Source organism: Vigna angularis, chromosome 9 (genome assembly GCF_016808095.1).
Source record: "Vigna angularis cultivar LongXiaoDou No.4 chromosome 9, ASM1680809v1, whole genome shotgun sequence".
Taxonomy (NCBI): domain Eukaryota; kingdom Viridiplantae; phylum Streptophyta; class Magnoliopsida; order Fabales; family Fabaceae; genus Vigna; species Vigna angularis.
The window spans coordinates 29,812,987-29,885,075 of record NC_068978.1 but is presented as its reverse complement, the minus strand read 5'-3'; the positions used below and the strand labels follow the sequence as shown (position 1 = coordinate 29,885,075).

The following is a 72,089-nucleotide window of genomic DNA, read 5'->3' as shown; positions in this document are numbered from 1 at the left end:
CTATCAATATTCAATGTGTACCTTAATCCAACCTATGGGTGGCCTTTTTGTGACCCAACTTTCAGTGAAAGTAGCAATTGTAAGGACTTTAATGCAAGAGGAGAACCCAACCCAAAAAGATTAGTTCATTAGGTGAGAGAGCTTCTAGTTTTAAGTACAGCATCATGTAATTCATTCTTAATGTGGGACTCGTAACTTAATATATCTTTGTTTTTGTTTGTCTTGCTCTAACATTGTGCTATGCCTAATTTTATTTATTTATTTTTTAATTTAAACACCCTTTTGTATCATATTGGGGGCTAATAATTGAAGAAAGGGTAGCTAAAACTTCGTGCTTGACATGCATGGTTTCCCATCTTTCTAAGGAATTCCAAGGCAGTATGCCATCTGAAGGCACGTGATGAATGAAACAATTGTCCAGAGAATGTGAACATGTTCATTGTTTGTTTCTGCTTTATTGGGAATAAGCTGGTAGGAGGTAAAGAGCAGGAAAGATTGTTTTAGGTGGTGAAGCAGTGGTTTAGGAGCACTTTCAGAGTTGTGGGATCCTACTTGTGTACTGTAGTAATTGCTAGGGCTATTCCTTGTGTTTCATATTTTTTCCTTTTTGTTTGTGTAGTTATTTTCCAGGATGAGTGCTAACTAACATACACTGTTTTTTTTTCCTTTACTACACCATCTTCCTTTTCAATGATGATTGTGCTTAGGTATCACTTTTGATTAGTAATGATGACCATGTCTCTAATTTTATATAATTCTTTAGTTTTGAACTCTCATACATCCCACTTTCTTCTATCCTGCTTTAATGTTTGATACTTCTATTTTTGGGAGATTTTTATTCCAATCTTTTAAAATGTATCGGTTTATGTATTTTAGATTTTCAAGTATGTTAACTTTGATTTGTACAGGAAGTTCGTATACCGTTACAAATATGGATAAACCAAAAGAGTGGTGGCTTTCCAATGGATGATGGTTAGTTTGGTTGTTAACTTGCTGTATCTTTTGGGCCTGCTGTGACCCTGTTGTAATAGTTTGACTTATTCTATAGAGGTCTACATAGATTTTCTGTTTTGTATACACTATTAATTTATTTATAAAGGAGTATGTGAAGATGTTCTTTCTTACAAAGTAAAATTGCTATCTGTTTGAAAAATTACCTTTTCTTTTAAATTTTGAATGCTGATGTTGAACAAATATGTTTATGCTATAGATGTATATTTGGCAGATTTAATTTTCCTGATGTTGAACAAATATAGTTTTCTTCCTTTTAGCCTTAGATTTTGTAATTGTTGCCAAGTATTGTGTCATGTTTACATGATGACCTAAGAAGCTAGCTATCATTTGTAGACCTTTAAAATTATAAACATGTTTTGTATGAAGTTGTCATTCTCTTTGGTCTGAGTCCATGGCAGCATGGCATTATTAACATTTTTCAAATTCAACCCTTCAATTTGCAGCATAAAATGGATGAGAAAAGCAAGCTTTGGTTGAACCAGATATCATTGGTTGATTTTACTTGTTTATGAAAGTTGATTGCATATATCACTATTAAGTTCTTGTTTTTATTTTTTTTTTTGCAACTATACATTTTTATTTCATGTAGCTTAGTTTGATTCATCTTAATTTTTGTGGAACATTACAAGTAATATATCCATGTGTTTATACATTTTCAGATATTGTTCCCTTAACTACTGTACAACTGGATATATTTTGGAAAGAGATGGATGGAGATGCTGATTGGGTATGCTATTGGTGATATTTTTTAATTGGGTAAACTAAACTTATCTGTGTTTTAGCCTATATTCGATTGCCATCTATTATTTTAAGAATGCCTTTATTTGGTTTTAATTATTCTTAGAGAAAAGAGAAACTGATGTGATATTTTATCATTTCAGTTATGTATAAAACTGAATAAAAAGGGAGCATTTATAGTAGCTACACTTGTAAGCAAAAAGACCAAAAAACCCAAAACTGATTCACCAAAAGGGACATCTGGAAATAACAAACCAAAGAGGGAAAAATGTAACAGAAAGATACAGAGAGAGAAAAGAATCTTTTATTCTAATATATCTTAACAGTCCCCTTCAAAGTCAAGGTGGACGTGCATGAGATATGTCTGTCACATTAAGTTTGTCTTTGAGCAAAACAAATCTGGTTGGAGAAAGAGGCTTTGTCAGCAAATCTGCCCATTGATCCAAGGCTGGAATATGATAAACCATGAGAGATAGTTCCTTTAAGGTACCATAGAATTCTCTTGCCTGCCACCCAGTGAGTATCAAGAGGAGTTATTGGGTAATTGCTTGATTTCAATGTCCAAGAAATAGCCCAAGTGGCCAAGTTATTTGAAAGAGAAGGTTGAATAAAGGAGATCTGTAACTGTGAAAGAGGGATGATGAACAGTCAGTAATGATGATATCATCCACATACCTAAAATGAAAATATTGGGATTGATGTCTGCCGATAATGTGTCATGAAATTCAAATCTAGGGGCATGATGAAACCCCTTAGCCACAAGATTGCCTTTTTATTTATTGAATGACCCATTTGTGTTCTCTTATGCGAAAAACCCATTTACAGCCAATGGCTTCTGATCAGAAGGGAGAGGAACTAAATCCCATGTGTGTAAAAAGGGGTCTGGTGTAATTAAAGGGTAATTCAGGGTCTCGTAAAATGGAATAAAGCACACCAAAAAGTTTTTAAGAAGTTGTAATTAGGGGTCTTGTGAAACAACAATGTGAAGGGGATATTAAAATGTAATGAAGCAGTAGGTTGTCTATTAATGAGATACATTTAGTAGTGAAAGCTTAATCCCAAAGAAACAAAGGCAAAGAAGCATGATGGAGAAGAGGGAGGCCAGTGTCAACAATATGTGTGTGTTTCCCTTCAACAACACCATTTTGATGGTGTGTGGACAGATTAATCCGTGGGTGATACCATGACTTGATAGAAAATCATTAAAGGGTCTGAACTCTCCACCCCAATTGAATTGAACACTTTTTACTTTATTGTTAAACTGAAGTTCAACCATGGCTTTAAATTGTTGAAAATCTGAAAATGTTTCAGATTTAGATTTTAAAAGAAAAATCCATGTGAACTTAGAATATGCATCAATAAAGGAAACATAATAAGTGTAACCAAAATGTGAGGTAATATGTGAGGGTCCCAGATATCAGTAAAAGTTAATTCTAAAGGAGATGTGTAAACAGTTTCAGAGGTAGAAGAAGAAAGTCTATGGGATTTCCCGAAAACAACAAGAACAAAGGTCAGGAACATTTTTATTGACTGAAGGAATATTACAGCAATTAAGTACGAGTTTAAGAACATGAAGACTAGGATAGCATGCCATGTAGTGTGACAGTTAGGTTACAAAACAACAACAGAAACATTAAGTATTTGAAGGAGAATCAATTGAAGAAGATGGGTAAACAGATGACCTTTGATGCTGGAGATTGGGGAAGGAGTATTGAGTAAAATTTCTTTAGTTTCCTGAGATTTGACAAGACAATAATGAGGATGGAATTCAAAGAACACAGAATTGTCTTGTACAGAAGTACTAACACTTAATACATTTTGTAATAGAGGGAACATGAAGAAGTTTATTTAATCTGAAATAAATATGAGTTAATAGGAGACAAAAAGTAGGAAGAACCAGATCCATGAACAAGCAAATCTTGACCATTTCCAATACAAAATTTATTTGGTCCCTCAAAATGACCAGGTTGATGTATGTTTTGTGACTCCCAGTAGCATGAAAAGAACACCAGAATTAGGAATCCATGTAGAATTGACACCATCTTGAGAAGATGTGTTGGCAAGCATAGTGCTCGGAGTGACAGCATGAGTATATTGATTTAAATTAGGATTCACTCAGGTGTTAGGAGCTCTGGTGGTGGACTAAGAAGGAGTGAACTTGACAGGTTGCAGTTTGAAAGGATCATAGAGAAGAAGAGGTTCATGTGGTTGATAACTGAACTGGCATCAGTCTTGTAGAAGCAAATGTTAGCAGTGTGACCATACTTCAAACAGATTTGGCACTGAAAATTGGCAAAGTGTTCACTTCCAGGGCTATTACTAGCACTAGCATAATCATTATTAGGACTAGATCCAGGATTATGGGAGTAGATGGTACATATCTCTAGGTCTAGTGAAGACATGAGATGATTTCTTTTTAAATCAGAGAGCACAAGAGTCATGAGCTAGAAGAAGCGCCTCCACTTTAGCAACCGGGGCAGTATCAAACAAGCTTTCAATAATAGAAATGACTAATGCATACTCTAGTGTTAAACCTTCGAGTATGACAGCAACATGCTCTTCAAGTGGAACAGGGTTACCCACACCCGGAATTTTGTCAACAGTGATTGTGATGTGAGTAAAAAACTCTCGCATCATCTTACTATCTAGATACACAACAAAGGTTAGTACGAATATGACAAGCACATGCTTTTGTCTGAAGATGAAAGTTTTCATGAGTCGTGTCCCAAACTTGATAGGAGTAGGTGGAGTCAATAATGCAAGAGAATTGACTTGGATAACATTGATTGAAGCCATGAAAGAAGCATTGGATCCTGAACTTCCCGAGCTTCATATGCATAATTGGCTTGATCAACATCATGACCCTGGTTGGATAGGCATTGCAGTGGTATTGTAGGATTAACAATGAATTGATGAAATCAATGCGATTTAACATCAGGCTCAACTTGTTGTCACAAGTGAAGATAGTTGGAGTCATCAAAATTTTCCATGTGGCCCCCCTGCTTATAGGAGTAAATATTTTAGAAATTGTGAATGTTTTCCATCATTTCTTTTCCCTGCTCGTCACTGTTCCTCTGAACACATTGTTCAGTGCCAATGTTTATCTGGCAAATATTGTTTACTGATGACAGTTTTTTTGGGCTATATTGTTTACTGTTGACGTTTCTTGGCTTCTGTGTACTGCTTAAGTGTTTTCTGGTCAGTAATGTTTTCTGGCGACATTTTATGGCTAGTGTTATTTATTGTCGATGTTTTTCTGATGAATACTGCTTACTGTTGATGATTTTTTTGACAAGTATTGTTTACCACAGTGCCCTCTAACTATATTTAAAAAGCTTGACTAGTGATAGATATGTTCAAACTTGAGGAAGAGTGTTAAAGATATGAATGGTAGACATATTGAAGATTGATTGTCACTTTGACAAACAAAAAGTTATGTGTGGAAAATATCTACTAGCTGTCATTATTTACTTTGTTAGCTTTGACAACCAACTGTCTGACATGCTTACTAAGTCTCTCAAGTGGTCTTGTTGTAACAAGTACGTCTCATGATACATAAGTTTCAGCTTGAAAGGGAGTGTTAAGAGATATGAGTTGGTATGTTGTTATGATTTGATTACATTAAATAGACAAATATAATATCATTTGATAGGGAAATATCTTACCAAATATTTTCCATCATCAGATATTGATTTTGTTCCTTATTATTGTATCTCTTCTTCATTATAAACAAGAATACTACACAAATTCATTATAATCCTTCTCGATTTCTCTCTTCTCAAGGTACAAGAGTGGTATCATCCTACATGCTATTTTGTCACTAATCCTTTCAACAATCTCTTACTCATAGCTAGGTTAGAATCCTATGAAGTACACCAACTACATTGACATGGATATGGGGACTGATGGATTGGGTACTATTGGATGCCAAAGTCCCACATCAAGTAGTCTGAGATGCTCAATAGAATATTCAAATGTTTCGTTCTCCTCTCTTAAGTCCTTAATTGCTGACTTGTAAAGGTGGGTTTTCTAGTTCGTATTAAAGCTAGCTGTTGGTGTCTCGAGAAGGCCTACAAAGGGTTTTGATAGGTGGAGGGTGGTTCTAGTCATTTGGGAAATCGAGTGAAGTGTTACCTAGTGAAGTGTTGCAGTGTGATCCAAATGTTGACTCTGTGGTGGTGGTGCTATGATAGAGACCCGGGTATTATTGGGTTCCTTAGTCTCTTTTCAAGTGGTGTGGGATTTTCAATGGAGTACTTAGGTGTTTGGTTCTCTTCAACAACTAGCTTTTAAGGGGTGGGTTCCCTAAGTGCTTGGTGCTTATTATCTGGTTACTAATGAAACTATATAAAACTTTATTTCATATTCTTTTTGGGGAATTTTGTATCTCATTTCTGGTTGCACATAAAGCTAACTTTTGGCATTTCACTTATTTTATGTTGTTCTTTTTCTTGTACTCTAGATAAAATGGAATAATTTCTTCACAGGTTAGAGCAAATGATATTTATGATGGAGTAGAGGAGGGCTATGATAGCTCAAGAGATGACATCTCATCTGTTTCTTCTTATAACCCCATGAAGGAGAGCCTACACAGAGGCTTTGGAAGTTCATTGTCACTGCGATCTTCTTCTGCAAGATCATTGACCAGGGATGCTTCTACTGTAGAAGGTTTCCGAACAAGTTTATCTTCAAATATGGCACTACCTCGGCTATCTGTTGCTGAAGTATTATCTGATTCTGGTTCTGGTGAGCAAATGTTTATAAGTGTCTGAATGATACGAAATTTATGTCTTAAACTTATAGCAGAATGTCTTTATGCGTGAAACTGCTCATTTTTTATGATGGAAATTTATTTCTGAAACAGTATGAAGTTGTATTGATTTATAAGTGTCTGAATGATACGAGTTATCTTTTACTTTTGCTTTGAACTTAAATACTTGCTATGCTAATTCATTTATAAAACAGATGTCTTATCAAGCCAAAAGTTATTTGCCGTTATGTCCCCAAATGAGCAACAGAAGCTGCGAAAGACTTTTTGCACAGAAGATGTGGGAGCATCCTCTTCAGCTGAAGCTGGTGCTGTAGAATCTTTATCATATGAGTTGATGCATTTTCTATGCTTTTAAAATGATTTTATGTGCTTTGGACACAATGAATACTGTACTTCAATTTTTTTTTTTAAAAAAATTCCCATTCCATGTAAGCTAATTTTTTGCAGGCATTTTCTGCAGGAGAAGGCTTTATTAGAGGAAGGTCTTATAATATCCGACTTGATGATCAAGTTTTGCTTAAATTTTATCCTAAAAATTCGGACTCAACATATTACTTCAGTGATGTGGTAAGTATTATGAAGTAGAGTTTGATACATGGCGTATATAGGAGTTCTATTTACCAACAACTTTCTTCTTACAGATAGGTGGCACTCTAACTTTCTTTCACGAAGAAGGAGCTAGGAGATGCCTTGAGGTGATTTCCCTTGTCATCTGTTGAGATTAAACTAGTAGTTAACGGATAGTTTTTGTGGTTGTTTCTCTGGAACTGAATTTACTATCATAATTATTATTTTTCAGATATCAATAACACTTGAAACTTCAGAAACCATAAATCGGCGATTTGTCCATCCTTCTAGAAGGAATTCTCCTACAATCACAAAGGTATTTGTTACTTATATTAAGCTAAAGTTTTCTTTATCTCCAATCTAACGCTTTTCATCTGACTGCCTTTGATTTTATTTACTTCTAAGTAGAGCCTCCATTAGTCTAAAACTGTATTGACTCAACCACCTTGATCATTTTTGTATCTTCTCTTCGATAGATGCTATTTTTACTTTTTCCCAAGTACCTTGGTCAAAACTCATTCTACAGCTGACGTCTTTTGGTTCTTGTTGCCACATAGCTTTTGCTACCCTATAGGTTTGCTACTCTTGTAGCTGGTGTAGTTTTTCTATATGTTTTCTCGGACTTTGTGGGCACAAATTACACTTGAAGCATTACCATATTTAATGATATACATTTTCATATATTAAGTGCAGGGTTTCAATATAGCACGCTATGCTATGCACCGTTTGATTTAATCATTAAAAGCCCATTGCCACTGATAACTACAATGTGTTATTCAGAAATCATGATGTAGATTTTGTTTAGTGGTGCCTTTTGATTAACCATATGCATGATTATTCAAGGGGCCAATCTCTGATTGACTTTTTGAAAGACTTGCTTGTATAATGTCAATCTAGAATACTCTAGAAAAATAATGGATCATTATCAAACTAGAGAAAATTGATGAGCATACATGTATTTTAATATATTACTGGTTTTTGATAATTGTGATTCTCAACTATACTTTTAGGTTCAGAGCGATCATCATGAGGTTGTAGCAGATTTATTGCAGACAAGCTTTCTCTTTTCTATCCCCATGGATGGCCCAATGTCCTTCTCAACTCAACATGTTTCTGTGCAATGGGTTCTCCGCTTTGAATTTTTCACAACTCCAAAGCGTGTAGATTGGAAAAAGTATGACTTCCAACCTTGACTAACTCATGTAACCATTTTCACCTCCACCTGCTTTTTTCTTGATCTTACACGAGAGCAATTCATTGTACAGTCCACACTATGCCATCTTTCGCTGCACCCTACTTATCTTTCAATTCATAACCCACCTATTGTTTGCTTATAGGTTTTTTTTTTTTTTTTTTTTTTTTTTTTTTTTTTTTTTTTTACAAATTTTTCATCCTTAGACTTTATCCATGATGTACATGGACAGTCTTCTTGCTGAGGCCAGTTGTCAGTTTATTCTTGATGTGGATGTACCATATGATTCTTAATCTGATTTTAATATTTGAACTGTAATATTTGAAACACGGCCAAAGATCAACCTTTAGTTTCATTGATATTTATTCTACACATCACTAACCATAATTTATGTGATATCTCTAAACAGTTGTATTTTAACAAAATTCAATGACATCATTTGATCCATGCAGTAGATCTCACATGTAGGCATAAGCTACTGTTGTCAATGGCATAAATGATTTTTTGAACCACAGGTATGATCATCCTCTTTTGGTCGAGGCAAGGGAGAAAACGGAATGGGTTCTCCCAATTAGTGTACATGCTCCACCACCAAGAGCTCCTGCTTCTGCTTCTGCCACAAGAAGCGAGAAACTTTTCTCTTTGGATCCTATGTGGGTACACAATTGAAGGTACTATGAATCTCTGATTTACCTTGAATTGGCTCCATTAACTGTATATGTTAATCAGTTTTGCATATGAAAATATGATATCAATACATAAGAGTAGCTCATACTATTATTTGGTTTTCCTCTTTTACATTATCTCTTACTATTGGTCAAACATAATTTCTTACATCATGATTAGTTTCACGAATTTAATAGGATTATAATTCGTGTAAATATAGGTTAATATGCTAAATTTTATACACCCGTAAATACTTTGTAATACATTACATAGAATCAAGTCAAACATCAATCTCTTGATATTTAATCTCTTTTCTTTTCTTATCTTTTCTTCCCTCTACCTAAAATCCTACAGTTTCAATAACTAGCTCTTGTTTCAATACTTCAGTCTCTATTCTCCAATCCATTAAAATCCATTATATATACTTTTTTCTTATTTGGTTATCACTTGATTGCCATTAGGCTTGATATATATTCAAAATGTTTCTGATATTGATCTGTTTTCTGCAGTTAAATTAAGATGAAGATGAAGCTGAAATATGGTAACAGACCATTGTAGCCTTTTATACGCCTCAAGCTTCAATTCTTTAAATGTACAAAATTTTCACAAAATAACAGCCAGTGAAATGTCAGAATGATTATTTGTAGCATACCAGAATTCCAGCAATTTGTCGTGATTGGTTTAACTGAAATGTGGCAGAGGTCTTTTGAGTATAGTATTTCTTCTCATTTCATGTTTTTTTCATATTTGCCTTTAGTGCCAGGTGATTTATGTCCCATAGTTAATCCAGTTAATTGATTTGGTTTTATCTTTTATAACTCAAAAGGGGTTTTAGTAGATTGTATGAATCATTGTTTTGTTGTGGTTACTAAATCATTAGTTAGGGATAGAAGGGTATAAGTTGGTCCCTTAGATATGATGGTTTCAATCTCTTGGACTTATTGGATGAATAATGTTAAGTTTGCTTTGTACACTTATTTTTAATTTTTATATCTTTTGCATTTGTGATGTTAATGTATTTGTATTTGTTATATTAATTAAAAATTTAAATATTAATATAATGTTTATATATAATATAGATATATGTAAATATTGTAAAGTGTTTGACATGATTTATTATGTAAAAATTATAATCACTTTGTGATTTTTAATGTATTTTTTCACACTTTTATGTGGATATATATATATATATATATATATATATATATTAATTTTCGTGTTTTCCTTTTTCCATTTGCAAATACATACAAACAGGATGGGGAACTATGATTGAAAATTTAAAGTAGCATGAGAATTTGAGTTCTGATGCTGTAAGCTTTAACACTGACTATAATGAACTGTTCTTGCATTTGTACTTGGTTTCTATTTTCTGTTTTCATTATTTGATTATCAAAAAGTTATTTTACCTTTAATGTGTTTTCTTTTAAAAATTTGTTGAAAAAATGAAAAAAAAAATGAAAGCTTTCAATATTTTCTTTAAAAAGATTTTGTAAGCAAGAAGCAAATTAAAAATAAGGAAAGTGACGTCTTTTAATTAAGTAAAATATGGAAACTGAAAATCGAAAATAAAAATCCCTTAAAGTTTTTAGTAACAGTTTTATTATAATTAATGGAATAAGTTTGGGAAGAGTAATACAAAATAATACATTTTATTTTATATATTTTTTTAAAATTTGTATCTCAGTTGATAATAAAGTGAAAAACTTGTACTTTCCGTAACAATATATCAAAATTAAAATAAAAGTTGAAATTTAACAACTTACCATAGTTATATAATTTTAAGACCATAACTAGAAATGTATAAAAATAATATAAAAACTATAGGTAGTAAATTGATTTCAAATTATATACCAGATTTTTAAGTACAAAATTTAATTATAATTTAGTAATTAATTAAACTACACCTTTAATCATTAAGTTTTCAATAATTCTTGTTTTAATATTTGGAATGTTATTTAAAATAGTATTTCTTTCTATCAATTTAGGATGAATTAAATATAAAAAAAATTACTTAAGCACAGTTTGTAAAGACTTAAAAAATGATATTTTAGAAGTGACAAGCTAGACTCGATTATGTTAATATTAAAAGGTTTTAATATAAATGGATGTGCAATTGAGGCCTTAAACAACATCTACAATCTTGGACAAAGGTGGTCGTGCACCTGAACAAGAGCTAGGTGCTTAAGACTAGTAGTGGTCATTTTGTTAGCTCAATTGAAGGCGTGTAGTGTAAGAAGGAGCCACACAAGGCTAAGAAGGAGCAAATGAGACTTATTGATTGGAACCATTTGAGCAAGGTTGAACGACCATTCACGAAGTCAAATATTGTTGAGAAGCCAAGAGACTTACGCTGATTGAGTTTGTTCAGGAGAGGATGAACAAGAGCCAAGATTCTTAGTTGATGTTGAATAAAGGCATGAACAAGGCCATAGGTGGTTGTGTTGTTAAGATTTAACAAAACCAAGACTAAGACCAGAGGTGACAAAATAGTTGTCGCTTGGACAAAACCAAAACATGAGGCAGAAGTGGCCGAACGATTATTCAGTTGAGGGTTGAAAATCAGCCAAACGCTTTAGGTTACAAAGGGTCATGTTGTTGACGCTTAGACAAAAGCAGAACGTAAGGCAAGAGTGGCCAAACAATTGTTTAATGAGAGTTGAACAATTGCCACGACCTTGAGACCATTCGGTGGATACTAAACGAAAGAAGAGCTTAAGGCTAGAGATGTCCATGCTTTGGAGGCTTGGACAAAGCCAAGATCTTGAGGCCAAAGGTGGTAGTCTAATTGAGGCTTGAACAACAGGTTGAGGTTGAATGAAGCTACGATCCATGTACTGCATCAGGGCATTTTGTCGAAGCTGAATAAGACCAACAAGCTAAGGCTGGGCAAATCAATGCTAGGGCCGAACAATTGGGTGGTTATCCTTCATTATTCCACTCATTTGATTCTTTGTAATTGGGTTGTCATTAGGCCGACACAAGGTAGAAGCCTATCACAACTACTATGTATAAAATTCTCAAGTATGACTTTAGAATAACATGAATCATTATCCAACTGAATGGTTACCTACTAATTTTGGCATAAAAATACCTTCTACATGTTAGCAAAAGGATGAAGCATAAAAGTTTTGATAATGTCCAAAATCAAGTCTCAAGTGCTCACTTTGCAAGAAGACCTTTATGAAGACTTGTATTATGTGTTAAAGCTTTTGTAATGAGTTACTTCATGTATAAGGCCTTATATGTTGTATGATTCCATGTAGGTTATGCTTTAAAATTTGTTTGAGTAAAAAACCTCTGCAATAATCCATTAGTTACTTAAGATAATCGATTATCACAAAAAGGTTTTTAAAGGTTGTTAAAAACTCAATTTTTGGCTCTGGAATAATTGATTACCAGACTATGATAGTCATTTATCCATAGTCGATTATAACTTACCATAATCGATTATCACGACTAGTCGTTGGAGTTTTTAGGCATATTTTTGACCGTTGTACATTCAGTAAATGCATAATCGATTACATTAATTAGATAATCGATTATCACGCGAGAATAAGTTGACAATGAATTTTTGGAGGTGTTCTTGATTGAGGTATTTATAAAGATGTTTTAGACTCTCGTTCTAACACACACAATTGAACTTGAAAAGTAAAGTGTGATCTAGGGTTTGTATAACCATTATGTTGTAACTTTGAGAACTTGATTTTTGCATAGAGCGAGAACTTTCACTAGAAGTATGATTGATTGTTGTTGTTGTTGAGTGAAGCCTATCATCTTTTGTAAAGATTCAAAGAAAGTATTCATCCTTCATAAAACATTCAGAGAATGTGTTCTTCCTTTGTGGTTTTTAGAGGAAGTGAATATTGTCTCTTAGGATAACAAGAGATGTGTTTCTAAACCTTAAACTTGTTTTTGTGTGTGATTGTAATAATTTATTGATTTTGTGATACTAGAAGTTAATCTCTGTTTGACGTAAAATCTGTAAAATCCTTGAGATCTGAACTAGTATAAAACTACTTATGTAAATCTCTCTTTCCCTATATTCTTTATTGTTGTTGATATTATTTGTTAAGTAAATTTTATAAACCGATAAGAAAAATTATTTTCAAAAGACAAGAAAATTATTCACTTTGTCATCTTGATTTTTGTCCAAACACGCTAATTCAGCTACACTGCTCTGACATTGCAGTACCCTCCGAGCAATTCTGTATGAGTGGAAGACTCTGAAGAACACGGGAAGACCGCAAAAGAGCCCATCCGATCTGCAACAATAATCATATGATAGATTAAAAAATATTTCTTACACCAAAATTTAGAACCTCTAGTTATTTAATCAGGCAGAGGACTTATTCCTGGTCGGTGGATTCAATATCCTTATAACGTTATGTATTGACACAACTATTAAGCGTATAGAACTGTAGTATAAATGGATTTCCCAGTAGACTAGATGTGATCCATGCTAAAAAATTGCAACAGCTATAGTTGAGGAACTAACTATATGTATATATAAAAAATTAAAGAAAAAGGAAGTCCAAAAGAATAGTTCACAAAACAGACCCCATTCTCTCGCTAATACAAGAACCTAGTCTTTTTACAGAACGATCATCAAAAGAGATATCAATCTCCTTAATCTTAGACACAAAGTCCATAGCTTGCTCATGCTTCCCTGCTTTACAATAACCATCAACTACAATCTTGTAAGTTAGTTCATTGGGCCTGCAATTGTGCTCAATCATAAATCTAATGACTTCAATTGCTTCATCAAACAACTCCATCCCCACATAGCCTGACAAGAAAGTATTGTATGAAACTATTGTTGGTTGAATCCCTTTAGTGGTCATCTCTGAGAGAACTCTAATAGCCTCCTGCATTAGCCCTTTTCTACAAAACCCCTTGATAACAGTATTATAAGACACAACATCTGGCTCTGGACCAGAGTTTTGAATTTCCTTGAGTATTTCTTGTGCTTTCCAACACTCACCCTCTCGGACATACAGATCCATCAAGCAGTTGTAGGTGAAAAGATTTGGCTGCAATCCATTTTCATGAATATAATGCATCATTTCACGGGCCTTCGAAAACATCTTGTTCCGGGAAAACATTGAAAGCATGGAGTTAATGACAACCAAATCAGGTTTATATTCATACTTGTGCAATTGATCAAATGCCCTTTCCATTCCCCTAAGGTGTCTGCACTTGTGGTTTGATAGGATAAGGGTTCTCAAAAGAATCCAACTAGGAAAGACATGACCATCATAAATTTCTTTCTCAATCGCCTCTATCCCCTTGACATTCCCAGCCTTGGAATAACAATGGAGCATCAGTGAGTATGAAGTCTCATTAGGCTTGAAGCCCTTACTCCGCATGTCTAGAATGACTGATTCTGCTGCTTTCCAATTGCCTAGCCGAGCAAGGGCATTTAGAAGAGAATTGTAAGTTGTTACACATGGTGTAAAGCCTGCTTTAATCATTTCCCCGTACATTTTTGCAGAATCAACTTCAGATCCACACCGAGCATATGCAGCAATCAATGTATTGAATGTGTCTTTTTCAGGCTCAAATCCAGAGTTTTTCATTTCCCTTAAGACCCTATTAACATGATTGTGCTTACCCTCCTCACTGCATACAGCAAGCATTGTGTTCCACGTAGCCCGAGTAGGAGCACATCCATTCAATTTCATCTCACAGAGAACATTAATGACATCTTCTGTTCTTGACTTCTTGCCTAGCATGGCAAGAATAGAGTTGTAAGTGAATACATTAGGAGCACAACCCAAGTCCTTCATCTGGCTGAACAACCTCAATGCCTCATCCTCCCTTCCCGCCTTACCATAGGCATCTATTACAATTGTATAAGTAATAGCATTTGGCATTACCCCTTTGCTTGTCATTGTACCAATCACAGCCTTCCCTTGGTCGAGAAACCCAGCTCTTACATATGTTGCAGCGAGCTCATTGTAAGTGACAGAATCAAGAGGGCAATTATTATCCTCCATTTCTTTCAAGATGCTCAAAGCCTCTGTGTATATTCCAGCCTTTCCAAAAACCTGCAGCATAGCATTATATGTAACAGTTCCTGGTTTATAGCCATTCAATTTCAATTCAGCAAAAAACTTTCTAGCTTCATCCAGCATACCCTCTCTCCCACAAGCAGAAATCACAGTGCTGCAAGTAAACTCATCATAATCAAGCCCTTTATTCCTCATCTCATCCAACAACTCCAAGATTCTACTCCAAGAACGACCCATCTTGCCATAAACATCAAGCATAACATTGTAAGTGACCAAAGTTGGATCAAGACCGAACTCATTCATCTTTCCAAACAACTCAATTGCCCGTTTATACTTGCCCGTGCGAGCATAAGCATGAAGAACAGTGGTGTAAGCCCGAACATCAAGTGAGTATTGCTCCACAGGAATTAAATCAAACAACTTGGATGCAATAGAATGCTGTGACTCTCTCCCCAATATCCGAACCATCAATTCAACAACCTGATTGTCCAACCTCAAATTTTGTTCACTCCCAAAATGCAACCAACCCCATTCAAACAGCAAAAGAGCCCTCTCCCAGTTCCCAGAAAGGTCCAAAGCTTTCAACATGCTTAGAAAGTCAACCTCAAGCAACTCAAACTCAACAGCGTTGAAAAACCCATTCAATTCATGCAAAGGTGACCCAACAATTGAATTGAGCAACAACTTTCCCTTGTCAGATAAAAATCCAAACTTTACATCCTCAAGCTGGTCCTGTTCAACAACAGAATCAGAAGCTAAAGAGGGTTGCTTTTGCTTTGAATGAAGGGAGTTGTTATCCTTGGAAGGAGGCACAAGGGTGAGCGTGGGAGTGGTGATGGGGACTGAAGAAAGATGATGAAGACGTTGGAGAAGTGAATCCAATTGGAAAGGAGGAGGAGGAGGTGGTGGAGATTGTGGAGGTAAAAAATTTGGCTTGAATTTTGAAGGTTGTTCGGTTGGTCTAGTAGGTGCAGGGGCCGCCGGTAAAACTGGCCGATTGGGGAAGAGGGTACCCTCCATAGGCACCAGAAAGTGCTATGGGAAGAGAAGATTTTAGTGGGTTTAGAGTATGAAGTTTTCGCATAAGGATGAGAAGATTGAGGTTTGGATGTACAAAAAGGAATGAAATGTGTGGAGAAAATGAAGATAGAAAAGGATGACCTTTACGGGAAGGAGTGACTAGTGTTGAAAATTCACCAACGATCACACATGGTTTCATCTAGTACATCAAAATATAAAATAATCCAAATAAAAAATAAAATATAAGGGGTGCAGATAATAAAACAGTGATGTGGTAAGGAATTAGGGGCAGTGTGGTGAGCAATTGGTGGGAGGTGTGTGTAGTAAATATTGTGGTGCAACGGATATATTAAAAAGGAAGCCCAAAATGTCTCCCCATCAGTCAAGACTCTTGCCTGCACAAGAGATGACTCACATCCGCCGACAGCCGCACCTACCTCCGCAACCAAGGCCGCCGCCGTCATTTGCCGTCACGGTAGCCGACGATAGCGCCGGTCACCATCGGAGCCTGCGTCGGCGTCATCACTTCTCTTCCTCTTTCTTTGCCTGCGCGTGGGTTTCCTTCCCATCTTCTTCAACATTCGCGAGGCACCGGGCCTAGACCATGTCACCGCTGCTTGAACCTCTGCCGCTCGCCGTTGCGACGACCTGGACCGACGACATTGCCGGCGTCGTCAACGCCACTCTTCCTGCGTAGGGTTTCCGTCTCCCTCTTCCATGGTGGCTTTTCCATTGCTACGCCAACGAGACCCGCCACTGCTGCACCTCCGACGGCCGGTCAGAGACAGCACCGGCAACGCTGATCACCGTGAGAGGCATCGTCGGTCTCTGTATTGTGAGTTTATTCAACTGATTCTCATGGTAAATGACGTTCGTCCAATGAAACAGGTATTTCTTGGTTATTCCCAAACGTAATTATAACTCTGTCATTCGTATTCTGATCCGAACGAGCGTCTTTTGGTTTAGTCTGAAGTGTTCGTCCTTGTTCTTAGTGAGAATAGAGCATTCGTTATTTTATGGTCTTCGAAGAAATGATGAAAATGAATATAAAATAATAAATGATAAATGTTGATGAGTATATGAGATGGAAATGAAGTTATGACTTTTGAACGAGCGTTCTGGAGAGGAATGACTCTTGGATGATTATAGAAAGTGTAAAGTATGAATGTGGTTAGCTTAACTGGCGGTTTCATCCTGATGTTCCGTGAGTGCTCGTTCTCATGTAGAGGGGGTACGTCATGTGTGGGAACGGCAGGATGTCCTAGTCCATAACTGTAACTTGGACGGAACAGACTAACCTTGGGTGGCAACTGATGAGAATGTCAGTTACCACACCATCCGGGTGCACGAACGTCGTAGCTACATAGAATTCATACAGTCCGGACGGTCAGTCGAGTGTTGAGTCTTATGTAATGCGTAAGTTGAAATGTGCTTGTATGATGAATTGTTTACTTAAAATGATATATTGATGCATGAGTTAAATTACATAAGCTTACCCTGCGTTTTTCCTTGTGTTGTCTTGTTTTGTACGTCTGTCCTGTCATTGCAATGATCATCCGTGTGGATGTGAGCAGAGGGAGACGAGCGTTTGGAAGATGTGCTGGACGAAGAAAACTTGGTTGAAGTTGAAGTGAAGACCGAGCAGTGAGACGCTCGGCTAGTAGTGTAGGTTTGTGGTTGAGTGGTCGTTCGACCGCCCCATCCTTTGATTTTATCTATGTTCGACCGTTCGGTATTTTCCGTGTAAACCGTTCGGTTAGGATTCATGTACGTTTGGCTTTAAATCTGTAACTCTTATTTAAAAGACGTGCGGCTTTGCGCGTTCGTTCCTTAATGTTGTAACTGTACTCAAGGACGTTCGTCCTTGAGCGTTCGTTCGTTTTTGTTTTTAGTTGGAAAACTGTACTGGGTTATTATTAAAAGTGATTTTCTAATTATATGATTTATGACTGTATTTTTGGGATGTCACAATAAGTTGGATTTTACTCAGTACAAAAATAATCTCTTTTCACACATATACACCAATAAATTAGAACAAATATTTAAATAAAAACATATAAGAAAACATGATTAAGGACTTATGGTTAGATTTATGAATGATAGATCAAAATTTAATGAATAATAAACTCTTAAATTTCAATAGTTTCTCTTTCCAAACGTATTTGAAGAATTGACTATTAAGAACAATTAATAAAACAACTTTGTTGATCATTCCTCTCTAGAACAATTTAGGTTTCTTCACTATTTTGTCCTAGGACGGGATGAGAGAAAGAAACAGTAACGATGAGCGAACCATGACTCCTCAATATAATTTTTATAATTTTTGTCGGTTATTTTTCTTAAGTTTCAATATTTCAATTTGACCCATCATCAAATTGAAATATTGTTTGTAGTCTTTATATAATAATCATTTTAGGATATATATATATATATCCTTAACTACATTTATTTAATTATATTACTTTATAATTGACTAAACATATATATGTTATGAAGGAATTATTGTATCATAAATGATATTTTAATTTGTTGAAGGATCAAATTAAAATATTAAAATTTAAGAAAAGTAACTACTAGATATTAATAAAGAAATCATGTTTCCCACTTGTGAACACATACATCATTCCCGTTTCTTTCTCCTCCCTCGTTTTGGTTAGAAAAGAAAATCAAGAAAAACCTTAAGGTGCTTTACATGAAGATGAGAAATTAATTTAACATACTTCATTAATTGTAAGGGTTTATTACTCACATTTCACTAGTGAAAAAATATCTTTCTATGACAAACCTATTATGACGGATAAAAATTATCCATCATAATAGGTTGACCACTCGCATGATGGTAATAAAAATAAGACATATTATAAAGTAGTTTTGTAAATCAGTTATAATATGAAACGCGGTGACAAACTTGTAAATAAGTTTAAGACATATTATGACGTAGTTTTGAAAATCAGTTATAATATGAAATGCGGTGGCAAACTTATAAATAAGTTCAAAACCTATCATTGATCTTTTATAACATAGTTTTAGAAATCAGTTATAATATCTCTTCCTCTCTAATTTTTCACATTTCCCTGTCTCTAGATTCCATTTCACGTTCCCTCTCACTCTCATTCCTCTCTTCCGCTCTTCGTCTCCTCCCTCTCACTCGCATTTCTCGGCACTCCTCACTCGCATTTCTCGACACTCCTCCGCGCCTGTGTTTTTCTTGGCTCCGAGAACACTCCTCTCTCTGCAAGACTACTTCTGCCTCCGCTGCCTCTTCGTCGAAATCTTCGAAGTCTGACCAAGTAGGTTTTATGATTCATAGTTCACATTCTACTATTTGTTTTTTCTTAATTTGTTATGTTTTTCTTCTATTAATTTCACTAATTTCTCCTAGATTGGTGGGGATTGTGTTTGGATTGGTGGAGAAATTAGCGGCGTTAGCACGAGAGAGAGGAGGAGGGAGCCTTCAATGCGGAATCCACACTGATGATTGGAGAATTTTGAAGGTAGTTATAGTTCACATTTTTCTTTATAACACTTTTCCCCTTCTTTATCTTGTTAGTTTAGTTTTCATTGATTCTTGAAGAACAAAAAGATCGTGTTTTGAGTCTCGTGCAAGAGAATCTGCTTCAAATTTAATTTTGTCATTTAAGGTTATATTTTTACAAATAAACCAGTGTAATCATAAACTATTTTTAATTAAAAATACTTTTATGTCTGATTTTTATAGGTCTACTATGTATTTACACTTTACTTTCAAGACTAATATATACATGAAAACTTCCTTTTTCCTAACCTAGACCTGTATATAGTAGAAATTAAAGTGTCATGAAGTATAGTTCCTAACTTTATGAAACTCAGTCTTAAAATTTCTAAAATGTTAGAAAGTGTTATTCACTTTAGTCCTTGTGCCAATAAAAGTGGCAGAGAAAAAGGAGCAGAGCAGTGGGAATGACACTTGCAAGTTGCGCCATCCGCGAAACTAGGCATTGAAATGAGTTTTCTAAAGTTAGGATTAAAGTGAATGAAGCTTTCAATTTGCATGCGACAGTGAGGGTTTGCACAGTATGGAGTTGAAGATAGGCATTGAAATGAGTTTTCTAAAGTTAGGATTAAAGTGAATGATGCTTTCAATTTGCATGTGAAAGTGAGGGTTTGCACAGTATGGAGTTGAAGAGTTTCCAACTTTACTGATAGAGTCTTAAAGTTGATAGAGAAATCATGTAGAGAGTTTTGACCCGTGTTCAAAAAAAGTGCATTGCTTTCCTTTAACATATAATTGTAGTTGCTTGCTTCTTAGTTTTGTAATTGAAGATGAAAGGAATCTCGAACTTTGCTTGCTTCTGATTTGAAGAAAACTTGAATGATCATAGCATAACTCTGCCCCCTCAACTTTCTATATTTGTTGCCATGCATTATCAAAAGAAACTCATTATAAAGATACTTTCTGTTTGAATTATTGATGGAATTAAAGTATGTATATGAAATTGATTCATGCATCAGAATGCTGCTGATAGGAAAAGCTAAATATCTTCCATGAAGTAAAGTCTCCTAAGGCCTATAATTGATGAGTGGTCAGAAATCTATAGATAATTCAGGATTGCATGAATGACAAGTTTCCCATTGTGGATTGGGAAGAGAGGAATCTATAATTAATTATCAATACACACTAAAAAATGTGTGTGTGTATAGTCACATAGATAAATTTAGGTCTTAAATTTTGCATAAATACAAAATTTTCTTGGTTCCTTGCAGCTGCGGAGTAGTTATTGCTGTGTACAGATATCTGCATTTTGTGTAAACTTTAATTAATAAAAACTGAGGTTTGTAAAGTATTCGACAATGAAGAAAATATTTACACTAAACACATCTTAGAAATTAAAATCGTTGTTTTCAATCTTCTGTCAGTGTAACAGATATGTGGGATTTCACTTGATTCTGCAAAAAAATAATGAAAGCGTGTAATCAAATAATGGATATATTAACTTAATTACAAAGGAATATTGTGACATCCCAAAAATACAGTCATAAACCATATAATTGGAAAATCACTTTTAATAATAAGGTTTAATTGCTTCCTTTGTCCCCACTTTGGTTGAATTGTGTCAAATTCATCCTCATTTTTAAAAAAGTTTTATTGTCATCCTCACGTGGTGTAAAAGTGTCAATTGAATCCAAACATTGAAAATATTTGTGTCAATGTAGTCATCTCCGTTAAATACACACTAACTGCGTTAAGTGGCTGATTATTTGGCACTAAAGAAGTAAAACGTGGCAAATGAGTCACAGTAGTGGTTGTGACGTGTTTGGTGATTTGTATTTAGGGTATTTGTACACTAAAGAATTAAAATCAGAATTCATTTAGGGTATTTGTATTTGTGAACGAAGTGCGATTGGGGCTTTTGAAAGCAGAACGCGTTTGGTGATTTGGAAGTGCGAAGTGGGTTCCATTCGAAGGTTCATTCGAAGGTACGTGTACATTGCTTTCATTGGGTTTATGGTTGCTTTGGTGTGTGTGTTTGCTTCGTGTGTGTGTTTGCTTTTGTTGTGGTCCCCCATGAACTATTATCTCTGTTTGTTGTTGTCCCCCATTATGGGTGTTGTGTGTGGTCCCCCATTGTAGGTTAAAGTCAATCTTTATGCTGTGTTTAGGGTTCAGTACAAATTTGTTTTAATTGTTTATGGTCTGTTTAAAGTGCTTTGTGGAAGTGTTGTACCCTGATGGGTTGACAGTCGTATCCTGATATGTAAATGTAGTGTTATTTTGGTCAATTAAATGTAGTGTTATTTGGGTAAAGTTAGACTGACATGATTTTTTATATTAGTTTAGGATGCCTAACTGTGATGTCGAAGTGGTCTTTCACCATGGGGGCAAATTTGTGAATGATGGGTCATTTAAATATGAGTTTGGTCAAACATCTACTTTAAAAATTGACCCAGATAGATGGAGCTACTTTGAAATTATGTCCATTTTGAAGGAGATGGGCTATATTAATGTTAAAGAGTTGTGGTATGCAGTGGGTGGTGGTACTGTGTTAGAAGGAAGGTTAGAACTATTATCTGATGACAAGGGTGCATGTCATCTAGTCAACCTTGCCATTTTGAATGGTCAATCTCACCTGTATGTTGTACACATGGTGTCAGATCCTGAGTACATTCATATGTTGGGGGAGGGTGACAGTGATAATCGTGTAGAGGTAGAGTGTGAGGAAGAGTGTGAGAAGGCTGTTTTGGGGGAGGGTGTACAGGCTGACAATGATAATTGTGTGGAGGCAGAGGCTGAGGGAGACACTGATGGGGCTGTTTTGGGGAAGGGTGTACAGGCTGACAATGATAACATTGTGGAGGCAGAGGTTGTGGGAGAGGATGTTGGGGCTGGTTTGGGGGAGGGTGTATAGGCTGTTAATGATAACTTTGTGGAGGCAGAGGCTGAGGGAGAGGATGTTGGGGCTGTTTTGGGAGAGGGTGTAGAGGCTGACAGTGATAACTTTGTGGATGCAGAGGCTGAGGGAAAGGATGTTGGGGCTGTTTTAGGAGAAGGTATAGAGGCTGACAGTGATAATTTTGTGGAGGCAGAGGCTGAGAGAGAGGATGGGGGACATGATGACTACGATGTTAGAAGTTGGAATGGAGATGAAGAGGATGTGTTGAGTGAAGATGATTTTTGTAACCGTAGTGAGGAAGTTGAAGTGGGTGGACCAAGTGGGAAGTGTCCTCCATTACAGCATGTACATGACAGAGGTTTATCTCACAATTCTTGGGAATCTGAAAGTTTAGACAACCTTGTATTAAGTGATTCATCAAATGATGATAGAGACCGTTATGGAAATTTTGGCATTTTTTCATTGCCCAAAAGTATGGAACACTATAACTGGGAAGTGGGGACATTCTTCAGTGAAAAAAAAGATTTCACAGAAGCAATAAGAAGCTACGGTGTAGAGAATGGTAGGAAATTGAAGGTTTTTAAAAATGATAAAACAAGAGTTTCTGTTAAATGTTGTGGGACAAAAGGGAAGTGCCCATGGTACGCATATTGTGCATATAAGGCTGCCCAAAATACATGGCAGTTAAGGAAGATTATAAACAAGCATACCTGCAGTAGAGAATTTAATGTGCGTTTAGTGACATCAAAATGGTTAAGTGGGAGGTTAGAGAAGACCATAAAAGAAAATCCAAATATGAATTTGACTAACCTCCAAAACAAAGTTTGTAAGAAATGGAATATTAATGTGTCTCGGTCAACAACCTTTAGGGCAAAGAAAATGGCACACAAGAAAATTGAAGGTGATTTTGAAGAACAATATAAAAGGGTATATGACTATGTGAATGAGCTGCTTAGGTCAAATCCTGGATCAACTGTCAAAGTTAGTGTAGAACCTAATGAGGGGAACCAAGTATTCAAGAGACTTTATGTTTGTTTGAAGGCATGTAAGGTGAGTTTCATATCATGTAGGCCCATTGTAGGTTTGGATGGGTGTTTCTTGAAAGGGAAATATGGGGGTGAATTGTTAACAGCAGTTGGAAGAGATGGTAATGACCAAATGTTACCTTTGGCATATGCTGTTGTGGAGGTGGAGAATAAGGAAACCTGGACTTGGTTTTTGGAATTCTTGATTGATGATCTTGGTGGTGTTGAAAATTGTTCAACGTATACATTTATCTCAGATCAACAAAAAGTAAGTTATATTTCATTGTTTTTTATTATGAGACCTTAGTCTTCCATGTTCATGTTCAGTAAATTTACTTTTATCATTTGATAGGGACTTCTGCCAGCAATACAAGAACTTCTACCTCGTGTTGATCAAAGGTTTTGTGTCCGCCACATATATGCAAATTTTAGGAAAAAATATCCTGGAAAAAATCTGAAACGTCTATTATGGAAGGCAGCATCATCAACCCATCCTCAAGCATGGGAGGCAGTCATGAGAGAAATAAAAGATGTCAATGTAGAGGCCTTTAAGCACTTAATAGCTATTCCACCAAGGTATGTTTTCAAGAGTGTTAGCCATGTCAATTATTTAGAACTGTTTGGTTGTGTTATAAATGTGTGTGTTTTTCTTTATATAGATTTTGGTCAAGGTCAAGGTTTACACCTACAGCTGCTTGTGACACCCTAGTAAACAATATCTCTGAAGCTTTTAATAGTGTGATCTTGGATGCAAGGGCTAAGCCCATCATAACAATGATGGAAGACATTCGTATGTATCTAATGAAGAGATGGGCAAGAAATAGAGAGAAGATAAGGTTATATGAAGGTTCCTTTTGCCCCAAAATTTATAAACGATTTCAAAAGGAATTAAACAACACAAAATATTGGATACCTAGGTATGATTTCATAATATGAAGTTTTATTTGTTTTAATTTGTTTACTTTACTTACTCACTTGAATCCAAATTTCATTTTCCAGCTGGTCAGGATTGAAATTATTTGAAGTGAGACACACTTCCAACATTGGTGACAAGTTTGTTGTTGACATAGATAAAGTGGACTGTAGTTGCAGGAAATGGAGTATAACAGGAATCCCATGCTGTCATGCCCTCACTGCCATGACATTTTTAAACATCAATGGAGAAGACTACATCTCACATTGGTTTACAAAGTCAACCTATGAACAAACATACTTTCCAATGATATATCCAGTCCACGGTGCTCATATGTGGGAAATGACTTCAATGCCTGATGTGTTGCCTCCACCTAAGAGAATTTTGCCTGGTAGACCGAAAAAGAAAAGAAGATTAGAGCCTTGGGAGCTTAAGAAAGATGACACTGAACTAAGACAAGGTGGAACACGTAAGAGATGTGGCATATGTAGAGAGCTTGGACATAAAAGAAATAATTGTCCACAAGCTGCCCAAGCTGCTCCAACAACTCCAAATGCAACTCAATCCAGTCAAATTACTCAATGCGAGGTTGAACAACCCCAACAAAGTCACCCATCAACAACAGCACCTCAGACAACTTCAACACCAGCTGACCCAACTGCCACAGCACCTTCAAACTGATTTAGAAAGTCATTAGCTATTATTAATATGTATTTTGGTACTTTGTTTCGGCTAGCACCTTTTTTTGGATACAAACTTCAATATGTATTGTGTGCTGATGTATTATTTGATGAAGCAAAGTATTGTTTGTTCAATGAATATGATGTCCAGTTTGAACCACAGTTTCTGATGTTATATTCAATGTGCCGTTTGAATCACAGTTTCTGATGAATCTTATATTATTTATTAGTTATTTTCATCAGAAATGAAGGTTTCTGATGAATCAAATTTGAATTCAGCTGCATTTAGCTGTCTGCACTCAGCAGATTCATGAATATGCAGGTATGAACATTGGACGCTCGTCGCTCAGGACGCTCGTCGCCAGGACGCTCATCGCCCAAGACGCTCGTCACATTGCAAGGGCACGCTCGGTTCATCGCAAGCGGACGCTCGTCGCTCCCTACACGCACAAGAGGACGCTCGTCCAGAGAATATGAAATGGACGCTCGTCAAGACGCCCATGCAGAGAACATCAAGTGGACGCTCGTCGCCCAAGACGCTCATCGCCCAAGACGCTCCTCACATAGCAAGGGCACGCTCGGTTCATCGCAAGCGGACGCTCGTCGCTCCCTACACGCACAAGAGGACGCTCGTCCAGAGAATATGAAATGGACGCTCGTCAAGACGCCCATGCAGAGAACATCAAGTGGACGCTCGTCGCCCAGGACACTCATCGCCCAAGACGCTCCTCACATAGCAAGGGCACGCTCGGTTCATCGCAAGCGGATGCTCGTCGCTCCCTACACGCACAAGAGGACGCTCGTCCAGAGAATATGAAATGGACGCTCGTCAAGACGCTCATCCAGAGAACATGAAGTGGACGCTCGTCGCCCAGGACGGTCGTCGCCAGGATAGTCGTCACATAGCTAGCGCACGCTGGGTTCATAACAAGCGGACGCTCGTCGCCCCCTGCGCGCACAAGGGGACGCTCGTCCAAAGAATATGAAGTCAACGCTCATTCCAAGTTCATTACTCGCATTGGAAAAAAATTTACTGTTGAAATGGTGATTAAGCCTCTGTTTTTACTGATTTCTACTGTCCAATTCTCTTAAGTAAGATTCGGTTCGGTATGTAATAAAGCAATGCAATAGCTTTGGACAATCATAATGAATTTATCACAAGTTTTCAAATTACATAAAGAAAAAGCATTTGAAGTGAATTCTGCTGTTATATTCAATGTGCATTCGAAGCTCTGATTTTATACTCAACTTTCATTGAATCTTATATTATTTATTATTTATTTTCATTTGAAGATAAATGACAAGTGCAATATTGTTTCTACTGCAACTGATAACTGTGTACAGTAGCCATTAAATTGTTGCTGTCATCAAATTTGAATTTAGCTGTCATCAAATTTGAATTTATTTTATTGGCTGCATGTTATATTTGGAGAGTTTACTTAGCTGTCATCAAATTGTTCCTGTCTCAACCATATCACTACAACTTAACTATTGAAAGAACATCCACCTTCTTCAACAATATCACTGCCAATTAGCTATTGAAAGCAGAAATTGAGATTTTTCATTCATTTTCAACAACTGTCTAATACAACACATTGTCTAATACAAAATAGTCATGGAATTTTAAACAAGATACAAACAAGGATCACATTAATAAACCCCATAAAACATAGCATCCATGTTAATTGCTTCTCCCATTTCTGAGAAACCATAGCAGATTTCTCCAGACTAATAATTTTCCTCCTTTGCCTAGCAATAATAGTATCCCTTTCATCCAAATTAGCTTCATTGCACCATTTAAAATAATTGCATCCTTGAAGTTCTTCGTTTCGAGTCCGCTGTTCAAAAAATAAACTAATCACTAAAATGAAACTACAGCCATTGAACAAACCTTGTAATTAGGGCATCCCCAAAATTGTTTGCCTTCGTTCTTCACAGTTTTCGCCACTCTCAACACAGCAACTTCCCCACAATGACATATGTTAGTTTGAACCAATCCTTTGGATGAAACGGCACGACAGCTCCCCCATGAGCAAGACGAACAACACTGATGAGTCAATGACATTGCCACTTCCTAAGCCAACGAAAAAACTTCCACAAAGCACTTTAAACAGACCATAAACAATTAAAACAAATTTGTACTGAACCCTAAACACAGCATAAAGATTGACTTTAACCTACAATGGGGGACCACACACAACACCCATAATGGGGGACAACAACAAACAGAGATAATAGTTCATGGGGGACCACAACAAAAGCAAACACACACACGAAGCAAACACACACACCAAAGCAACCATAAACCCAACGAAAGCAATGTACACGTACCTTCGAATGGACCTTCGAATGGAACCCACTTCGCACTTCCAAATCACCAAACGAGTTCTGCTTTCAAAAGCCCCAATCGCACTTCGTTCACAAATACAAATACCCTAAATGAATTCTGATTTTAATTCTTTAGTGTACAAATACCCTAAATACAAATCACCAAACACGTCACAACCACTACTGTGACTCATTTGCCACGTTTTACTTCTTTAGTGCCAAATAATCAGCCACTTAACGCAGTTAGTGTGTATTTAACGGAGATGACTACATTGACACAAATATTTTCAATGTTTGGATTCAATTGACACTTTTACACCACGTGAGGATGACAATGAAACTTTTTTAAAAATGAGGATGAATTTGACACAATTCAACCAAAGTGGGGACAAAGGAAGCAATTAAACCTAATAATAATTCAAAACAGTTTTCCAACTAAAAACAGAAATCGGAAACGAACGCTCAAGGACGAACGTCCTTGAGTACAATTACAACATAAAGAACGAACGCGCAAAGCCGCACGTCTTATAACAAGAGTTACAAATTAAGGCCGAACGTAAAATAAAAACCTGATCGAACGGTTTACAAAGGAAAATATCGAACGACCGAACGTAACTTAAAAGAAAGCATGAGGTGGTCGAACGACCACTCCATTCAACACCTACACTACTAGCCGAACGTCTCACTGCTCGATCTTCACTTCAACTTCAACCAGATTCTCTTCGTTCAGCGCCTCTCCCAAACGCTCGTCTCCCTCTGCTCACATCCACACGGATGATCATTGCAATGACAGGACGGACGTACAAAACGAGACAACACAAGGAAAACGCAGGGTAAGCTTATGTAATTTAACTCATGCATCAACATACAAATTCAAGTAAACAGTTCATTACAAACATACATATCAACGCACGCATTCATCACATATCAACACACTTTAACGTACGTACTAAATAAAACTCAACACGACTGACCGTCCGGACTGTATGAATTCTGCGTAGTTACAGGCGTTCACGCACTCGGGTGGTGTGGTAACTGGCATTCTCATCAACTGCCACCCGAGGTTAGTCCGTTCCGTCCGAAGTACCCCTAAGGACGTCGACCTCCTGCCGTTCCCACGCATGACGTGCGTCCTCTACTTGAGGACGAGCACTCACGGAACATCAGGATCGAACAGCCAGCATTAACTATCCACAGTCATACTTTACAACTTTCAATATTCATCCATGAGTCGTTCCTGCCTAGAACGCTTGTTCAACATTCATAACTTTCATTTCATCTCAGGTACTATTCATCATTCACTATTCATCATTACATAATCATTTTCATCATAAATAGGGAAACCATAAAAAACCGAACGTTCTGTCCCCCAATAAGACCGTGGACGAATGCAGTAAACGAGACCAAAAGACGCTCATTCAGATCAGAGTACGAACGATCAAGTTACTGTCAGATTTGAATAATATCAGGATTCCAAGTGACGAACGTCATTTACCAGGTGAATCAGTTTAATGGACTGACGCTCGTGAATTTCAAACCAACACTCTAAGAAATAATTTAAGTATAGAGGCTTTAGGCTGGATACATCAACACGAACGTTTCAAGACTTCCAGGGAATGTTTTTATAAAAATTTTCACACTGAACCCACTGCCAGTCAATGACCGAGCGTAGGAATCTAAGGTTGGACGTACGCTATTGTGTAAGGCTAATTTACGAGAAAGAATACGAGCGCTCAGAATAAGACCGAGCACCATTTAGGGCGAGCGTTCAGTATAAGACCGAGCCCCATTTAGAGTGAGCGCTTAGTATAAGACTGAGCCCCATTTAGAACGAACACTCAGTATAAGACTGAGCACCTTTTGAACGAGCACTCAGTATAAGACCGAACGCTTCCCAGTACGAACGTTAAGTTGGAGGTCGAACGTTAATAACCTTAAAATAATGGATAAATATACTAAGGGATTTTTGAATCAATGTTTACGAACGGGAAAGTATACTGTTATATATATATATATATATATACACAATTACAAAAGAAGGGAGTTTATCAAAAATACCAGATGCAACAGTGCTTGGCCGAACGCTTAAGCAGAGTATTTTGACACGAGGACGCTCGTCCTCAATAAGAGATCTAACCAAATGAAAGAATCTCACTTTAGCTATTTTTAACAAGAAAACCGAACGGTCGAGGACCATTCAGTAACAAACGCACATGATTATAGGGAAAGTTTCTTATTCAATTTCTTTTACATTCCAGTTCACCCTTCATCAACATTTCATAATTCCATTCGTTCCTATCAAACCAACTCTCATTTTTCATACGATTCATAATATCAAAATTCATATATTTCATTCCCAACCATAAATCAACGAACGTCCATGCACATCAGTCACAGTAAACATCATACATTATACCCATCCAGTCAAACAACGAACGTTCAAACGATTCATACATATCATACATCATGCATTACTTCCATGCAGTCAAATAACGAACGTTCACATAACATACATCATACCAGTTAAATTAAATAAGCTTCCCTTACCTCTTAGATGACCGAACGTTCACAGACGCACAAAGACACTTCTCCACTTACAGATTCTACTCGTCAACGCTCGTTAACTCAACTACAACAAGTAACGTCCGATACTATCAGATCTCCCTCATTTCAAGAATAGAAAACAACGTACATTCCCAAAAACTGGGGTTTGCGTGCATTGAAAACGAATGACAGCATGAAGGGAAGGACTTACCAGTTCAGTTTTCACGAACCGAACGGTTCTTTTGGAGTCCTTGACGTCGAGCGTCCTTCAATGGTGCCGGAAATACTGATGGAGGAGATGAACTGGTGTTTTCTTTGGAAAGAAGGTGCAGAGAGCTTTGAGAGAAGGTTCAGAGAATGTAGAGAGTAAGAGGAGAGAAGAAATTCTCAGAAATGAAGCAAATAGGTGCGTGCAGAGGGAGGGGAATATTTCAGATTCTCAGTTTTGCTTTCCACAGCTGTCAGCGCACGTCCCCACTCTGGCAGACACGTTCCCATGCTGTCAGCGCACTCCACTACGTTTCTGTCAGCCCATACCGGACGGTCGTCCATTCTGAGCCAGACACGTGTAATCCACTCTTGCCGAACGCACGTTTACCCTGACTGCCCATGCCGGACGTCCACTCCCAGGCGGACACGTGTATTCCACTACCGCTGAACGCACGTTCCATCTGGCCAACACGCTGCTCTCCACTACCGATCTCTGACTCAGCTGCACGTGCGCCAGCTGGCGTCCGTTAGTGGAGCGTCAGGCGCTGGCGTCGCCATGTGCGCGACTGAGGTGGCGCGCTCTCCTGCTGCCACGTGGACTCCACCAGCATTCGTCATTTTCGAGGCCTAACAAATATGCATTGCCATGTGTCTTCATTCTTTTGCATTATCGGTTTCCGTTGTTATCTTCAATCATAATTTTTTTTTCATATGGATTTTATGATATTTTGCCATTATAATTAATAAAAAACAATGCATTTTAAATTATCTGTTTGGTCAAACTAGGCGACTTCTCCATACTTTATATTAATAACTATAGTCTTTACTCTGAAAAATATGTAGATTTATTTATTTTTAAATTTCACATACATGTTAAATACTCATAGAACGAAGATTAAATTAGCATAATGTTTAAAATTTATTACTGAATTTATCAATGTGAAAACGTATGCACATTTTATGGAAATTACTAAAATTTTATATTTTTAATCTGTATTCAAAATTTAACAAGGATTAAAGTTCACAACTACACAAAGAAAAGAACTATAAATAAGGTTTTATTGCTGTGATTGATAGAGATCCATTAAAAGTATGATAGATGCATTGAATTCTCTCACATTTTTTACTTGAACATGTGTGTAAAGGACAATCGCATAAAAGCAATTGTGTATTTTGAATCATGCATGTGTTCTAGGATTTATGCTTGTACTTTTCATTTTTGTATATTTGTAGGTATAGATGTTGATCTTTCCTCTAAACTTATGAAGAATACCATCGAGTTTGTTGTTTTAGTGCTCAATCATTGATTACAATTATAATCAAGCATTGGTTAGGGTTCCTCGTACAAGTTATCAATTTGAAGGTTCCATAGGTAAGGTATTAATTTTGATCCTTTATGTCTTTGTAATTTATTGTCTTTTAGTTGTATTATTTTGTAATTGTTCATGTTTTTTCTTCCAAATATGGTTATTAGAATGAAATTATTCTTTCTTTCATGTATGGAAGGTAGTATTATTATGGTTTTATTATTACAAAACCATAAGTCTTTTATTTGTTGTCTTTTAGGAATAAGAGTAGTAGAGGGTCATTGAGAATGAACACAACACAACAAAATAACCTTAAAGGTTTTAAAAAACGTTATTAAATAAGCTTTATAGGACTTTTGTGTTGTAGCGGTCTACAAAACCTAACGTTGTTAAATAAACATTAAAGTGTCACCACTTTCTTGGTTTCAGTTCATTGGCACAAAACATTAATCTGGACTGAAGTTGGATAAATTCTAAACGAACAACTGAAGAATATGAAAGAGGAGTGGAACAATTTATTGAATTTGCTACGAGGAATGTAGCAGATAATAATGGAAGATTTTATTGTCCATGTGTGAATTGCTTGAACAAGCGGAGACTACCCATTGCAGTAATACGAGAGCATGTTTTGTGTGATGGGTTCCTAAAGAGCTACCCCAAGTGGACATGGCATGGTGAATTAGTAGAAGTGGAAATAGCACATGTGTCTCAAATTGAAGCAGAAGAAGTAGATTTCGTTATGGAAGATGGTTTGGAGCAAATGATTCGTGATGTTGGAGATGATGTCTTTGCACGATCACATATGTATGAAACTTTGTGTAGTGATGCAGAAATGCCTTTGTATTTGAGGTGCATTAAGTACACTCGATTGTCGGCAATATTAAAACTATTTAATGTGAAAGTAAGAAATGGGTGGAGTGATAAGAGTTTCACCGAATTGCTTGAGTTAGTGAGTGACATTCTTCCTGAAGGTAATACAATGCCAACATCTAATTATGATGCGAAGAAAATATTATGTCCAATGGGTATGGAGTATAAAAAGATTCATGTTTTTCCGAACGATTGTGTGTTTATAGGAAGAAATATGAAAAGTTACATCACTGTCCACATTGTGGGTTATCAAGATACAAGAAAAAAGATGGTGACTTCAAAGATGATGTGAGGAAGGGTGTTCCAGCAATATGAGGAATTGGCTGTGTTGTTGGTTTTGTGAAATTTGGTTTAGCAAAATATACAAAGCTACATGGTGCAAATGTTAGCTAGAGTATAATATGATATTTATTGTCTTTGGTTTGAATGAGTCTTGATTATTTATATTTAATTTGCAGTGTCGACGTCAATTGGGCAACTATGAGTGTGGGTATTATGTAATGAAACACATGCATACCATTATTTGTCCAAACATTACTGAATCATGGAATAAGGTATTAAAATACTAACTAAATATTTATCCAACTATTCATTACAATATTATTTTAACTCTATTATTTTATTTGTAGATCTTTAATGATTCATCTCCGATGGAAGCTGCAGATATTGAAGACATTAGAAGGAACTAGGCTTCTTTTATTTTAAGTGTTAGTAGAAACTTGGCTACAATTCAATAGTGTATGTACATTAATGTAATATTTGGATTTAATATATAGTTTCATGTATAAATGATGTATTAAATATTAGACTATTTAATGTTTGAAATGAATTGTATTTTGTTAGTTTCATTAAATTTGTTTATTTGAAACTATATTGATTATAAATTGATTGGATCAGATGATAATACAGGAATATTATTATAATTTCATTGGATATCAAATGTAATAATCAATTCTTTTTTTAAAAAAACATATATTATGACATACTAAGCAATGTACATACAAAAATATTATAACTTACAAAAATATATATATGTAATAATAGATCACATAATATAACATACAAAAACTTCTACGTCATAATACCTTCCATCCTATCGGACAAATGAAAATTTGTCATAATAAATTGCGCTGAAGCCAAAAGGTGGCATGCTTTGTGCCAGCAAAACTATGAGGGAAACATTGTCTTGCACGAGGTTGTGATTTCCAAAAAGACGCTGGAAATGACTAAGGTTGTGCTTAGATTTCAACATCAGTTGTTGTGGTTAGATTTATGAATCACATATCAATAAACACAAAAATAACATTTTATAACGTATAAAAATGATATTTTATAAATTAGTTACTGGAACATAGTTTTGGATGTTATAGTAAGTCTACGCATTTTATAACGTAGCAGAAACTGCGTGAGGATGTTTCCCTCGTTTTTCCATCATCTTTTTCTTGAAATCTTTCCACCGTTTTTCCATGAATGTTGTTTGAGCTTCTTTCATCTTCTCACAAAATAGGTTCGTTTCTTTGTTTCTGTTCAACTCTTCATTCTCATGTGACCGCATTTCACTCATTCTATATGACTCAGAATATGTAAGTTCACTCACTCTCTCCACATAGACATATATATATATATATATATATATATATATATATATATATATATATATATATATATATATATATATATATATATATATATATATTTGAGTATTTTTCTCAAACAGAGATAACCAAAGAAGTGAATCATGCCACAAATAAATAAGATGTGAGAATTGTGCATGTGACAAGTAAGAATTTTACATATTAAAAATTAACAGATAACTATTAATTACAAAATTATTTTCAGAAATTATGTTTTGGTTATGTTATTTATTTAAATATTATTTAATAAGTTATATTTATTATTATTGTTTTCATAATAAAGTTGTATGTACAAAAATAGAGATTCAAAAACAGATGACAAGAAATAAAAAATAAGAGAAAATAAAATTCAAACCTAAAACATATTTAAGTTTAAAAAAATTAATCTTTAATATTTTAATCTTTGGAATAGTTTTTTATTTTATTTGTTTTCAATCTCTATTGTTTTAGAGATTACAAGATGATATATAAGAAATGAGAAGGAAATATTAAAAGAATTAACTTTTCATAATGGCTCACGATTTTTGTCTAGTGAGCTTGCGCGAATTAGGGTTCATCTATACGATGAATTGCGAAAATGGTAGTGTAAAAAACAAAGTGTCAAAAAATAAGAGACAAACTAAAAAAATGACATTTGAATAGAGTTTAAAAACTTTTCATAGATAGTACTGTGCTATAAAAAAAATCTTTTGAATACTTTATAACTGGAATATATAAGCTTAATCTTTCTAATAATATTTAATTTTAATTTACATTATTTTTCACACGACGTAATTGTTTCATATTTATCATATCAATTTATTAGTTTTTTATTCATTAAGAGATACATAGAGGATTTGATACCAATGAGTCATAAACTTTTAATATAAAAAGTTCATAATTCTACTTTCAATTAAAATCCTTAAAACCATAAATATGTAAGTCTTCTTTTTTTCTATATTATTTTTTTTACTCATCCCTACTTAAAGTGAGATTAAACTCACTTCAAATTCGAACAACATTCTTACTATAACAATGATGTAGAGTGAAAATTATTGCTTTAAAGAAATATTTAATTGCATATAAGAAGGAAAGTAGAATGTACAGAAATTTTAAATTTTTATAGATACATGTAGATATACATACACTAATTTGCTTGTATAAAATGATCTCCATAACCAATATTTGAAAAAGCTAAGACAAGTAGTGTGTCAAACACTTTTAATTATTTAATTTTCTCAGAATTCCTTAATAATTAGCTAACTTTTTGATGGACAAAAGAGTTTTTTTTTTAATCTGTAAAATAACATTGAAAAAAACTTTAAAAAGAGATACAACAACTTTTTTTTATTCATAAAATAACTTTGAAAAGAGCTTTAAAAAGAGATATAAGGAGAATATTTTTTTAGGGAATCATTCATCCTGCTCCTTGTCAGAATTCAGTGCATTAAGAGATTGAAATCCATGTTGAAGTGTTGAATGCCAAACTTTATCTATGTCTTTCATTGTGTAGTTGCACTCATGTTCACTCCATCTTTCTAAATTATGTACTATTCCAGCAATGCGCCATGCACTCATTACCCTCCTTGGTAACCAATCCTGCAATATATGCAAGATGTTTGCAATTTTATCATTTGAGATTCTAACAAAAACAAAACATTGAGCCATGTACAAATTGAATAACACGATCGAATCATTTGAAGAACGAAAACATTATGTGAACAAACCTCACAAGAATGGACATTTTCAACGCAACTAGGAATTAGCATTGCTGGGGTGCAATGGTAGGAACAATCCTTGCGATATCTCTTTGGTGGGAATTGTGAGTATGGAATAAACAATGTTCCTTTGGGTGCATGCAATTGTTCCTTTTGAGTCAATTCATCTCCAACTAACCAAATCTATATAAATAAAAGAAAGATGAGAGACTAAAGAAAATTTTGTTTATCACCATTCAATCATCTTTACAGCTTATTCATTTTCATTTAATTAATATATTTTAGTACTTTCATTGTTGGTAGGCTTTTAAGTTTATTCATCATTACTAATTTGATCGATAATTAAAAATATTATTAAGAAATGATAAAAATATACCTTCATTCTTATATACTTATTAAACATTTTTTTTTCTTATCTCTCCTCTTTCACATCATATATTTTATAAACTTATTTATTTATTTTCTTGGTTATTTTAAGCGTCAATTACTATTTTTGATGTACATGAATATTTTTTAAATATAAATGAGTAAAATATTAGAATTTTCCATCAATATACCGTGGATAAATAACACAAATAAACTTGCTACCCATTTTGACTCGGTGTTAAAACATTATATTTACGTGTTTTTTTTTATCTATATATTGTTAAATTTATCTATTATGTGTGAGACTTTATATAATGCTCTCCAACAATAACAAATGAAGAATGAGTAGAATTGATTCTATTCCTATAGCTAATGCCTCGACCTTACAAAATCGTTTCTACTAAAATATATTATGAAAATGAAACTAGGAAAAATTTATTACACATTAATTACCTTTTGGGTGCAGCTTTTCTCAATGATCAAATTAGTCAACTTAGTTGCAGACCTATCCAACAAATTCTTTAGCCTCACATAATCATCCTTATGCATTGTAGCAACCTGAAATATAGTAATCATGCATGTCAAAATTAAGAGAGTCTAAAGTTAAATAAATTAACATATATATATATATATATATATATATATAATTAAATCTATGCAGTTAATTAAAATGGTGAACCTTGATTCCTTGGTGGCACAATTTGAAAGCAAGAGCACAAGCAACCTTGGTGAGTTTGCCCCTAAGCAATACTTGTGTTGTTCCTTTAGGAATACTGTTAAGAACAACAGCAACTGCAAGACTGCTTCCATCAACAACCTTAACTTTTAGCTTAGGATGTTTGCTAACATATAACCCTCCATAGATGTTAAGCTCCTCCCCTTGATTCATCAGACCTAGGCTCAACACTTTTACACCCTTTTTGTCTGCATCTAATATTGCCTTCTCTATCATTCTGTTGATACTCAACTTTTGCGATTGCAAAGAGTACTACAAAGAAATCGCATAGTCATATAATGTTATTTTACACATTACTATATAATATAACTGTATTGAATATTTACATTATAGGGATCTAACCAAGAGTTGAAAATTTTGAATAAAAATAATAAAGTTAGTACTATAAAAAAGTAAAGTAAAAACCCACAGCATTTAATCTTAAAGTATTTTGTTGAAAACAATATCAATGTTCATATAAACAACTCATGCTTCATAATAGTAAATTTTTTCTCGTGGATTTCGTAGTAAATCTCTCGGGTATAAGGAGATACAAAACACCAATGAAATATAAGTCCAACCATATAAGCGATTGACATCATTCTCTACTCAAAACCTTAAGATAATGGGTTAATGAGTCTTTCACCTTTATATAATGTTTTACTTTTTTACTTTTATCCAATGTGAACTTGGACTCACACTTAAATTCCCAACATATATCCACGCATATAAATCCCAACATATTATTAGGAATCCAAGTAAGAATTAAAAGTTTCACATTTATTAAAAAGAAAAAAAAATGACTGCTATAAATAAAAAAAATAACTACAAATATTGAATCTAAGATTTTACATTGATAGTGATATCATTATTTCTTTTAAGAGCGGCTCATACTTCAAAAGTAGTAAACTTTGCCAGAAAAATTGTAACATATTTACCTGAAAATTGTACTTGGGTATTGCCCAAGTTTGCAACTTGAGTTTGTCCAAACGATTTTCCTCCACAATGAATGTACGACCACATATCCATGTTAGGATCATCGAGAAAGCTGTGAGAGGCCACATGAAGAAAAGGTACCATTTGGGTTGGTAGGGTTTGGAGGCTAAGGAAGAAAATCCAAGTCTTAGATGATAGATAGATTTAGGTGTTGTGAGGTGTGTTAAGTGCACAACATCTGGGGTTTCTTCTTGTCGTTTCAATGCTGAATCATGTAATTGATCAGAATTTTTGTCTATGGTGCCATAGATGTAGTCATAAAATGGCATAAAGAGAGAGTAATTTGTCCTAAATTGAGTATGGTGCAAGGAGTGAAACCTGTGAGATATATACAAAATAAGTACATTCAGTTACCTAGAAATTTTAAGTACGGAATTTCAATTGTATTTAAATTTTCTTATTCATTACATCTTGTTTCTATTTTTTCTTTCACAATTGTGATAGATTAGTACAAGTAATATAAATAAATTATGAAGTTAATGGTGAAATCACTATTGTAACAGAGGTTGCAGACAATAGTTACATGAAGATTTCATTAACGGTTAAAAAACTATCATTTATTAGGTTGTCTGTCGTGACGACAATTTTAACTTACCGTCGTCTAAACATCCCCAATAGCTTTAAAATTGTCACTGTTTCAACATAGACAACTTTGTATTTTTAAGGAAATTGTCACTTTGATATTTTTGCAATAGTAAATTATAAGATATGACACAAAGATGAAGTATAATCTAATATAAAATGTGTTAAAAATTTCATATAGATTAAAAATAATATTATTTTAAAATATGTATATATGATGTAAACTTTATTTTATAAATATCATATATTTTTAAATAGTGGTACTAGAGTGATGAGCTCGTGTCTTTATTTTTCTATCTTTTGGAAAATTTTATATAATTTTTATGTGTAAGAGGGTTTAGAACAATTCAAGTACTCACTATATTCAATTTTTTTTTTGTTGATAAACAAAAATAATCTGATTTCATTATCTGAGAAGAAATATAATGAATGATATATATATAGCAATGATAAAAATGGTTTGGATAAAAAGTAATAAATACTTACGATGGGGTGTACATGAAGTACTTGAGAGGAGGGAAGATACTAAAGAGCCACTTTGGAACAATCTCAAAGTTGCAATGACCCATATTATTCATAAAATCAATGTAAGTCACGTATCCAAATATGGTGATAATAGACGCTGTGTTAGTGAAGACTGAGGTTAACATTGGAATTGCAAACAGAACGAAATATGATACGTGTTCAGCAAATGGATGAATCACAGCTGCAAAAAAAAAAAGTTACATAAAGATGAATACATAATCTAAATTATTTAATTTCTATGGAATAAAAGTTATATACCAATAAAGTTTAATTTAACCCTAATTGATAATACTTACAAATTTTGTAAGGTGATGCCTTAGTCAAAATTTTAACTAATAAAAGCAAAATATATAACAGGAATGAAGATCAATATAGACTCCATTTTAGGGTGTATAGGAGATATAGGAAAATAAAAATATTTTTTTTTTCACATGTGACATTCAAATCTTAGGAAATGGAAATCTAGATTATCAAATTTCTCTGTATATTTATTTTTTGACATTTTATTTTATGTGTACACGACATTCTTAATATTTCATTCTTTAATTTTATTATATATTTTCGATAAAAGAAAAAAAATTAAATGAGAGACTTGCATGGTTAAAATATTTCATATGATAATAAATAATAAATTAGTTTTTGAATATTGAAATAATTGATATGTCAAAATTGAGTGATATATTAAGATAAATATTAATATATTTGGATTATGAGAATGTGAGACTAATATTAATGGATGATCTGATAGTTATGGATTTTACACTTAAGTCAATTTCACAAAATCGATATGTAAGGTGAGATTTTCAGCCACTTATATATTATAAATTAATCTTATCTCTAGTTGATGTGAAACTTATAATAATTTGATGCATGATTAAAATATGTTGAATGAAATTAATGTGAGTGAGAAGTGAGAGAGACGTTGATGAGCAAAGCATGCAAAAGAAGAAATTGTGACTCACAAGTTATAGGTTCTGTGACAATGGAAGAATGGTGATGAGAATGGTATCTAGAATAGAGAAAATGGTGATGAAGTGCTCTATGCAACCAATAATACAGAAACTCCACTGGTCCTGCATGAATCAGCATTGCCATAATCACTCCATCTGTCCTCCATAATGGAATACGTGATGCACCAGAGAATGTCCAGTTTGCCAAGTAGTACAGTAGCCCATTGAACAGAATTTGGTCATCCCTACAACATGAAAAAACAAAAATGTAAAACATCATCTCAACAATAAAATCAAATAATCTTACAATCGCATGTCGACTATTGATTAAGATCAATTTACGTTATATACATAAGTGAAAAACCTATTTCAATGAAATTAGTTTAATATTAAAGATCTCACGTCTACTTAAAAAAGGATAAATTTATAATATATATGAATGTAAATTTTAAACTTAGACTATATTCACTTGCACTAATTTCATAATTGAAGAAAAATAGAGATGATGGATTATAGTTTCAAATAATGTCCGTTACACTAACTTAGAGGAGATGGGATGGGGTGAACTTAGCAATAGCTAGAGTCATGGAATGGGGTACACCTTTATGAAATCGAATACAGTGAAACCTATTACATAAATTAAAATTATGAAAATTGTTGGGGGCAAAAGTGACATTTACACTTAAATCGCCGCAAATCTAAGTATATCATTATAGATTCAAAAATTCATATATCGTGTAAATCATCGGCTTTGATTACTCTCAATTCCCTCAATCCGAACATGATTAAAATGAAAAATTTATCTTCATAAATTCGCTTGAACAGTAAAATCACTTTATAAAAACATAGTCTTAAAATTCATTTCTTAACATAGTCTTAACGTTTATTGTTTGTTAGGTCTATATACCACCCACTATCGAACTGTTTTGTTCGAAATATATATTTCATGACATGATTAGTATCGAAAATCTCATATCAACTACATAAGTTAATTTCAGAATATATAAATAAATACAAATCTTATCTTACAAGCTTATATATTGTAAAATTAAATTTAATGTTCATCTTCTAATCAGAGAGATTTAATTAAACTTAAATATTTTAACATATATCTATATCACAAGAAGAGAAATATGTAAATACAGGTGGGATGTGTGAGGTTGTTTTCATTTAACATAAACTTTTTCTACTCATAATTTGTTATAGTGTGATGATGTAAATGAGGCGAAAGACTTAAAAAAAGCTTATAATATAACATTGTATTAGATGGAAGAAACTAACCAATTGGCCTCTCTGTCAACTTGATCAAATTCAATTCCTTTGTGAAAAATTCTTGCATTGCCTTTGGCAGTTCGATGTCGAGAGAGAGTAATCCATATTTGATTGTGAAGCATACGCCAGAGCAAAAATGGTAGTATTAGAAAGGCTGTTACGTCCCTTTCACTCTCATCCTTCACCAACATACCATACCAACTTCTAATCACAAAAGGAGCCAATAGCAGGTACTGCACAATCACAAAGCAAATAATAAATATAAGAATACCTTAATGTTAAATTATAATATATATGTGATTTTTTTTAAATTTTTATTTATTACCTTGGCTCAATAGTCAATTTTGGATAATTTATTTTTTACGTTTTGATAAATTATATTATTTATTGATACCTTGTTTAATAAGTTGTTGGGTTCAAATACCTGACTAGAGATCTCATTATTTCAGGTTTAAATATAGACCCTACGATTTGAAAAATTATATAAGATCTCATTTTTGTGAAATATTCAATGGGATTCAAGATTCTATATCAAGAATAAGAAGTGAAACTAAAATGTTAACATTAAAAAACAAATTAATTATATTTAAATTTTCTAAAGATGGTATGCATTTTTTTGGCTTAATTCTAATTTTGAAAGTGGCACGAGAAATACTTTAGATATGTATGATACAAAGAATATTATTTTGAGGAAAAAAAACAATAAAGAAAACGAAAATGACGATTGTTTTGGAATGGAGGTAATATTAGTAAAAAAAGATAAAATTCATTAAAATCTACAAATCCATGAAAAAATGAGTAAGAGAAATTATACGTATAGTATCATAAATAGTTTTGTTGTCATTCTATCCCATGTTTAAATCTAGATGTTGACTTGACACCCACATACTTTCCCCTTTTGGCAAATTGTCAAATAATAGACCAACACCAACCAAATAAAGGACAATTCCAATAAACCCTTTGATGAAGCTAAGTTGAAAGAATAATAATGAAAGATGATAAAATGTATGTTACTTATAAAATGACGATTGTTACTTATAAAATGTATTAGTGGGTTGCTACATATCGTGTGTGGCATACAAAATATAAAAAATAATTATATTAATTTTAGAAATACAAAGACTGATAGGGAAAAAACTTTTTGGATTAAAATAAATAAGGGTTTGGGTGATTCGCAACAATGTAAAATCTTTAGTCTAGAATATGTATAATAATATTATTTTTATTACATATCAGTACTTTTTGTTTTTTTATTTGATAATTATTTTGTTAAAAACATAAAAATAATACGAACTCTGAAATAAAAAAGGTGATTTATATTATAATATATATAAACATACCATGTTCATTTTTATTATAGATAGTTTTTATTTATTTTATAGATTTTCTTTACTTATTTAATTTAAAAATGATTAAATTTTTAAAGAAAACTGTTAAATAAAAATTATATTACTTGAACTATAAAATTAGAGAAAAATTTGAACACAAAAAAATAATTCTTGCTATATAATAGTATATATATAATTTTAATGTAAAATGATTGAAGTAATCTAAGTGATTATTTATTTATTTAATTTTTATTCTTGATAAAAAGTTAAGTTTAATAGTTTTTTTATGTTTCAAATTTTGTCAAATAGTATTTAATATATTCTCTCAATTTTTTTTCGTAGCTTTTATTTAATTTAAAAGAGTTAATGAGACTCTTTCTGTTAAATATAAATCAGTACTATATTGTTTTTCGTAATTCTTATTTATGTGGTCATTTATATTATCAAGTTATTATTTTTTAAATAGTATCAACATCAATTTAATACAAAATATTATATATGATAATTCAGAAACCGTATTTGACTAAAATTAGGATTATTAAATGAAAAAAAATCATATATGAATCCTTACTTATCTTGTAATTATCAGTTCCAAATTTTATCTTTTTCTGAGGATTGGAGCACCCTATTGTTCTATGTATATTACTATTTTATGGTGATAAAAAAACACTATATATTAACTTTGCTGAAAATAAGGGAAAAGACAGTGAATTAACCTTGAATGTTCCGAGAGGTTTCCATGGCCAGTCTGAGAGGATTCCAGGTGTTGAAGCCATAGTTGTTGGGAACAGAAACTATGATGTTTGAGAAGAATAAGGTTTTGTTGAGACCAAATGGTGGATTGAAGGATGGTGGATGGGTTGCTATTTATTGGCATCACTTACACGAAGGAACAGTTTTTGCATTTAACACCTGACAGTGTTTACGCTCATCACATGGGGGAACTGCAAATTTAATGTTCAAATAATATATATAAATTAATTAATTCATTTATTTATTCTTGTTCAATTTTAAGAAAATTTAACATCAATAATTATATTAGTAATTTTAGAAATGGATTGTAACCAGGGATCAATCTGACTCACCACGAATTTGAGTCGGATTAAATTTAAAAAAATGTAACTTTTATGTCTACTAGCTTTTAATCTCGCTCATTAGATTGAATCCGTGATGAGCCGGATTGACTTACCAACTCACCTAATTTAATTTAATTATTTATTATTTTGTATTTTAATATTATTATGTATTATTTTTTTTATTATATTGTAGATGGTGATAAAGAAGAAGATATTTGAAGAGAGAAAAATATTATAGATTTATCTATTCAAGACTCTAATATTATAAACGGACAAGTAATACAAAAATTATCAATATTAAAAACTTATTTGTTCATTTTTTATACGTGTTTTTGGATTATGTTTGGATTGTATGATACTTTTTTTTGTATTTTGAGTTGTCTTTTAATATGACGTTTATTTATATTTGAATTAAAAAATTGTAATATTTTTATTTTAAAAAAATTATAATTAAACGAGTTATTGAGCCAACCCGTGGTGGGTCGGATCGGGTTCAAATTTTTTCAACTCGTTAATAAGTGAGTTGGGTTAGGTTGACTTCCTAAGTGACCAACCCGTGGTGACCCGGATCGAGTCAAGTCGGGTTACCCGTTTTGACAACTCTAAATTATATTGATATATATTTATGATTAATTTATAATTTAACGATTCAGCAAAAGGTTTAGTAGTAATTTAATCTATTTTTGTTTAAATCTTTGATTTTTCTTAATATTTATATTTGTTTTTTATTTTATTAAAGCTTATTTTTGTAAAATTAAATTTGATATGATTTTATTTTTAAAATTAACGTTAATATTATTTGAAAGTGCGAGGATTAAAATCTAATCTTTACATGTTAAGGTTTGGATTATTTCAGAACTCTTCTATTTTTTTATATGTGATACTATGATTCAAATTTTAATTTGTAATACGTTCAAAATAGAATATTATCTAAAATATGACACGTAAAAAATCTTAAAAATATTAACGTTAATTTAATGAAAATAATCACATTTAGTTATTTTAAATCCTTTTAAAAAGACCTAATTGACTAAAAAAATATATAAAAACTACAACAAATAAAAAATTTAAATACTAAAACTAAATTACTAATTAAGTCATCAAATTAATAAAGTTTATTTTATACTTAAATTTTGTTCACAATTTCTAACTTGATTTATGATAATATAAAGATAATAATATATTTTCTAACATATGTCAATATACTTTCAATTATTTTCTATTTTTGCACTATTTGATAGAATTGTTTCTTGATTTTATATATTTTTTTGCTGTCAAAATGAAGTTTGAACTGTGTTGGGTTTAAAAAAAATGTAATTTTTTATGCGGATTAGTTTTCAACTCAGCTCACTTAGAACCCGACTCATCCAAGTTGAATCCGGATTGGCTCACTAACTCACTTAATTTAATTTAATTATTAATTATTTTGTGTTTTAATATGATTAGTTAGCATTTTTATTATTATATTGTACATTGGATAAAAAAATGTTTTAAGAGAGAAAAATATTATAGATTTATCTATTCAAGACTCTAATATTATAGATGGACAAGTGATACAAAAATTATTAATATTAAAACTTATTTTATCGCCTTTTGTGTTTGTTTTTGGATTACGTTTGGATTGTATACTATTTTTTTTTGAATTGTCTTTGGAGTTAGAGTGAAATTTATTTAGATTTGAATTAAAAAAATATATAATTTTTTTAATTTAAAAAAAACTTATAATTAAGGGAGTTAGTGTGTCAACCTGTTTAATAAGTGAGTCGGGTTGGGTTGACTCACTAAGTGACTAACTCGTCTGAGCCGGATTACCCGCTTTAACAACTCTAAATTTTTTTTTATAAATATTAAGATTCTAATCACCTTGGATATATTTATTAAAAAAAATTAAAAAGATATTAAAATACAGTAAAATTATAAAAAAAAGGAAATACTTAATTAGAATTAATGATTCCTTTAATTCTTAATCAATATCATGAATATATTAAACATTTGGCATGTTATAAAGTATGTATTAAAACAATATATTAAAATGTCATTTGTTACCACAACTCAATTTTTGTACATCATTTAAGAGAACTCAATTTTTATAAGTAACCAAATGTGATGGTTAGTTGAATTCACTCAATAGATAAATAACTATACATAAATAAGTTTGAAGTTTTCATTTATTGGCCTCACCAAACTTTGGTATGAATGAAAAGAGATGAATAAAGTAATTTATTTAGAGTTATTTTTGTATGTTATTTTTTTTTATAATATTTTAAGTATGGGTAGGTTTGTTAATGGAATTAAATTAGATCACTTTTTTGTTTTATTAAATAATTTAATGATTCTAACTTTTTTCATTTACAATTTAAATGTCATTTCTCTCTTAAATTTCAATTTTTATATATAATTCATTTCAATATTAAATAGTTTGAATTGGATTGAGTTGGTATCTGAGTTTAGTGTTACAATTATTGTCCTTTGAGAATATAAGATATAAAGCAATCATAAAAAAAATATTAATTATTTATATAAGTTATTACATAATTAACAGTAATATAATTCTCTAAATATAAATTATTAACAATAAACATAATCGACTTGATAAGTACATTTATATTCTATTAATTTAAGTAAACAATAATTTTTTTAATTATACATATAGAGAGAGAATAATGTATAATTTTTTGGAAAAAAGTTATATATTTTTAAATAAAACTATGTATGCATATAATTGGATCGAATTAATCATGATCAAACTTTTGTTTTTAAATCTAACTCATCCATATATCAATGTATATTAGTGAGTTAAATATGTTAATGAAAAATTGAAATTTGTTCAAATTCTAAATTTTAGTATATTTTTGTTTTAAACTTAAAAAATTATATTTAATTTTTTAAGCTAAAAATATTAATTTTTTGAGTATTTTTAGATTTGTAAAATGATATTTTAGATTAATATTTGAGTTATAATTTTTCAAAATATATAAATAATTTAAATGTTATTTTGAAAAGCCTTTAATATGTAAAAGAAAAAATTAACAGAATTAAATTAAAAAAATTTATTTATTTATTTTTAAAATCTTAAAACTAAATTACATCGTACTTTAAACAAATACAATTAAATCCAAATTTATTTCCTCTTGTAATGATCTAGATAGACCTAACATAATAATTAGTTGTGACTTTTTCTTATGTTTGTTCGTATACATTGCATATGCTAAAGGAACATAAATTTAATTCATGGAAATAGGTTCTATCTAGTGCAAGAGTGATGCTTTCTTCATGCTATCACATCTTTGAAAAACTATGATAATCATTCAATTTTTTAGGGATTGGTGGTTTTCAATACTTTACTGGAGTTTTTTTTTTCTTCTTTCAAGTACACAATCATCAACCATTTGCTTAACGGTGGGGTTAACAATTAAACCTCATAAAAATATAATAATTAGAAATAAAAGGTTATTGAGATTTTAGTGTTTTTGTTTGGTAACTGGTGTTATTGTATTTACATTTTGTTAGAACATAATTAATATGTTATTTCTTTGTTTTTCTTAATAAAGTGCAACACATCTTTTGATATGTTTGTTGGATTATGTGATGTGTTAGCTTATTCGAAGATATATATGGTCTAGGATTGAATATTTGTGAGTTCAATTTATAGGAAGAAAACTTAAGGAAAACCTTAGTCTTATTTGTATTTTTGTCTAGGAAAAAGAGTCTTTTTACCTTTATTAATTGGTGCAAAAATTAAATAAGGGGATGTGGGAAGTAAAGGGTGCATGTTAAAATATTAGAATATGAAATAATGATAAGGAGATTAACATGAAAGTGAAGAAAAACAAATTATGATAGATTTGAATTTGAAAAGCAGTTGGGATATTTGATAGAAGATATGATTAGGTGAGTTTCAAGTTTAGAAACAAATCTTTAAATTAAGAGAGGGTTGCACTTTAGAAACTCTAACACTACGTGAGTGAGAGAGAGAGAGAAGGAGAGAGAGAAAGAGAAAAAGAGAGAGAGATCAAATATTTGTATGAGAAAAGAGAGGACTATATGTGGGAAATGAAGGATTCAACTGCAGAAATGTGAGATGCGTAGAGTTGTTAGGATCTTTGTTGTTAGAGAAAGCCTTAGCATTGGCCAAGGTATTGGCCTAGGAGGAAAAAGGTCTTTTTACCTTTATTAATTGATGCAGAAATTAAATAAGGGGATGTGGGAAGTAAAGAGTGCATGTTAAAATATTAGAACATGAAATAATGATCAAGAGGTTAACGCGAAAGTGAAGAAAAATAGATTATGATAGATTTGAATTTGAAAAACAATTGGAATATTTGAGAAAATATGATTAGGTGGGTTTCATGGTTAGAAACTGATATCTAAATCAAGAAAGAGTTGCACTTTAGAAACCCTAACATTACGTGAAAGAGAGAAAGAGAGAGAGTGTGTGTGATGCTTTCTTCATGCTATCACATCTTTGAAAAACTATGATGATCATTCAATTTTCTAGGGATTGATGGTTATTCAGTCTTGATTGAAGTTTTTTTTTAAGTACACAATAATCAACCATTTGTTTCACATAATAATAATAATAATAATAATAATAATAATAATAATAATGTTTTAGTTTATGGGGTGAATGTTACTGGTAAAACCTAAGAAAAATATAGTAATTAGAAATAAAACCTTTGGTGTTTTTGTTTGGTAATTAGTATTCTTGTACTTACATTTTTTAGAACATAATTACAATGTTATTTCTTTGTTTATTTTAATAAAGTGTAACACATGTTTTGGTATGTTTATTGGATTATGTGAGTTGTTGGCCTATTGGTAGAGATATGGTCTAGGATTGAATGACTATGAGTTCAATTCATAGGTAGAAAGCTTCAGGGAAACCTTAGTTTTATTTGTATTTTTACTTTTATTAATTGAAGCAAAAATTAAATAAGGGGGTGTGAGAAGTAAAATGTGCATGTTAAAATATTAGAACATGAAATAATGATAAGGAGGTAAACGTGAAAGTGAAGAAAATCCAATTATGATAGATTTGAATTTGAAAAGCAGTTGGATATTTGATAGAAGATATGATTAGGTGGGTTTCAATAAATCAAGAGAGAGATGTACTTTAGAAACCCTAACACTACATGAGAGAGAGAGAGAGAGAAACAATCTATGTATGAGAAAAGAGAGAATTGTATGTGGGAAAGAGAGGATTCAACTGCAGAAACGTGAGATGCTTAGAGTTATCGAGATCTTTGTGGTTAGCCTTAGTATTGGCCAAGGTATTGGCTTAGGAAAATAAATGTCTTTTTACCTTTATTAATTGGTGCAGAAATTAAATAAGGGGATGTGAGAAGTAAAGGGTGCATGTTAAAATATTAAAACATGTGTTAGAAATAAGGAGGGTTGTTTCTCAAATCCAAGAGGGGGGGGGGGGGAGGTGGATTGGTGATTTATAAAAACGTTCATTTTTAAAATCTTTTTGCAGAAATAGAATGATCTTGAAATCTTTCTTGCTCGGTAAGCAAAGTATGTATGCAATGAAAATGTAAAGAGATAAGGAAAGAAAATCAAACTCAAGATTTTTATCCTGGTTCGACCTCAATGCCTACATCCAGTCACTCTCCCAATTAACCTTAGATTGGAGAGTATTTCACTATAATGATCAGAGTATAACAACAAAGGTTTTACAGAGCTCTCTCAAATGCAAACACCTTCCAAACTCTCAATCAAATATAGAAACAAAATACACCTGCACACACATAACCACTTGTCCTTATTGCAAAAACCCTTTAAGAATCCACTCTCAAAGTCCAAGAGTTCCTCACTATTCTTCCTGACGCGCATGTCCAGGGAAACAGCAAATCAAAGATTGAAGAAACTTCTTCTGATCAAACCAGATACACCTACAGTCGTGCTAATGTGATCAGCCAATGTTGTCCACGAAAATGCCTCTAAAGAATGCCTCAAGATTCTTCAAATTCTTCACGTTCTTGATTCTTGGAGCGTATGTACAACCTGTAAAATCTTTTCTCACAGAAAATATCAGATATGACAATTTACAATTGATCAAAAGTTTTTGTATTGCAAGCAATACGTCAATATATAGTTTTTATCAATTCAGACGCAAAACAATCGATTACGTTACTTATGTAATCGGTTACATTAAAACAGATTTAACAGCATTACAACAAACTCAGCTCTTAATTGAATGCTCAATTAATGTAATCGATTCACAATTAATGCTGGTCAAACATATTTAAAAAATATGACCGTTAAAGCAGTTATAACTAGCATGAAATCAGTTTTCAAAACTTAACAGACTTAATTGAATACACAACATATGTAATCGATTAAGCTTAACACTTAAACAGATTTTGAAATCTTTTCTTCTCAAAATCTCATCACAACACATTTGAAAAAGATATATGCAAACACACGAGTTTTAATCGATTTAACAACTAATGTAATCGATTCAAACTAGTTGTTTTGCCACAGTTGAAAACATAAGATGTCTGATGACCTTAATTGATTACTACAACATTGTAATCGATTATGTCATGCATATATGCTTTTATGCTTGTGGTTTTCATTACACAGAAACATACAATATGCATACACAAATATAATCAAATTATAATCACAACAGTATGCATAAACAACACAGTATGTCTAACATATGCTTTATCATAATATGTGCATATAACACAGTAAGCATGTACATATTCCACATGTATAACACAACACAAACACTTTTTTCTTGTGACATGCAACATTCATGTGTTGTTGCTAGTAATGTGTTGTCATAATAAAAAATAACATAACAGGGATTGGATTCAGCGATCACATTGTTCCCCCTACCAACAACATGAAATAATGATAAGGAGGTTAACGTGAAAGTGAAGAAAAACATATTATGATAGATATGCATTTGAAAAGCAATTGGGATATTTGATAGAAGATATGATTAGTTGGGTTTCAAGGCTAGAAACATATCTTTAAATCATGAGAGGGTTGCACTTTAGAAACCCTAACACTTTGTGAAAGAGAGAAAAGAGAGAGAGAGAGAGAAAGATGATTTGTGTGTGAGAAAAGAGAGGATTGTATGTGGGAAAGGAAGGATTCAATTGCAGAAACTGGAGAGGCTTAGAGTTACTGCAATCTTTGTGGTTAGGGAAAGCCTTAGTATTTGCCAAGGTGTGAGGAAACTTACCTTATTTGTTGTATGTTGTATGTTCTTGATTATCTTGAAAGATAATGCTTGTTTTGATACTTGTGTACGTATGAGAATATGTTTTACATGGTGATAGGGTTTATATAATGTTGTGTTGGGTTTTGTCCATTAAAGTATGTATGGTTGTGGAAAATAAGACTGGTTTATTATTCTTAATTATAAAAAATACATTTTGATACTCTCTATTTGTAATAATCTAATTCTCCTAAAAAGGGAAATAGGGAAACTAGGAAAGTAAAATAAAATAAAAGATTATATATCTATTTCCTCTAACTAGGAAGATTCTAAAGATATTATCTCAAATTACAACACTTCCCCTCAAGCTGGATCATACAAGATTGTATGAACCATGCTTGAAATAGTCAAACTCAATTGTAGAGAACGTTAATAAACCAAATTTGACAGCAATGGACGAGGATGAACTAGCACCATGAAACTTCAACTTGGACAGCAATGGACGAGGGCGAACTAGCACCATGAAACTTCAACTTGGACAACAATGGACGAGGGAGATTTCCATAAAAAATGGATGATGACTTGTAGCAGCAAACAACAACAAACAACAAGAACAGATGAAGGGCCTCCAATAGCAAACAACAACAAACTGTAGGGACTTAACTACCCTGAATAACAATAAACCTTTAGGGACTTAACTGCCTTAAACAACAACAGACCTGCAGGGATTACACTACCCTGCAGCGACAATAAAAGGCTAACAACCACAAACATGTAGGGACTTTAACGACCCTGAACAAACCTTAAGGGACTTAACTGCCCTAACAACAACGAACCTTTAGGGACTTAATTTCCCTGAACAACAACAAACCTGCAGGAACTGAACTGTCTGCAGTGGTTAACAACAACAAACCTATAGGGACTTAACCACCCTACAACGGCTGAAATAGCAACAAACCTTCAAGGACTAACTACCCTACGACGGCTGAAACTTTTCTTCCCCTCATGACTGAACAACATATGCACGTCAATGACAGAACGTGAAGGTGGAAAAACTGGTGAGAACTGATCCGTACTTGGGGACAAATCTGAAACCCCTAACATCGCATTGACAGAAACCAAAAACCACCAAAGATTGGGACTTATGATGGCATTAAAAGGTCAAAGACAGGTTGGAGGTCCAAAGTTCTTTGCTGGACTATTCCAAAAAGGTGATACTTAACACTGTATCACAAGATGTAAGACCCATGAAAAATATTTAGATTTAATAAATAGTAGTAATTTTTAATTTTTACGGATAAAAATAAAATTTAATAAAATTATGGCAAGAAAAATTAAAATTTATGATAGATAATTATAATAATTTCATAGGAAGGAGTTTAAAATTTTGAGAATTTATTTTAGAAGATTTTGAAAAAAAAAAGTGAATAGTAAATAGTGAATAGTAAAAAGTGAATAGTAAAAAAAATAATAAAAAAAAATGAATAGTGTTCAGTGGATAAGGCTTCCTACGGTGCATTGATGAAGCAGATAAGAAGATTTGGTGGTGGATGATTAAAATATTATTTTTTGAATAGTTAAAAAAAAAAAAAACTAAATAGTGCCAAAATTTTGGCCTATAAATAGAAATCAGAGGAATGGAGTTTTTGCACCAAGAAGTAAAGAGAATTATGATAAAAGAAGAAATTAAGAAGTTTTTGGAGTAGGAAGAAATTTTAGAGTAGAGGTTCTGAAAAGTTTTCGGGGAAACAAATTCGAAGAAAGAGAAGTCTGGAATAGAGGTAGGGGAGCTAACCTTTCTAAGCTTTTATATTCTGATTTAGTATTGTTTACTAGTATGCATGTCTTGAAATTATGTGTGAATATTGTTAATGCTTACTGTATATTTATATTGAATTTCTATGTTAATATTATGTGCTGTTATTTGAATCTGTAAATAAGAAATTCGTTAAAACTAGTTGAGGAACACTTTGGCTAAGGAAAGATTTGGTACTTAAGTTGTCCATTGTGACGCACCTCTCTTTCCTGGAAGTCTACTCGACAAGCTTTTAACTTAAATCTTGTTGAACAGATTATGTACTGTTAAACTATTATGCAATATATCTCGTTGGAATGAATTCATGTTATTGTGGTAGATACAAAATTATGAATTTTAATTGTGATGATTGTAATTTATTATATTGGATTTGAAATTATGCGTCTGAACATGATATGAGTATTATGGGGAGATTTCGTAATGGTATAAATGTAAGCATGGTATGAATCTCGTGGAGAGATTCTGTAATGTCATGGTATGTGTATGATAATTATGGGGAGATTTCGTAATGGTATAATATGAGTTGAGGAAGGTGAGCATGGTATGAGTCTCGTGGAGAGATTCTGTAATGACATGGTATGTGCGTATATGTTGATGTTGAGGGTCATGAAGTTGGAGGTTATCCTGATACTCTAATAATCATCCAGTCTCAAGTAGAGAAGGATGAATTTTGTGGTGAGAGGGACAGGAGGTCCTGGTCTATGTGCCGGTTTTGAACATAGTGAGGGGACTAACCTTGTGAATGGTATGGAGGGCAGGATGTCCTGGTCTATGTGCCGGTTTTGGACATAGTGAGGGGACTAAGAATGACATCACAAGTGCGGAACCTCCCGTTGACCGCTCATCAACATATCATCGGGATGAGTGCCTATTGGGTATTGTGGAATGAGTGTCTATTGGGTACTGTGGAATGAGTGTATATCGAGTGTATCAAAGTAATGAATGAGTATCTATGATGCGATTGTTGTATGATGGTATGAGTGTGTCTAACATAATTATTATATGAGGTTTGTTGAGTGCATCAAAGTAAATATGCATGTTTCATAAATGATTGGTTGCATGTTAGCTCACCCTACTTGTTTGTGTTTGTGTTTGGGTATGTGCGATGATCGTATAATTCGTTATACGGGAGCAGATGAAGGAATGTCGTCTCACTCTGTGCCAAGGAAGGGAGAGATAGAAGAATAAAGTAGAAGAAATCAAGTTATAGTTTTGTAGTTAATATCTGAGTTTAAGTGTGAGAGTACGGGATGTTACTGTAAATGTAATGCTACAATACATAAATTATGAATTTTCAAGTGTGAGAATTTGGGATGTTACACAAGAAGTACTGGCTAAACTCTAGCCCAAAAAGAAAGTTTCCTGCAGGGGCTGAAAATATTTCCCCTCACGGAAAACAGCGAGAATGACGACTAGTGCACTTCACAAGACACTCTTAATCTTGACCAAAGAAAATACGGTAGATTATGGAGGCAATAGCGACAAATTGCTGAGGTTACAACAACTGACTGTAGCGACAACGATATTAAAGCACCCGCCAACAAGGCTGATGAATTCTTGATCGAAACATTACAGCTACAGAAATAGACTTCCCTTCATGCCACAGGCCAACTGGGACATCACACTTGCAAGAGAAAATCACAGAATTGTGGAGACAAGCTTGGCCACAGGTGTTAGGGCATTCAACGGCACAAGCGACAGAGACGTCGGCAAGAAGCACCACACAATAAAGAGGAAGAAGAAATCCATTGGTGGTGGCAGAAAGCCCGTGAAGGCAAAGAACCTTTCTCAATGGAGAAAAAGATGACGGAAGAAACACAACAAACATTGTCGCCCAAGAAGTTACCGAAACACTAACACACTTCGTAATTGTTAGTGTCTTTCCTTTCGTCAAACAATTAGAAGGCAAAATGGGAGGGAGGAAGAAGTTTCATTGACAAGAAGAACTTTGCCACTTTCCATCTCATCGCTCGCGACGCCTTTGACCCATCTTTTTCCCAATCCAACTGCGTCTTCGTCCGCGGTGACAACAACCTCGTTTTATTAGAGACTGTGACGACAACAACGGCGACTGACTGCAGCGGTGGCGGCTGATTGCATTGGAGAGAACAGCAAAGGGCAGTAGTTGCAAAGTGGAAACACGAGGTGACACCCTCTCCTCCTCGCGGCTGAGATGGATTCTCGTCAACCCGTCGCGGAAGTGTGTTGCGAGGAAGATGAAGATTCTGTGAAGCAATAAAGATGGTAGCAATGGCAGCGACACGTGACAAACACGAACACGAGATCTGACGGAGAGAAGAGGCGCGTGACGGCGCGTGCGGAGGAGTTTGAGACTTCGACCACCAGCGTTAGGTCGCACTCGAAGAGACGATCCAGATCCACTGGTCACGGGTCGAAACTGCGACGGTGGCCGACGGTGGACAGTGGCAGGCAGTGATCGACAATGGAGATCGATTGGGTTGTGGCTGGCGACGGCTGGTTAAGTGGAGGCAGTTGCCTTTCTAGGGTTCCTAGAAAACTTTAGGTCTCTTTGATTCTGGGTGCATATGAATGGAAGCCAATGAGAATGCCAACGTCTGGGCATTAGAGAAGGACCCATTCTAATTTTACTGGGCCAAAGTATGGAAGAACAACTTCTTTAGCTGTTATCAGAGGAAACCAACTTGTTGTTGGTCATGAAGATTCTAGGTGGCTCTTGTGAAAGACACTCAATTGATCTAAGGATCATAAGCATAAACTTGGCTTCGGAAACTGGAGTAGGACTGTCCATTGAAGGCACAAAGGTACTGGTTAAAAAAGAGATTTTTAGGGGGTTGCCAGAGGCTATGGCGGTCGGCCGGCGGCGGACAGGAAAGACAGCGGAAGTAGATCAGACAAGCTCTGATACCATGTGGAAAATAAGACTGATTTATTATTCTTAATCATAAAAAATACATTATGATACTCTCTATTTGTAATAATCTAATTCTCCTAAAAAGGGAAATAGGGAAACTAGAAAAGTAAAATAAAATAAAAGATTATATATCTATTTCCTCTAATTAGGAAGATTCTAAAGATATTATCTCAAATTACGACAATGGTTTTGTTGGATTTTCCCATGATAATATGTATTGATGCGAAAAGGGGATAAAAGTATATTGTTTAGGAGTTTTACCATGCAAATATATGTTGTAAAGAATGGTATGATGATTATATGTAGTATGTTGGGTTTGGTTGGGTTATAATCTACATAATGATGGATTTTGAATTATTCAAGTGATGTAATGTATGTGTTTGGGTTTGTTTATGAGGGTATGTGGGGTTTGAACACATGTATGATGTGTTAGGTATGTTTCCAAGTGGTTTGGGGAGGATGTATGGGTCTTTTGAACAATTGATATTTGTGCAGAATGATTTGGGTTTGGCAATAATCGATTATCGGAAGTGGTAATCGATTATTTGTGCGTCGTTTTGAGTTTCGTCACTGGAATAATTGTTTATCTAGGATGATAATTGATTATCCTTTCATATATTGTATAGCTGAAAAATTGGGTGTTGAACCCCTATGGAATAATCGATTAACATCAAGTGATAATCGATTGTCTTAGTGTATTTTTGCTGGAAATGTGCATTTGAGAAGAATGAAGGAGGGATAAGCTTTCAGGGTTGCATAATGTGATATTGAGCAGAGAATTAAGTTGTTTGATAGGGTTAGGATCAGATTGGACTCTTGTTTGAGATCCTATTACTCTCACCACATGCGCCAAACCTCTCTATGTGAGAATATATGACAATTATAGTGTGAGGAAAACCTCCAAGATTAAGTTACCTGCATTCATTCTAACACACTTGAAACCATTCAACCATAGGTTCCCCCTTAAAACTCATTTCCATACCTTTGAAATCATTGAGATCACTTCACATTTACATTGAACCCATTTGATAATTTATACACATTTCCTTTCACTTTTACACAATATACCAATACATGAAACCAATGATCATATATTAAATAACTAGAAACACCATTATAAGTCATGAGAAATCACACAATAACACAATATTCTTCATAGCAACTTGATACTCACACTTAGGAAAGGAAAATAGCTTTGAAACCCTCACCAACAGCCATTGGAAGGGTCCAAAACCCCTAAAATGACCTAAAGAACGTCCAAAACTGATATCAAGAACCTTGAAACCCTTGCCCCCCAAAACTGATGCAGTGGTGCCCCAGTGCGCCTAGTGGCGCTCGGGCATCGAGGGCCTGGCGCTTAGCGCCCTGGCCACTAGAAAGAGGCGCTCAACTCCATGTTTGGGCTCTCCAACGGTATCAGAAAGAACAAGACATGTTTTTCTCACTTTGCACACTTTACCCCTAACTTTTAAAGACCCCTAAGACCTTCCAAACATTTAGAAACCTTAGAAAACATACTTCTAACTCAAAATGACCATCCAAAACCCATTATTACTTACCTAAGCTACCCAAACAATTTCACCTTTTCTAACTTTCATATAAACAAACCAAAATCATGTACAAGTCATAATACACCAAATAACTCACTCCAACATCCTAATTTACTCCCAAACTTCTTGTTTCAAAATCTCACCATACAAAACCTCATTTTTGACCAAAAATACCTAATAACTCTCTCCAACATGCCCATAAACAGTTCTACACTAGATTTTCATCTTTTGACAACCTAGACAAGTCATAATAGGTCTCCTAATCAACTTTCAACTATTCAAAACAGTTCTAACTGTCAACACCCAATTTCGTCCGAGTAAGTAAATAATTAAAAATAAAGAATACAAGAATAATAATTAATGGTAGGTAAAAAAAAAGGAAAAAATAAAATAATAAAATAAAATTCCTTAATGCAGGACATATCACTGAAAAATATTTTTGAGATATTAATTTGATATGGTAATAATTTGAATCAATATTATGCCAATAATTATAAGCAGTAATTAAAATAGTATATTAATATAATTTGTTGTGTCAGTTGCTTTCAAAGAGGAAAATATGATGTTAAAAATGGACAAATTTTCTGACAATAATTATAATCAATGTCTTGAATATTATTTGATTTCTTTTTCTTGGAACCAAGACATTTTCTTTCCCTATTTTGTTCGTTGTCAATTAATTCACAATTAAGGACAAGATTACCATAATATTACAATGTGTGAAAAAAGAAAAGATAGATACTTTGAAATAATAAAGATAGAAAGAGTGAGAGAGTATAGAGGAAAATAAGTTTTCACGATAGAGGAGTTCTACCAACAGAAACTACCAAAGAAGAACTAGGGGAGTACTTAAAGCCAAAAAGGTATGTCATCTCTGCACCATTCTCTTTCTCTTTTTATTGTACTTTGAAGGTTTTTGTTAAAAAGATTTTATTTTTTTACTATGCACCAATAATGTTTTTTTCATGAAAAAAAGAATATCTTTTTGCATTTATTTTGGTATTGGTTATTTTTTTACTTAAAAATTAAATAAACAACTTCAAAACAAAAATAAATAAATTATTTCAAAACAAAAAAAAAAGAAAATATTTCTTATCACGTATTTTCCTATAAAAAAATATTAAATCATAAAATAAAGGGTATGGGTACGCGTCGGCTTATGGTCGGTCTCTTTCCTTTTCTTTTTTTTCCCCACCATATTTTTTCAAATAGAAGAATACAAAATTCTTTAAAAAAAACAATGTTAATCCTTATCGAGGTTAACTTTTAAAAAATCCCAAACAATCCATAATAATTTTCACACAAACTTCACAAACTTTTTTTCTAGATAAAAAACTACGTGATCCCTGATTGTCCATCATAAATGGATATACGTAGGAGCAAGGTCAATCCTTGTCGGGTTCATAAAACAAAAAATATTTTTTGTTTCTTAATAGTTTCTTTATATTATTTGTTTTAGGGAAAATTAAATATTTTGAAAAACCACGTCAACTTTATACATTTAATTAAAGGTACTGCTTTTGGGCAGACGTAGTAGGGTGCTAATACCTTCCTTATGCGTAACCGATTCCCGAACATAAAATCCAGTTTTCGCAGACCATATCTTATTTTACGGTTTTTCATAGTTTTTCCAGAATAAATTATGGTGGCGACTCCCAAAATCTATTCTTAAACCCGTTTGTTTTTCGGTTCGCCATCCCGTCACGATCCCGGTTGCGACACCCACCTTTTACCTTCGATTTTTGCTACTTAAAACCCCCTTTTTAGGCTTAAAAACTCAAGTAAAAGACCATTTCTCAATACCATAAAATATTGGTCAACATTCAACATCTCACAACAACATTCCAAACTAGATTCAATTCCAAATTAAACTAGAAAATCGTACAAACATCATCTAATCAAGAATCCTCATTCCAAAGCACTTCAAAGTCATAAATATCACTTTCACAAAATAATTCAACCACGTGCATTTATTTCATAAACAATTCAACATCCTTTCATACTCAAACATTGAATTCTAAAAACATTACTAGCTTCCCTTACCTCAAAACAAATTGCCCAAATTCTCAAAACATTCTGCCAATTGCTTGAAACGCAAGAAAACGTTAGACAAACCTACGAAACACTAAAGGATGATCGGACATAGTCCTTAGGACCTCAATTTACCAAGAATAAAAGGGAAAACAAAAAGACTACATGCATAGGAGGATTCTTGGACAAAATCACATATTGAAATCGAACAAAAACAGGGATATAAACTTACTTGCTTTATGACAAAAAACTATCGGCTACAAATATAGACCTTGTCGCTGTGATCGATTAGACACCTCCTTATCGTCAAAGAGATAACTCAAGAGTCATAACTTTTAGAGAGAAGGTTGAGAACTCTAGAAAAGTGATTTCTAAAGAGATTATACGTTTTAAAATAATTATAACAAAACTATTTATAAACAAATCATTTAATATTAAAATAACTTTGTCTCACTATTTTAAAACTACCATTATTTCTAAAATATCATTTACTGAGGTTTTACAATACTAATAATAATTATAATTATTATTATTATTATTATTATTGATATTACTATTATATTACTATGATTGGCTGATAAAAAAACATCATTTATTCCTTTTCATATTTTTCTCTCAATTGCATACAAAGTTGGCATAGGATTATTTTTGGGTGCATGTAACACAAACCCATACAATATACATATAAATTGGTAATTTATTCAATAATATTCACATTCCTTCACTTTCTTCACACACATAAGTTTTATTCTTCAATATATTTTATAAATCAATTTATCAAATAAAAATTCAATTGAGATAACCAATTGTTCTTATCTAATATTGTTAATTTTATTAATAAAAAAAATCAAACAAAGACAATCTTAAAAATCAATTTATCAATCTTTATAAATGGTAAAATTACCCCACCCAAATAGTGCGTTAATATCTAATCAAGTATTAATATCACTTTAGTATCACAATCAAGATTTATAAGATATGCATTGTTCATTAACTACATATTTTACAAAAAGGACATCTTTGTCAAGAAAGAAACACAAAGTATCTTTGTCTTATTAAGTGATGGCAACCCTTAGGAACATTGTGGGATCAATTGAGTGGTTGATTGATGGAGCATTAAATTTTCCATTATGAAAAACGGATGGAGTGATTATGAAGACTAACACAATAAAAATAAGTATGTATATAATTTAATATAATTATAATTATAAAAGAAATTGTATATATTTAATAAATTGTTCTTTGTTACTTCAAATTTTTTAACTTATTAATAAGTGAATCAAATTAAAATATTTAGCTATTTACCTTTTTAATGAAATAATCATATTTTTTTATAAGAAATTTATCTTGTATTTTATTTTTTCAATCTTGTTTTGGTAATCATTATTACAGTAAAAAAAAAATCTTTCTATCAAGTAAAATGTATTTCTTATTCTTACTAAATATTGAGATAATTCAAAGATGGTTGATAAGTTCTTCAAATTTAGATGATTAAGAGCATCAACAACAACAAAAAATACTAAAATTAAAATTTTAAACTATTTTTTTCTTAAATATGACATGGACAACTTAGTAACAAAATTTCCTCTTTTGTTTAATTGTATTTTGAATATGCAACACCAAGAAGGTAACCTCATGTAAGATATTGTCTGTTTTAGAACCCAAAACTTTGTCATGATTTTATAAAAGACACATTAGTGGATTAAAGGAGGAAGGGGTATTTAAACGGCCATTGGCATCGACTCTTAAGAAAGGTGAGACTATTGAGTGTACCAAAACAAGACATGTTGTCGAGGACTAAGGGAATGAGGGTTCATCTTTGGAACCACTTTTTCATTTTCTTAGGGAATGAGGATTCATATTTGAAACATCGTTTTTTCCTACATATGACACCAATGCTATGATCTTAAGTTCATTGAGATCACACCATTTAAGGGTAATCACTGATTGGATCTTATGTACACGATGACCAATACCCCAACCATGGCTAGAAGGATCTAAGAAGATTGGGTTTTACCTAAGCTGAGCAAGCCTAAGTTGATATTCATATAGGCTAAGGAAGATTTGAAGACCTAGTCTAGGATTCTTTTGTAAAAATTAGAGTAGTAATATTTTGGACTTTGTATTATACGCCTTGTAGTATAGGATTTTACTTGGGTCTTGTATTTGGGTCATATTTTGGGCTTTGGCCTAATAGTCTAGTTTGGGCTTAAAAGGAGATGAGGATATGATAGTGAACCAACAAGTAAAGGTGAAGTTCTCCATTGGAAAATATGAAGATATTATGCTTTGTGATGTAATCCCTATAGAAGCTTGTCATATTTTATTAGGGAGGCCTTGATAATTTGACAAGAAATCATGCATAATGTCTTCACCAACAAAATAACCTTCACACACAAGGAACGAAAGTTTGTGCTTCATCCTTTAACACCAACCCAAGTGGTAAAGGATCAAGTACAAATGAAAAATAAAATAGATGAAGATAAAATAAAAGAAAAAGAAGAAAATAAAAATTATACCTACATGCATACTAGTAAAACAAAAAGTTCCAATTGTTTAGGTAGAAAACACAAAACTTTTGAATGCCTTATCAAGAGAGTCACCATTGTAAAGGGCAAAGACTTGTGTGAAGAAAAGGTTTATCTTATTTCTTCCTTTCAAGGAAGAAAAAGAAGACCAAAAAAACTGTGCTAAAAAAGGAAATATCTTCAAAATTGTATGGATTCAACACAAGGAAAACCAGGAACTAAATGAAAATGCTTAAAAAAGAAAACTTTTATCATTCATTTGATAAAATGTGTATGAACATTGGGAGTCACATTCTTTGGATGTTTATCAGAATAACACTTACCTTGTTTTATGTTTGATATAGAATGGTCTTTGATCCTAGATGAGGAAGACAAGACATGATAAATAAAAATGGTTGCTTTCATGGAGAAACATATATATGAGGACATATCCTTCTCAAGAGGGAGGATATGATGGCAAACACCACAACAATGGCTAGAAAGATCCAAGAAGATTGAGCTTCATCTAAGCTGAGTAGGCCCAAGTTGATGTTCATCTGGGTTAAGGAAGATGTGAAGACCTAGCCTAGGATTCTTTTGTAAAAATTAGAGTCGTAATATTTTGGACTTTGTATTGTAGGCCTAGTCGTCTAAGATTTTATTTGACCTGTATTTGGGTCATAGTTTGAACTTGGGTCTAATAGTCTAGTTTAGGCTTAAAAAGAGATGGACCTAGCTTTAGGCCAAGGTTTGAGTGCAAGGATTAAGGTTTCCAAAACCCAAATTTGATAAACTTGGAGAACAAGTCTCCTCTCTTATGTACACAAACCTTGCATGATAGGACGTCAAAGCTTGAAGAGACATTTCAATAATTCATGAAAGTTTCCATCTCTAATCACAAGAGCATGAAAGCATCTATATGTAATTTGGAGACTCAAATGTGTTGTAGAAGTTAGAAGAGAAAATTGATAAAAAAAATTACAACCAACACTGAGGTGAACCCAAAGGAACATTGTAATGCTATCATTACCCAGAGTAGAAGATGTTGAAAAAGAGATATGATAAGAGAGAGGTTGAATAAAAATAAAGAGACTAAAAAGAGTGAGAGTGAAGAGAAAATAAGTGAGGAGAAAGGCGATAAAGTTAAGGAAAAAATTAAAAAGAAAATAGAGGAGGAGAAAAAAAAAGATAAAGGTGTGGTAAAGTCTCTTCCATATCCACAAAGTCATTCAAAGAAATAAAAGAAGAAACAATTTGCTCAATTCAAAAACATATTAACATAGTTGGAGATCAACATTTCTTTTTCATAAGCACTACAAAAATACCTTCTTATGTGAAATTCATGAAGGATTTTCTCACAAAAAGGAAGAAGTATAAAAAAGTGGAAACTATTGAAGTTTAAGGGAATTGTAGTGCTACCATTTAAAATACTCTTCCTACAAATTTTAAAGATCGTGGTAGCTTCATTGTTCCTTGCACCATAAGTGACCAAGATGTTGGGAAAAATCTTATTGACTTAGGGGTTAGCATAAATTTGATGTCTTTATCTGTGCTCAAAACAATTGGTGGCTTGGAGGTCAAGCCAACAAGAATGACTCTACAACTAGTAGATAAATCAACTACATATTCTTATGGTGTAGTGGAAGATATGGAGGTGAGAATCAACCAACCAATGTTTTTGATGGATTTTGTTGTGATAGAAATGTAGGAAGAAGATTCGGAGATACCTCTCATCTTGGGTAGACCATTTATGAAAACAATCAAAGTAATTATAGATGTTGATGATGGTAAATTGAAAATCAAAGCTCTGGTTGAAGAGGTGACCTTCAATGTGTTTGAAATCGAGCAACATGCCAAGTGCGTCTCTTCATAATTAGCCAAACAGAGGAAAAAGATATTAATGCATAAGATAGGCAAGTTAAACTAATTTAATTTCTAGACTACACAACAAAGGGGATGACTAGGTTCACCATGGTGCTTCGATTGAAAAAAAAATGACCTCTAACATGGCCAACCTATTATGTATTAAATTCGCTAATATGATGAGTAACTGAGTTACCTTCACCCATTTTGAGGTTGAAAAGTCTGCGAATCAAATACACTTTATTGGCTGCAAATGACTTCTCATACGTATTTGACAACACCTGCATCAAATCTGCAGTTGTTTTCTTGTTCATGATGTTGAACGTAACATTCTTAGCTAATGTCAACCGAATCACACCAAGGGTATATCGATCTAACAGCTCTCAATTTGACTGCTCCATGTCGTCTGACTTCTCCCTTCTTAAGGGTAGATACAACTTCTTTTGATACATGTACTCCTCTATCTACATCTTCCAGAACCCGAAGTCAGTGCCATCGAATTTCTCAATCTTCATCTTCCCTTCTTCCATTGTCATTGCACCTATTGCTTTTGAAGAAAGCTACCATAACTTCTCTGAACTAAGATTTCCAAGAAAAAAGAAAACCAAACATTTTCTGATGTAGAAGATTAGAAAAAACTGCAACCACAGATCATACTATGAAATTATCTCCTGATACCAGCGGTTAGGAACAAGACAATAAAAGAGGAAAGAGAGACAATAATTTAATGTGGTTCGACGTACAAATGCCTACGTCCACAACTACACTAGGAAATATATTTATATTTTGGTGTGTCTCTCAAGTTTTACTGAAGGTTGCTTATGTAACTAAATAGAAAAAACATGTCACAATATTAAGCTATGTGAGACTAAATTAAACTCCACAATACTAAAACCAACTATCGTGGGATTTGATTTTTGTTGGGCAAAGGGGGTTGTTTGAGATCTCACATTAAGATACTATGTTATAGTATAATACAAACCTTAATAGTATAATACAAACCTTAATGCAAATGATAAAATTACTTTATGTTGTGTTTGGATGAGGAGTTTTAAGAGAGTAATTAATTAATTTGAATAATTTTAAATTTTTGTTGTTGTAAAATGACATGTTTGGATAAAAAAATTAAAAGAAAATTGAAATTGAAAAATTTTAAGAAGGTGTTTCAAATAATTATAAATTATTAGAATTTGAAATTCACTCAAAATCGAAGATTGAGCCGAGCCGACCCCGACTGAATGTCTAGTTGAGTATGTCCTGACTAGAGGTCCAGTATAGTCTGTCCGGATCAAATATCGAACTAAGTTGGTCTTAGCTGAAGATCGAATTGAGTTTGTCTAGATCGAAGTCGTCTCGAATCGAAAGTCAAGCTAACTTAACTTGAATTCAAAGATAGAGTTGATTTTACCTTAAAAAGAAATTAAATTACTTTATCCAAACACAGCAATTAAAATTTAAAATATTTTAATTACTTAGTCTAAATAGACTATTTCAAAAATAAAAAGAATATAATTGCATGTAATTCAATTATTATATATTTCAATTTCTTATAATTGTTGAATTATTATATAGTTCAGGTTCTTATAAAAGTATTGATAATGACTATGATATATGAGAATGGTAATCATAATCATAATGTTGATGGTAATGTTATGATAATTTTAGTAATAATAGTAATAATTATAATAATAAACAATAACTATTTATATTCAAAATAATAAATTTTAATTATTATATAATGTCGTTTTAATGTATTACAAAGCGACCTATAATTCCATCTCTGTATCATCATCTCTCACGCGCAACACATACATTTTTTGCATGCTAATAGCTTTGCGTGGTACTTGCAATAAATTATTTCCTCTAATTTCAACCTAGGTAGCATTGATTTTTCACATGCTTAGTACAATGAGTAGATGCCATATTTATGTTATTTTCTTTTATCGAGTTTTGACACCATTTAAACAAGTTCTATGTAACTAGGTTAAAAAAAAAAAAAACTCCTCTACTAAAAGCTATGCCTTTTTTTAAGAATTTTTTTATAAACAAATTTTTGACCAATTCTTTTTTCTTTAAAACAACTCACAATAATTGAACCAAAAATATCCCGAGTTACATTGAACTAAGTGAGCACGTTTACATGATACATATTACTGTTTTTAGAAAAGAATACAAATATGAATGAAAAATATTTTTTTAACAATTTTTTTTGACAACTTTTTTATAACTGTTTATGTGATAGTTTGTGATTGATCCGTTCAAATATACGATCCAAAAAATTAGTGACACATAATCTATTATTAAAAAATTATTAAAAGAAGTTATTAACATATCATGATCCTGAATAGAAAATGATTTTCAACAACTTTTTAATGAATAGTTTGTTTGATGTAATGTTTTTCCCTACATATTAAGATCTTTTGTTGGAACTTGAACCTAAGCAAATAAGAACTAACACCATTGTACTTTATAACCACACGTTATTATGTTTTATTGCATACTGCACAATAGTTAGTTGAGGTTGAGCTACCTTAGCCAAAAATTATTATTGCATTAATTGTAGTTACTGTGGCAAGAATTCACACGCAAACAATTTCGGAGAAGCACAATAGTAATGAGGTTTTGGAAAAAAACACAACAAAAAATGTTACTGAGCAAAATTATTATACATTTACTATGTATCATCTCATCGATCACTTTTCTTTCATATTAATATTAATATAGGACTCGATATTATGAACATGTGTGCTTTCGTCACAATAAATATGAACTCTAGATTAATTTTATTCAAAAGTTTTATATTAAAAAGTAACAATTTTTTTACTAACAATTTTCTTTTTTCATTTTCTAGATAAATCATATCTCACGTCTTCTTTATTCACATTTATAAATCTTCTCACCCTCATCATTTTATCTATACTTAACTTTTTATCTACACTTATCCCTTTTATCTACATTCAGTTTTTTCATCCACACTTATTCTTTTATTCAAGCACATCTCCTTCATCAACATTTTTTTCCTCGTCTCTCCTTCGTTCATATTCTTCTTACATCTCCTTCATTCATACACCTTTTTTCATTCATCTCCTTCATCTACATTCATCTTCTTCATCCATTTGTAATTTTTTTTTCATTCATATTTATTGAACATGAAAGTGTTATATGAATTTTTTTTCCCTAATTTTGGCTTCCTTTTTATAATTGATAATCATGGCAAGGATAAGGTTATACATCATACCTTATTTTTGTATCTTTATTTATTTATTTTTAAATTTCAATAGATGAGGAATCATGGGACTTAGTATATATATATATATATATATATATATATATATATATATATATATATATATATATATATATATATATTACACTAATCTTTAAAATAATATATCAGAATTATTCTTTAAACCATTTTATTCCTTCTCTTATGTTTTGTTTTGATTAGTCCATTACTATTCAAAGAACATAAATGTCATATACTTTCTCTTCAACTACCTAACATATCTAGAAGTGTAAAGATTGAAAACACATTATTCACTAGTAAAAAATTGGGTTTTTACAGCGCACATTATGCCACGGTTACAAGGAAACCGCAGCATAATGGTGCGCAGTGGCAGTTTTGTAAATAAATCGAACACATATGCCGCGGTTCGGATCAGAACCGCAGCATATACTCCAGTCAACCATTACCTTTGACGCCACGTGTGAATAAAAAATTAAATAACAGCGGTATATGCCGCGGTTGTCCAGAGAACCGCGACATATTCCCCTGCCAATTAATTGCAGGTGCTGACTGGGTCAGAGAATTTCAAACGTTACTGAGGTATATGCCGCGGTTGTCCAGAGAACCGCGGCATATACCCCTGTAACTTCTCAACTTCTCTGCCAGTCAGAGAATTTCAGAAGTTACAGGGGTATATGCCGCGGTTTCGCAGAGCAACCGCGGCATATACCCCTGCACATCTACTGAAATTCCCCATAAGGCAGTTGGCAGACAGTTGTGTTCAGCACGTTACAGGGGCATATGCCGCGGTTCTAGGAGCAACCGCGACATATTCGCCTATCTGAAATTAATTTAATATGTATTTGAAATATTTCGAGGTATATACCGCGGTTGCCCGCTGGACCGCGGCATATAGTTTGAAAATAATTTCAAAAATGCCATTTAGGATTATTTATTTAATCAGTATATGCCGCTGTTAAGTAGGGAACCGCGACATATACCTATATTATACCGCGGTTAAGTAGGGAACCGCGGTAGATTCCCCCGTTCAGAGTTAAAAATTAAAACTTGGAACAGTGATCGTCTTCTTCCCGCAAGCTCTGTTTCGCGTTTTTTCTCCCTCCCTCCGACTCCGATCATCTCCGATTACTCATTTTTCACCGTTTAAACTTGAAATTGTTCGGTCCTTTCTCATTTGTGACGATAAAAAACAGTTTTAGCCGATCAAAATCGTTTGAAACGCGTCATTCCCTCTCCGCTGCGATTTCGTTTTTTTTGCACCAAGCGTTTTCGCGGTTCCTCTTCCAGGTATTTATGCCCTTTTGCATTCTTAACGTGATTTCTTCATTAGTTTTTGCATAATGCTATAGTTTTGGTAATGTATGAAGTTTCTATAGTTTTGGTAATGTATGGTATAATTTTTGCTTTAATTTTGATAATGCATGAAATTGTTATAGTTTTGGTAATGTATGGTATGGTTTTTGCTATAGTTTTGGTAATGTGTGTTGTAGTTCTTGTATTATTTATAAACCTTAAAATATTATTCACTAAGTTTCAATGATATGTATGAAATTGCAAGTTTGATTTTTAGTAGCTTATCTTTTTATGTAATATTTAGGAATATGGATCGAAATTGGATTAATTTACCACGTATTAGTGCTGAGTACGAGAGAGGTGTAGAGGAATTTATACAATTTGCGCAACGTAATGAGGGGAGAAGTGATGATGAAGTGAAGTTTAGATGTCCTTGTGTGAACTGTTTGAATGGGAGAAAGTTGAACGCAACTCAAATTAGAGAACATCTTATATGTGATGGTTTTCTAAGATGCTATACAACATGGATCTGGCACGGCGAAGAAATGCATTTTCCCAATGACTCTCAAAGTGTAAATGTTACTGATTCCACCATCGAAGAAGATCGACCGGATGAAGACAAATTGGAGGACATGATCCGCGATGTTGGAGCAGAAAATTTTGCCAAAGCTCATGTGTATGAGACGATGTCGACTGATGCGGAAACACCTTTGTATGTCGGTTCAACTAAGTTCACACGTTTGTCAGCGGTGTTAAGGCTGATGAATTTGAAGGCGAGCAATGGATGGACTGATAAGAGTTTTACAGAACTGTTGACGTTGTTGAATGAAATGTTGCCAGATGGAAATACACTGCCCACTCGTAATTATGATGCGAAGAAAATTCTTTGTCCAATGGGTATGGAGTATAAAAGGATACATGCTTGTCCCAATGACTGCATTTTGTATAGGAAAGAGTTTGAATTTTTGACAAAGTGTCCAAAATGTGGCTTATCACGATACAAGTCAAAAAACAATAGTGAAGATAATGGTCAGATAGAAAAAAATGGATCTGCTTTGAAAGTAGTTTGGTATCTTCCAATAGTGCCCAGACTTAAGCGTTTGTTTGCGAATCCCAAAGATGCTAAAAATCTTAGATGGCATGCAGATGAGAGAAAAATTGACGGGCTGCTTCGTCATCCAGCTGATTCAAAGCAATGGAAAAATATTGATCGACAATTCCCCGAATTTGGTAAAGAGTGTAGAAATCTTAGGCTTGGTTTAGCCACTGATGGAATGAACCCATTTGGTAATCTGAGTACCAATCACAGTTGTTGGCCAGTTATATTGATAATTTACAACTTATCTCCTGCATTGTGCATGAAGAGGAAGTACATGATGTTGTCTATGATGATAACTGGTCCAAAGCAGCCTGGAAATGACATAGATGTTTATCTAAGCCCACTAGTTGAAGACTTGAAGGTTTTGTGGGTTGATGGGGTTGAAATATTTGATGCATTCGCTTCAGAGACTTTTATGATGCGTGCAATGTTATTTTGCACCATTAATGACTTTCCTGCTTATGGTAATTTGTCAGGATACAGTGTCAAGGGTCATAAAGCGTGTCCTATATGTGAAGAAAACACTGCAGCTCATCAATTGAAACATGGAAGAAAGACGGTGTATCTGCGTCATCGGAGATTTCTAGAACGTAATCATCCATATCGAAGGTTAAAAAAAGCATTCAATGGAGATCAAGAGAGGGACGAAGCACCAAATCCACTTACTGGCCTTCAAGTTCTTGAAAAAGTTAATAAAATACATCATGTATTTGGGAAAACATCGAAGAAGTCATCTGTAACGACCCCTTGGAAGAAGAAATCAATATTCTTTGATCTTCCATATTGGTCAAAGTTAGATGTTCGACATTGCATAGATGTGATGCATGTAGAAAAGAATGTGTGTGATAGCTTGATTGGTACATTACTCAACATTCAGGGAAAGACAAAAGATGGAGTGAATGCTCGTTTGGATTTGGTTGACATGAATATCCGAGAAGAGTTGGCACCCAAGGAGATTGGTAAACGTACTTATTTGCCCCCTGCATGTTACACAATGTCTAAACAAGAGTGTGGATATATTGTAGTGTAACAAACAAAATGGGTCATATGAGTGTGGATACTATGTAATGTATTGGATGACCCATATTGTTCGTTCTCACATCACAAGTCGCTGGGAAACGGTAATATTTAACTTTAACAAATTTAGATTTTTTAACAAATGTTGAATTCATATACACTAAATAAAATGAATTGTATTTTGCAGAGATTCAAGACTATTACACCAGTTCCTGAGAAGTCACTATTATTCATTAGGAACGCTGCTGCGAAGTATATAGTTAGATTATACAATAGCTCTTAGATTTAAACAATGCATTTGATTAGATAGAATTTTCTTAGACTTTGTACTTTATTTGATGTTGAACTACATTTGAACATGTGTTTGTTATGTTCAAATTGAATTTGTGTACATGTTTTTATATGCAGGTCTGTTTTTGTGGTAGTGGATATCACAAAAACAGACCTACAATTTTAAAAAACTGCAGGGGAATATGCCGCGGTTCTAACCACAACCGCGGCATATAGTGCTTCGTTTTTTTTAAAACGAGACATATGGCCGCGGTTTTAACACCAACCGCGGCATATCGTGTTCCCTCTTTTGCCGCGGTTCAACCGCGGCATATAGGGGATTGTTTTTTTTTTTTTTTTTTAAAAAAAGGGATTTAGGCAGCGGTTCCCTCGACAACCGCGGCATATTCGGCAACCGATATACCGCGGTTATAACCGCGGCCTAAAGTGTCTGACTTACTACCGCGGCTGAATATGCCGCGGTTCTTAAACCGCGACGTATAGTAAAAATGAACCGCGGTAAAAGCCCCTCGCTGCACTAGTGATTGGACTCATGAACCAATCAAAATATGACCTTCATGCCCAATTTTTAACTTGTGTTAGAGTAATACTTCCACTACATATACTTTTGACATTGTTCCTATATGGTTAAAAATATTCCAAACTATTGTGATGCATACGTCGCCACACTCTATTATTCATTCCTAGATATCCAAATTGGCATAAGTGTATTCCCATGATATACATATTTAATCCTCACCTAGGAATCATACATTTTTCATATAAGTATTGCCACCCTCCAGAAAAAAAACAAGTTACTCACATTTTAATCTTCGATTCTACACATGTTGTATATTTTACTCCCTATACCTTTATACCCTTATCCCACTCAAGTACAAATACTTCCTTAATAATTAAATTTCTATACAATTTTAGAAATCTTTCCTTTAATGTCCATTATCAATCCACTTATCCTCACCAAACTTTATTTTATTTCCTATTTCCATTCTATGTTACTATTCAAATAAACTTTCCTTTTGATCAACTCCACAGATTCTCCTGATATTATCACAACTTCTTGTAGAAAATGAAAGATATGAAATCATCAACAATTACTGTCTTCTACCAAAAAAAATCAGAAACTATTAAAATTTATAATAATATTGTTTTGAATTTATATCAATTTTTACTATGACAGACCTAGTTGGCTCACATTGGATCAAATTCAATATATGGGTGACGGAATTTAATGAAATAGACGTGGAACATATGTGGTTGAATCTATGCCTTTGTGTAGGATTGCAATAAATTATTTCCTCTAATTTCAACCTAGCTAGTTAATTAGCATTGATTTTTCATATGCTTGGTACAATGATTAGTGACATATTTGTGCAATTTTTATTTTTTTTAAGTTTGGATTCAAACACTTAAATAAGTTCTATGTAACTAACTAGTTCTAAGGATTAAAGAAAAAAGAAGAGAGGACTCCTCTACTATAATTAAAAGCTATGTTTTTTTAAGGATTTTTTTTTATAAACAAGTGTTTGGCCAATTTTTTTCTTAAAAAAAAAAACTAAGAATAATTGAACCAAAATTCTCTAATTTGTATTGAATTAGGCAAGCACATTTACATTTTATTACTGTTTTTTTAAGGAAGGAATGCAAATTTGAGTAGTTTCTTCCTAATCATTTATAAAGAAAAAACTGGAAAGAGTACCCTTATCCACTACATATGAGAAGAAACATACCTAACATTGTTGTCAACTTTTTTTCTTGCATGGAAAACACACTACTAAAAAAATGGGATTAGAAAGCGTAATATACGCTTTGGTTTAAGCGAACCCGAAGCGTATAATAGTGCGGTGGTAGAGTCGTAATAATAGCTTAAATATATGCTTCGGTTGTCCCATGGTCGGTGCCTAAAGCATGCTACTAACTCGGTTCTACGTAAAATTGAG

General features: G+C 33.2%; 4 protein-coding genes across 5 annotated transcripts in view; 2 read left to right on the top strand and 2 right to left on the bottom strand.

The window, feature by feature from the left end:
- LOC108347673 (uncharacterized) overlaps window positions 1-9,687 on the top strand; it is a 13,327-nt gene extending 3,640 nt beyond the window's left edge. The window contains exons 4-13 of one of the 2 annotated variants that reach the window (XM_017587066.2): window positions 909-972; window positions 1,674-1,741; window positions 6,240-6,498; window positions 6,718-6,828; window positions 6,984-7,090; window positions 7,165-7,218; window positions 7,323-7,406; window positions 8,101-8,264; window positions 8,798-8,953; window positions 9,458-9,687. In XM_017587066.2, coding sequence (XP_017442555.1) covers window positions 909-972; window positions 1,674-1,741; window positions 6,240-6,498; window positions 6,718-6,828; window positions 6,984-7,090; window positions 7,165-7,218; window positions 7,323-7,406; window positions 8,101-8,264; window positions 8,798-8,951 — 1,065 coding nt within the window. In that variant the 3' untranslated portion in view covers window positions 8,952-8,953; window positions 9,458-9,687. Of the gene's footprint in view, window positions 1-908; window positions 973-1,673; window positions 1,742-6,239; window positions 6,499-6,717; window positions 6,829-6,983; window positions 7,091-7,164; window positions 7,219-7,322; window positions 7,407-8,100; window positions 8,293-8,797; window positions 8,954-9,457 lie in introns of those variants that run through there. The other variant, XM_017587069.2, reaches the window with a different exon arrangement.
- Window positions 9,688-13,430: 3,743 nt separating this feature from the next.
- On the bottom strand, window positions 13,431-16,903 carry LOC108347608 (pentatricopeptide repeat-containing protein At2g18940, chloroplastic). The gene has a single exon (XM_017586973.2). It carries the CDS (start codon window positions 15,977-15,979, stop codon window positions 13,493-13,495), a length of 2,487 nt encoding a protein of 828 aa, XP_017442462.1. The 5' UTR covers window positions 15,980-16,903; the 3' UTR covers window positions 13,431-13,492.
- A 4,895-nt stretch (window positions 16,904-21,798) lies between these two features.
- Window positions 21,799-25,079, top strand: LOC128193963 (uncharacterized). Its single transcript, XM_052868169.1, has 5 exons — window positions 21,799-22,345; window positions 22,394-23,643; window positions 23,728-23,951; window positions 24,035-24,292; window positions 24,375-25,079. Exons 1-5 carry the CDS (start codon window positions 21,799-21,801, stop codon window positions 24,967-24,969), a joined length of 2,874 nt encoding a protein of 957 aa, XP_052724129.1. The 3' UTR covers window positions 24,970-25,079.
- A 10,036-nt stretch (window positions 25,080-35,115) lies between these two features.
- Window positions 35,116-43,111, bottom strand: LOC108347190 (very-long-chain aldehyde decarbonylase CER1-like). The gene is made up of 9 exons (XM_017586351.2): window positions 43,009-43,111; window positions 40,974-41,197; window positions 39,705-39,937; window positions 38,704-38,923; window positions 37,578-37,953; window positions 36,604-36,912; window positions 36,378-36,482; window positions 35,568-35,741; window positions 35,116-35,439 (listed from the first exon to the last, which is right to left on the bottom strand). The coding sequence occupies exons 1-9, from the start codon at window positions 43,066-43,068 to the stop codon at window positions 35,254-35,256; spliced, it is 1,887 nt and encodes a 628-aa protein (XP_017441840.1). The 5' UTR covers window positions 43,069-43,111; the 3' UTR covers window positions 35,116-35,253.
- Between the last annotated feature and the right edge of the window lie 28,978 nt (window positions 43,112-72,089).

What these genes read in the sequence shown, in the direction of transcription:
- LOC108347608 (XM_017586973.2), bottom strand. Translation starts at nt 15,979, where the DNA reads ATGGAGGGTACCCTCTTCCCCAATCGGCCAGTTTTACCGGCGGCCCCT.
- LOC128193963 (XM_052868169.1), top strand. Translation starts at nt 21,799, where the DNA reads ATGCCTAACTGTGATGTCGAAGTGGTCTTTCACCATGGGGGCAAATTT. An exon ending in GGGAGAGGATGTTGGGGCTG is followed by an intron (nt 22,346 to 22,393) that starts GTTTGGGGGAGG and finishes TTGTGGAGGCAG; the next exon opens with AGGCTGAGGGAGAGGATGTT. An exon ending in TTAATAGCTATTCCACCAAG is followed by an intron (nt 23,952 to 24,034) that starts GTATGTTTTCAA and finishes TTCTTTATATAG; the next exon opens with ATTTTGGTCAAGGTCAAGGT.
- LOC108347190 (XM_017586351.2), bottom strand. Translation starts at nt 43,068, where the DNA reads ATGGCTTCAACACCTGGAATCCTCTCAGACTGGCCATGGAAACCTCTC. An exon ending in AACCTCTCGGAACATTCAAG is followed by an intron (nt 41,198 to 43,008) that starts GTTAATTCACTG and finishes GTGATTGTGCAG; the next exon opens with TACCTGCTATTGGCTCCTTT. An exon ending in GTTGACAGAGAGGCCAATTG is followed by an intron (nt 39,938 to 40,973) that starts GTTAGTTTCTTC and finishes TTCATGTTGTAG; the next exon opens with GGATGACCAAATTCTGTTCA.